Here is a 72,089-nt window from a genome sequence, read left to right on the forward strand (position 1 = left end):
AGGCCTGTTTGTAAAACTGTATGTGTGAGTGTGTAGATAAAGGTGCAGGTTAGGAGAGGATGGTTAGTCTGTAGACTCTGGGTCTGTGTGAGCAAACTAACATTAACTAAACTTTATGGCTGCACAGTAAACTACAACACATCACAATAATCAAACTCTGTGAACACTACAGCGAATCAAAACCAACACATTCACAAGGTTAAGCCACTGCTTAGCCATGTATACAGTAATGCTATGCTATATATGGCCAGTTAGAGTTTGTTCCCAGTCCTCAGAAGGGAAGAAGAAGGTCCTTCAGTGTGCTGCTTTCTCAGCCTGTTGATGAACCAGGCTGGAAGAAGGTTGTGGTTCTTTGTCCTTGCTGTCCTGGTTGCAGGTGAGATGAGGTCCAGCGCTGAACTGGTCTCCAGCAGAGCCCAAGGTAAAAGAGAGCTGGACCCTCAGAGGTCCAGAAGAGGATTGGGAGAGCTGAGCTGGACCGTCAGGGGTCCAGAGGAGAGGTGAGAGAGAGAGAGCAGTGGGGGAGCTCTGGTTTTATTGACCTGAGGCTGTTGGGACATGTGTCACACATGGACCAATGGTGGCTGGAAATCTGGTTCCAGGGATGCGTTTAGCACATATGTGTGAAAGTAAAGGACTCTGGGAAACTAAGATCAGAGAGAGAGCCCCTTGTTCAAAGGACAGAGAAACATGTAGTCCTCACCATTTTGGTGGAGCCCTTCACAGCACAGCGTCACACTCTTCTTAATAAATATCTGAACATCTCCGAGCATTCTGCAGCACCAGGAGCAGGTGCTTGCTGAGGAGGCCAAAAGTCCCCTGGTCTCCTGAAAAACTTCCAACTGTTTCATCAAGTGTCAGAGGATTCACAACATCTGTTTGATTTCATCAGCGGGGGCTTTAGCAGGCTTTGAGGTTCCCAGTGCCGCTGGAGTGCCATGCGTGTCGCTGAGGCAGCTGCACAGACAGACAGTCCTCACTGCTTCTCCACCCTTTGTCTGCTCTAATTGAGTAAATTGCATCACCCTAATAAGAATATCTGAGTGTGTTTACATGCAAGAGCAAAAGTAAACTACTGCGTGTCCAAAAAGTTTCAAATCACAGGGAATCTGACAACGACACAGCTTCCAACACCGCTTGTGGGATTTGAAGGCACTTTTGCAGCAGGAGATCAGAAGCCCTGGAGCTTCACACCACTCAGCCATTTTGACAACCAGTGAGTAGGGGAAACACGGTGAACATATGGTCCCACTTATGTATCTGCTTCCACACACTTCTGACATCATGTAGAATCATGAATTGGCACTACGTGTACTTGTAACACAGGAGTTAAAACTGGTTCGCATCAAGAAGAAATAAGATGAGCAACATCCTAAGATTTGTTGATCCAGGATGCTCATTTCGATTTAAACTCAGATTAGCAAATCTAAAGTAACTATTAAATCCCAGACAAAGGTTAGGTTTACACTACTGCATACTGACTTGTAAAACAACATGAGTCAAATCTGTGTAGAATTTAAACTGGACTCTAGTTACTGAAAATATCGTCAGCAGATGAAGATTTTGCTCATGTTGTCAACTGAAGACTGTTGCAGGTGCATATTATTTATGTTAATAATAAATCTGCAAGATCACCACTGACATTTCAACCATTCCCCTCTTATATCCTTCACACGTGGTCATACAACTTTGTCTCACTTACTTTATCTCCACTAAAGAATATTTGTCTCTACATCTCCTGTTTAACTTAGAAGAAATTATGAAGTATATGAATTGTCTATAGACAGGAGGTGTGTTTTTGATAGAATTCCATTGTAGTTACACACATTACTCATCATACACACACACACTGTTCCCCAGAGAAGCACTGGTGTCTCATGTCACGCTAACATAGAAAAACTATTAGCTCACCCTGCGTATGAAGTTCATCCATTTAACAGGGAAGCAGATAGCTGCCATAAAGCCTCAGTAGCACTACAGTCAAAGAGGCTGTGTCCTCCATATCTGTGACCTCAGCGCAGAGTTTGAATGAGAACAACAATGAACCAGCAATTCATTTCTCCTTTAACAGTCATCTGTGAAGGTCATGTTGCTTTAATCCTATTGACTCCATTCAGCGGTGCTCAGTTGGTCTCTCTCTATCTGTCCATCCCTGAGGCTGGCTTTCTGCTGTGTCCTTGGACTCTGTGCTCAGGCTTTACAGCCAGTTTGAGCCCCCCGTCCACACATATAGAGTACAAGCACATACAGCAACACACATTCATATTGCTTACACTCACACACCCACACACAGATCTATCGTGGCCCTGGGGAGAGAGAGGTGTGAGCCAGAGGCATTTCTATCTACTACAGCTACTGTGTTTATTTCGGGATCAGTTTACCACCCACCCCCTCGCCCACTGGGAGTGAAAAGGCAAGAAGGGTGGTGGTGGTGTGAAAACACTGAGCATGCTCTATGACACATATGTTTGCTTGTGTCACCCAGTGTGGATTTGAGTGTGCTGCTCCTGTGGGATCAGAGTTGGGGTTTGATTTCCTATTATTGGGTGCTATTCTTACCTCAGCAGTTGGGATAAAGAATGATTGCTTTTCTTTTGTCCGAACAAGGAGGCTCCGGATTGGGTTTCTGAAATAGTCACTAAATAAGCCACTAATAATCTATTGATTTGTGTCTGTGGACATGAATTTTTTTCATGTCCCCCAGTATGATTTTCAAATTAATGTTTTTCTATGTGATTATCTTTCTGTCTTTTCCTGTCAGTAGGACTTCTGTAGGACCTGGGAGCACAGAAGCTGTCTTCTTATTTCTCATTTTAAATTTGTTTTTAAAGTATAACCACTACATTACTCATGATGTATCATGATGTTCTCCTTGTTAACCTCTCTTTACTTCATCGGTCCACATCAGTCCACGGTGGTCCGGATGGTCGGCTGCCAGTCAAAAACGCGGCTTTTATAAGTCAACAACACGACTGATTAATGCTATCACCACCCATTTAAATGTATTTACAATCCCGACAGATCCTGTCTTGTGGCAGTTTTCTCGATCGTTTCTATGGAGGCGAAGACGCTCCGCTTTTCCTCAGTGTCGTCACTTCCTGTTAAACATCTCTCAACATAAAAACAGTGTCTTTCATAGCTCAACTAAACAGACTATCGTTAAGGCCATCAGTCTGAATTATTTCCTCCTCGATTCTAATAACAATCAGGTTTTTTTTTTACCCATGAGCCTCCACATTTTTCTACAATATTAGCTTAGATATCTGACATAAGCCAACATGTTTATTTTTTCTTAACATAGATCATCTAGATGCAGTGTTATTACTAATTTGGCTGTACTAGATATTTCATATATTCAGTAGATATATATTTTTATGACCCTATCTTACAAAATGTGATCTGTTGATTCGTGTCCACGGCTCAGCAGATTGCATTTTGTGACCATTTCACAAACTTCGAAATTGACATCTTTTCTGTGCTGCCATCACAGTACGGTGTTCAGAGGTTATGGTCATACATATTTCTGTGAGATGAGGCTGAACTTCTCCATCTCCTGAGTAATCCAAGAATGTGTGTGAACCCTGTGTTGTAAGATGACAAATAAATGATCTTGACACCCTCAAAAGAAAATATCAAGCAGAATATTTTGCGAAGTTGCAGAGAACACTGAAGAAGGCCATTGAATGCATTGCTTTGGACAACCAGTCCATTTTAATGGCTGAAAATATTGTTTTTTCCAAACCTAATGTTAGCATCTTCAAAACGTGCTTAAAATGTCTAATGTGCAATATGAGTACGAAACTGGAGAGAAAGTTGGATTTGAAACCAAAAATAGAACCCGGTAAGAGAGCAAGAGCTGCAGAATGTCTCTCCAAACGTGAACATTGCCAGACTTTCTCCAGTCTTGCTTCCTTTGATTGATGGGGAAGTGCTGGAGGCTGACCACAGGTCAAAATCATCTGGGCCATTTAATTCCCATCTCACTGGAAACAATCTGACTGAGGGCTTGTCTTCACTGAAGAATGTGAATGGTGAGGTTAATATTTTTCTGTCTCTGATCCCAGTGTCGGTGGGAGAGATAAGCACAAAAAGAAATTAAAGAACGGAACCTGAAAACAGCCCCTCAGTCAGCCGATGGTCAAGCTAACCGATAATCAAACAAATTATGAATCACTCCAAAACTCTTTATGTAGAGCATTGGAGAAATGACACAAAAACCCAAAGTAGACAACATTGTTATCTGACCTTGAACCAAGAATGTGAATTAGCTCTTTTCTGTCTGATACCAAGCAGAGATGGATCCTGACCAAATCCAGGATGGATTCACAACCATCAGAAGAGCCTGCAAATTAGGGATTTATATAGTACTGTAATTGTATTAAACCATACAAAAGGCATAGTTTATGATACCTATGTTAATAATATGTAATTAATTGATTAATATAAGTTGTCAAACCCCCTGATATTTTATGAACTCTAAACTCAAGCCATAGTGGTTCAGAGGCACACTGATATGACCTCCTGACCTGCCCTGTCCTCAATTTTGTTTTGTCTGCTGACATTCAGCCAGTTCAGCTTCCCCTGAGAGAAAATTTAATAGCTGCCACTTCACTTGGTTTGACTTTTTATAACCGGCTCCCTAAATAAAACTGGTCTCGGAGCTTTTCTCCAGACTAAAAACATGATTTAACAGAATGAAGAAGAAAGAGTCTCTTACATCCAGTTAAAACATGGATAATGGCCTCATGTAGATAACAGAAAGGACACTTGTTAGCAACAGCAGGATTAATGACAGAGATAAAATTATTTGAAGCAATAACGCTGTGTAGAATCCTCCACTGGAGGTCAGCTGTTGTTTTTTTTTTTTTTATCTCCACTGTAGCTTAAGCCCACGGTCCCCACTTAGTCTGTTCATCCATATACTGTGGTCTGTGGCTCCGCCCCATCCTGTTCATACTTTTCACACAGAGTTCTTTTGTCTGGTCTGTGCAGGCTACAAATAGTCACTTCTGAGCCACCCGGACAGACCAGACACCCAAAAGAGAGCCCATAGCCCCAGCATCAGTCAGCTCTGGCCCCACAGCATCTACCAGCTGTTTCATGCATCTTTCATCAGCCCGGGCGTGACACTGCTGCAGATGTCAAATCTCGCCTGCTCCTTTAACCAGTGCACAGAGTTCAAGCTTTCATGTCTTTTTCAGTTAAAAGTGTCCAGGATATAAAAACACAATGATAAAAAGGAGGTAACCCACTTAACTCTAAAAGTATGAAATCTATTAAAAACAGAGCAGCAACCAACCCCTGGTTATTTGCAGGAGAATGCAGAGAGGCTTTCAAGGTTAATAAGCACAAGTCCTCTACCCTTGTAAGAAATATGAAGGATCGGCCATTTCCAATTCTAATCCTCCCTCTACTTTGAGTGACATTCCCCCAGTTTTGTTTCATTTCCTAAAAAGCTACCGAGGTAGATACCTAAAAAGAATTTAGGCCATTTTTTTCCCAGGTTAGATTCAGGCTGTCACACCATTCACCAACAGCAAGGTCTTTCCCTCCAGTTCAATCTCACTGCCAATACAACAGGAGCACTGATTGCAACATGAACTAAATCTCTCTTGTTTTTAATAAAAACAATGACGCTATCCACATAAGCAGATGGAGCAATGATTCTCATTAAAACCACCGATTTTGCATAGCAGGGTTTCATGGGAGAGTGCATAGAGCATACAAGACTCTAAAAGGAGCACACAGGCTACCATTAAAATTCAGCACACTCCCAACTTCACCATTCAACTTCTTGATCTTGGCAAAGAAACCAGCATGAAACCCAAACTTCGCCATGATTTTCCAGAGGAAGCACTGCTCAGTGTGGTCAGAATCATTTTCCTGATCCAGAGAAATCAGACAGGGGTTTGTACCCAATGAGCTAAGACCTCCAAAGCATGTCACATTAGGTGGATATTATTTACCATAGACCTGCCAGGTGTACAGTACATCAGACACTGATGGATAACCGGCTCCATAGCTTCTGTCAGCCAGCTGGCTATGGCCTTGGACAGGATTTCGTGATGTTAGCAGAGGAGGGACACAGGGTGTTGATATCTGCTGCCTGGAGGTTACCCTTTGTAGGTGTTGGGCCCACCAGAAATGGTGAGGACTACATGTTTCTTTGTCTATTGAACAAAAGGCTCTCCTCTCTGACGCACCCCTGGACCCAGCTTTCCAGCCACCACAGGTCAATGTGTGACACATGACTGCTCTTCCTCTACCTCACTTCTCATCTGATCCCCTGAGGGTCCAGCTCTGTTCTTCGCCAGGCACTTTTGATTTGCTGTAATGTTCACAGAGTTTGATTACTGTGATGTGTTGTAGTTTACTGTGCAGCCATAAAGTTTAGTTGATGTTAGTTTGCTCACACAGACACAGAGTCCTGCATGAAACTAACCATCCTCTCCTAACCTGGCACCTTTATCTACACACTCACACATACAGTGTTACAATAGGTCTCGACCGAGAGACAAAGCTAAGCTAACAGCTGCAGCACTTAGCTTTCCTTTGTCTGCCTCTGACCCACACACCGGGGGGTCTGGCGGCCATTTTGGAGGGAGTCAACCTTTTTGTAGGCATCTTACCTTCTTTTGCATGTTCACATGTACACATCCCCTCACACACACACACACACACACACACACACACACACACACACACACACACTCCCTATTGTTTGTTAACTAGGCACATTTAGTTAGATTATTTGTTAGTCTGATTTTGTTATGTTTTAATACATGTTTTAATCCACATGCTGTCTTCGGTTGTAGTTATCAAGTTAATTATTAATCATAATACTAACTTGATAGTTTAGTATTTTGTGAGTAAGGTCCTTACCAGGACAGTAGCAGGACAGTGACAGTGAATCTGACACCAGGCAGGCTGGAGACTCGCTGATTCTAGTTCCACAATACCAGTGTCTTTCACAAATCTGGAGATTTCTTGTCAGAAGTATATGGGTATAATTTCATTTTTTTTTCATGGTTCCACCGCTGTCTGAGAAAGGTAAAATCACTCTTCCTCTGTCTAAAAGCAGTCCAGAAAGAACTACTTTTCAAATGTTAAAAATGAATTAAAGTGCCAGTATGCATCATATAAGGTAAAACTTTAAAAACATGACATGAAGCACAGAAGGATCAGTAAAATCAACTGGCATGATTTTGCACAAAATATCAAATGTTGTTTGAATCAATAAAAATGATCAAATGAAGCTAAAGCTGCCTTACAGTATGTTGAGAGGACGGATCCGCTCTGGTTACATCACTGTGTGCTTCTCTTGAGAAAAGTACTGTACCAAGTACTGCTGATGTACTATTGCCTTTTTCTTTCCTTCTCTGATTCCATTTGCATTCAGGCCTCCCACTCCAGTGTTCATACAGACTAAAATATTAAGAACAAAGACAAACAACAACTTAGGTAAAGCACAAATTGAAGCCTCATCACTGCCTAGTTGTTTCACATGTCTTTAGTCTGTAGACTTCCTGATCATTTAGGACTGATTTTTCCTCATGTGGAATCTGGCTGAGCTGCTGCAAAAAAAACATAATTCTCTGGAAAATATTCCTCAACCTAAACTTCTGCCATGTCTTTAGTTTGTTGGAGAAAAGATTTAAATGGTGTAAACTTTTCTTTCCTGGCTCACACATCACTACTGTCAGACACACATTCCTCTCCACGATCACTGCTGTCCGTCTGCACCTGCTCGTCGGCTGTCTGTCTGTCTGCACTCACTCTGCTTGCTTTCACCTCACTGTACACATTTCTGGTTTAACTTCTACCATAATGTGGAGTAGGCTTCAGTTTCCACCACATCATCGTCCCCAACCTGTTTGCCCATGCACTGCTTGTTTCATCTGTCCCACCCATCTGTGTTCCACAAAACTCCCCAGGTCTTCCTGGCTTACCTTTGTCTCACACACACTATTTCACCTGTTCTCTCCTCTTTCAACCTCACTTTCTCGGTACTTTCTCTGTACTACCGGTACACTGGCTGTATCCCGGACCTCATTACCATCAGCAGCATCATCAGGCCCCCCACCCCAACTGCACAGCATTGGGCCGCTCTGCAGCGGCAGTTGCTTCCCCTAAGCCAGGCGGAGCCAGCTCCTCCCAGCTCGACCAAAACATTTCATTACTGGCAAGGTAGCAAAGACATTTGACAAAATGATTGATTTGACACCTCAGGAGACCCGTCTGTTAAATTCCTGAAGTTTGCAGACGACACACCGTGGCAGTTGTGAGAACCTTCATGTTTCTGGGAGCCACAATCCTCCATCCTCAAAAAAGCCCGGCAGAGAATGTACTTCCTCCGCCAGCTTAGGAAGTTCAGCCTGCCCCAGGAGCTGCTGATCCAGTTCTACTCTGCAGTCATCCAGTCTGTTCTCTGTACTTCCAGCACTATCTGGTTTGGTTCGGCCCCCCAGCAGGACAGGAACAGACTACAATGGACTATCGGGACTGCAGAGAAAATCACCGGTGCCAACCTGCCCTCCGTCCAGGACTTATACACATCCAGAATCAGGAAACAGGCAGGAAACATCTCTTCAGACCATCACACCCTGGACACATCCTGTTCCAACTCCTCCCCTCAGATCACCTAAACAACCAGACACAAAAACAGCTTCTATCCGCAGGCCATCGCACTAATGAACACTTAAATCTACCATACTGTCTCCACCCATAACCTCCCTACCTCATGTATATAATGGAACCTGTACATACTTCCAGTATCTTTGCACTCTGCATCATTGCACTACTGTCTTTTCACACTCTTTGTCATAGTTTTTTACACCCATACTTATATATGTATATTTACATATTACATTACACACAGACCTTTTTTTTTTTTTGCTCAGGCTAAATGTGTGTTTACTTTGCTCAGCTATGTTGTTCTTGACTCCCATAACCAACCATAACGCTAAAATTCTTTTCAGGGCTGCAGGCCTGCCAGGAACCTTCAAATGACTTTTCTGCTGGTGGTGGCGACTCTACAAAGCCATGTGGGGACTTCACTCTGCAAAGTTCTAAGCTCCTGGAGAACTGTAGGAGGCTCGGGGAAGAGAAGAGAATGATTTAGAGAGGAAAAATAGGTCACAGCTGTTCTCTATCTTTCCTCACCACCACCCCACCCCCATACCAAGCACTCCAGCCAACCCTAATCCATCCCACCACCCCAACACACACACACACACACCACATTCTGCTGAGTTTGAGACCTCAAATTTCATGTGTTTATTTTCTAGGTGCAAGGGGGAAAAGAAAAAAAGAGGAACTCTACATTCCACAGGACACACGATCCAGTGTTCAGAGGAGGAGAGAGGACAACATTAGATGTTTATCAGTGAAGTGTTGTCTGCAGTGCTGGGAAGTAGTGTCACCATATGGAAATGGTTTAACTATAGTTTACACTTGTTTAGTTTAACTAAAACTGAGGCAAGCAGGTTTACTTCAGACACTGACTTTATACCCTTTACCATACAATTATTGTGGAATTTGAGTGTTTTAGATGTATTCGAAAACTATGAAAATTAAAGAGAGGGGATGTACTCAGCACATCTTTAGCACATTCTTTGCACATGTCAAGCATACAAATAGAACCACGTTGTTTAATCAGGATGGGTTTAACCTAGCTTGGCACAAAGACTAGAAGCAGTGATAGACCCCTTCAAGGGAATATTTCAAGGTTTCAGGAAAAGGGACTCAATCGTTTCTATAAAAGCAAACGGCTCCACTTTTTCTCACTGTTGTCATTTCCTGTTAAACATTTCTCAACATAAAAACACGGCAGTGTCCCTGATAGCTCAACAATACCATTAAGGCTGTCAGTCTGAATCAAGTTTTTTCTTCCGTTTTTCATGGCGGAAGTGGCGTCATTACCCATGAGCCTCTGCAAACATTATGTATCAAAACTTTTATTATTACTATGATACTATATTAAATCGTTTACATACTACATTTATTCATAGATCATCTAGAAGCAGTGTTACTAATTCAGCTGCACTACATATTTGATATATTGTATAGATACATCTTTTGACAACCCTAATTTGCAACATCTCAGAACCTCATTTTCTTGAATACTAGCTTAAATAACTGACAAATGTATTTTTTTCTGAACATATATCATCCAGATGTAGTGTTATTACTAATTAAGCTGTACTATAACTTTACTTTGCAAATTGTAAGAAGTGCAAATCTAAAACCCCATTCTCTAAAATGTTAGCTTAAATATCTGAAATAAACCAACATATTTGCTTTTTGTTGATATACAGTACTATGCAATTCAGTCAAAATCCAGTTTGATGAAATATATGAAAGTGACAAGTGCAAGTAGCAAATGAGGGATGTAACACACACACACACAGTTCTTTATTGTTTTAAGAAAGTTCATTTCATGTTAAAAATCATCAACCATATATTCTACTTGATTTGATTTTAAGTTTGTAAAAAGATCAAGTATCAAATATCCAGTACAGCCAAATTAGCAATAACACTGCATCTAAATAATCTATGAATGAATTTAGTATGTTAACGTTATAATAGTATCATATTAATAATAGTTTTGTAATAATAATGCATAATGTAATGGTTGTGGAGGCTCATGGGCCCATGACGCAATTTCCGGTGTGAAAAAACCTGCTTGTTTTGAGAATCGAGAAGGAACAATTCAGACTGATGGCCTTAATGGTAGTCTGCCGTATTGTTGGGCTGTCAAGCACACGTGCATGTTTTTATGTTGGAAAATGTGAAACAGGACATGATGTGTGAAAAAAAATGGGGGGGGGTCTTTGTCTCCATAGAAACTATCGAGCCGCTTCCGCTGTTAAAAGCCGACAAAAAACATGATTTTCCAGGATTGCAATGAATTAAAATGGAATGGTGGTGTTGTTGACCTTTATAGGACCCTCCAGACCGACACAGACTGATGTGGACTTAACAAAATAAGAGAGGAAAACAAGTAGAAAATCTGGTAGTTAAAGGTTGTGTTGTAATGTAGCAGTTATAGTTTAGAAATGAACATTAAATGAAAAATAAGAGAGCTGCTTCTGTGATTCCAGGTCCGACACAAGTCCCACTGACAGAAAAAGATGTGATGCAGACAAAAAGACACTCCCATAGAAATACATGAAAATCAGTATTAATTATCTTAGATAATTATTAATTATTTCTGAAATTGCCCCAGAAATGGTGCAAACCCCAACATTCATTGGTGCCCCAGGGTACTGAGCCCAACATTTCTTTCTTTCTTTCTTTCTTTCTTTGACAAAAAATGAATAGCATTTATCAGTTCAATGTAGAAATTAAATGCTCCATATGTTTGGTGCGCCACAAAAACATACACATGAATGCTCCCATCTATACATATGCACACCTGCATATTTCTACACCAGCTGTTACAGGCAGCGCACTCACAAATCCACACAAAGATTGCAGTTTGCATGCTGATGTTGTGCAGAGACAAGAAAACAGGAAACTGGTAGCATCGTGTTCCATTCTGCCAAGCTTCAACAGCTAATTGAGCATATGCTCCCTCCCCATAATATCTCATTCGACAAGGAGAGGGGGGGGGGGGGGGGGGGCAGGAGTTGAGCGAGTGGGAGGAAGAAGTGGTGGAAGTGAGTGAAGTATGGGGAAAGTAAGTGAAAGTATTTGACGGCAGGAGAAAGAAATGTGAGAGAGGAGATGTGAATTTGCTTTCAGACAGTAAACTCTGCGACTGTAAAGCCCTGCAGCGTTGGGGAGAATTCCCTTCCTCAAGTCAAGCTGCCATTCACATCAAAGAACCTCAGGCTATGGCGCGCACACACACACACACACACACATAACATGACTCAGCAAATGCAAGCCCTTCTTCCACCAACACATTGCACCTAAAGGCATTACTGCTTGTAGTCAGTTATCTTCCTAGTTAGGCCATGTTTCCTCTACATGGAACAGCTTGGCTGAAGAGCTGTGCTTCTCTTTAAACAGAAGATATTGAAGGGATTGTGTTCTTGAAAATGTCAGCAAACAAACCGACACCACTGTCAGTTGACAAAGGGAAGATAACTTCACTTGAGGCGTGCTGCACAAATGACTATTCTAGAGATGATTCTTGACCAGTCAGTGGTCTGCAGTGTTTTCACCTCAGCTTTTAGTACCGGCTCAGCTCACTTGGAGCCTTGAGGGTCATGGTTAGGGGGTTAAAAAACACCAGTTTTTATCCACAATGGAAAACCAAAAATGAATGGTTCCAAGTGAGTAGAGTGAACAATGCAGTGGAGACGGGGCGTTCGTCATGTGTATGTCTCTTTTACAGTATAGGTAGCAATTACACTGAATAAACACTGAGCTTCACTACTGGCTTTCAAAATAGTTTTTTAAATCAGCTGACAGCCACATCTCGGTGTCGTATGGGCATTCAGTCATGTGATAACATGTAGGTGGCACCTGTTTCCTGCATCCTTTGTTCTGAACACCTAAATAATGCTGCTAATGCCTATATTGTGCATTAATGTGCTGCTCGACTCAAATATTTTATTGCGAGGTTAGATTTAGTTCAGTAATTTTAAAATGGAACTCATATGAGTCTCTTTCTTTCTCTGCCTGTTCCAGTCCAGCCTGATGTCACTACATGGCATATGAATAACACACCAATGTCTCACGCAATTCCATGTTTTATTACAACGGTTTCTTTCTTTGTCATTCTATGTCATTTCACGCCTTTAGTCTCTACTGACTTACACTGTGCAGAGACAGTGTATCATTGTATGCACACACATAGACAGAACAATACAAATGTTGGATGTTTGGGTCAAACACAGGACTTCTACACAGGAGATTGGGATTTGAGATTACGTAACTTGCACCATGCATCTACCCATGTATGTTACTTCACCTGTGTAATGCACTTATTTTGACCAATGAATCAATCTGATGCTCGGTGTGAAATGTCACAATGACTATTGGAGAAATTTCCATAAAATGTAGTTCAGACATTCACACTCCCCTCAGGATGATTTTTAATAACTTGAATGATAATCAGATTTTTCATCTAGTTTCAACGTCTGGTTAAAATTACAATGTGTCCAATACTGTGAGTTTAGCTAATTAGCTCATGTTAACATGCTAACATGCTAATTTAAGATGGTAACCATGGTAAACATCATACCTATCAGCATGTTAGTATTGTCACTGTGATCATGTTAGCCTGCTGATGAGTTTTTACCTGAAAGCACCATTATGCTGAGGCACATCTACGGGTAGACTCATATTAACATATATGCATTACAAAGACTAAAATGCATCTGCAAAACAAATCACTATTACATGCAAAGAACTCCTAATATTTTTCACTTAAGGGCCCGACAGATTACAAATGCATCAAGTAATGGGTTGCTTACACTGATTTTTGTGATGAGCTTACACTCAATAGCTCATCCAGTCACACACTGATGGGAAGCTGTCAACCCTGCCATTAGATGGAAACTAACTCACACACATTCACACAATTTGGGGTTCAGTGTCTCGCCAAAGGACACTTCAACATGCGAACCAGAAGAGCCAGAAATCAAACCGCCAATCTTCGAAATGGTGGACGACCCACACTCTGAGTCACAGACGGCCGTTTACTTGACTCTTACTTCACAAATTAATTGATATACGACCAATGAGCTGGATTCCTCTTACATAAAGGTTTATCTCAGGACCATGCATTTGGTCAGCCTCTCTGATTGGGCATCAAATATAAACATTTACATGTTTGGTGAAACTTAAGTTGCTTTTTTCCAAAGCAAATGAGTGTAGTACAAAAGAGGAAGATGCACTGGGTTTAGTGCATGGTTCTCTACTGTTCTGTTGTGTTTGCTCATCACGTGAAGTCATAGTGACTTGTGACATTGTTTGTTAATGGTTAGCAACAGGAATTCATGATACATCCAGCATTCATTCATGCATTAAATCATAAGTATCACATATGTATATGATTTGTATCTTTATTATAAAGTGCTACCAAAGAGCCAAAATGAAATTAAGATAGATGAACATTAACAATAACAACAATACAAAAGGGACTCTCATTAGCAGTCTCTCATTGGTCTCATATAGACAAACTGAGCCCTGCAGGATTTGAAATATCTGCTCAAACAAGGAGTCATATCTTCTCTTCATACCGAATGACAATACATCCTGAATCGGCTGTCTCCATGTCCTCCACTCTGACATGTCTTTTCCCTCTGTTGTCGTGTTTTTCTTCTTCGTCACTGTCCTCCTTGTTAAGTTCTGCCTGCCTCGTGTGATTTAACCAAAACTGATGCAAAGTGGAAGTTCTCTAAGAGCCTCTCTATCTCCCTTCCGCCATCTCTCCTTAACCCTGTTTGAAAGGCGTACCAAAGTTGATCTGACGGCTCTCAAATTGATGCTTAAATCTCCCACAAATCATATAAGGCTCAAGAAAAGAAATTTTTAATCTCCACCACCCGCAGGCCAGAGCTCACCCTGCCATAACAAACATATCTCCCTATTTCTCTTGTTGCCTGTGTGTGACTCTCTATCCCCCAGCTTATCTTTTCTCTGTTGCTATGGATTTTCTTTTGTCACAATCGAACCTCCGTTGTTCTCAGCAAACATTTCGAGGATGACAGTGTGCAGGAGAGAGCCGAGATCAACAGCAGTTTACATAAACAAAAAAGTTCTCACACAGTGACGGCAAAGTCTAAATGTCATTTTCATGGTTGGCAAAAGGATGGGTATCCTTGCTGAAACTCGTTGGTCTTTAGCGCCAACAGAAAGTTTCTGGATTCACTCTGACATCCATGTCAAACTACACATGTATGGATAGTCTATTTCAGCCATATCACATGCACTGGACACTAATACAGTTGCAAACTGGGACAGAAAAGTTATTGCATTTTTGGTGTCAAAGGCTCTAAAGAATTATTCATCTTTTAACATCTATGTTAGGTGAGGAGCAGGTAAAAAGCAGGTCTGCGTAAAATCAGTAGTCCCAAGGAGCAGCTTTGTAAGGGCATATTCACGCCTGCCTTGTTTAGTTTGGTTTACTTGCACCCAGGAGCATTTACCTTCTTGGTACAGTTCATTTGGGTAGATTTGAACTCAGCAGTCACAACAAAACATCCAAACTGAGACCTTGGTGGAGAGGTCATCTCAGTCAAATTAACTCTGGTAGGTTGCTTGAGGTGAGAACATGATCTGACCTTGATCTGACCCAACCGAGGAAGCAGTGCGTCTTTTTGTTCTATTAAACCAACTCCGAAGCCAGCTGCGCTGTGCATATTCCAGTCATTCCTGAACTGTCTGGATGCACCTTCAGCAACTCCAGTGCATCAGCACTTTAATGTCAATCATTCTCCATAATTTCCCTTTGTCTCTACACAGCTGTCAGTCCATTGTGAAATTGGAAACAGGAACTGGAAAGTGAAAGTGATGTGTCAATCTTTTCTGGAACAGAACAGGAATATGTTCTTGGGTTTTCTTCAGTCGTTGCCATTGAAACAGCACTTGAGGTCCACTAACATGCTAGCTGAGGATGTACTTAGGCACAGTGTTGCTTTATAACTTCAGCATGCTAACATGGTTACAGCGAGAATGCTTATACGTTGATATCTAGCAGGTACAGCATAATGCTTACCATGTTCACCATTTCTGTGATGAGATTGCATGTTCTCCCCATGCTTGCCTGAGGACAACACACACTCAGTTCTCTCCAGGTACTCCTGCTTCCTCCCACAGTCCAAAGACATCTAGGTTAATTGGTGACTCTGAATTATCCATATCTGTGAATATATAATAGTATGGGTGACCTTTTTCACATGAATTTTTTAACAGGGAAATTTCAGGTGGAAGAGCTCAGTCACGGTTAGGTCGGGGGGGGGGCTCATTCAGGTCAACTGTGAAACCTGAAGTTGGAAAGACTTGTCTCTGTCTTTGGAACACATGTTAACTGTCTCGTTGTTTTTGGTTTGCTGGTGCCCTCCAGATAGGGAGTGGCGTCCCTTTGTCAGGGTTACCAAGGTCACAGATGATAGCTGTGCTGTGCTGCAGACATCACCAGATAGACTTTCTCCTGTTGGAGAAACATGCTGACAGTGACCTAAACCTGGTCATAGTTCCTTGTTAGAACCTGAAGAACAGACAGTGCTCATACTGTTTTGCCGCTGCCTCCATTCTCCTCGCCCAAACATCAATGAACATTACTGTGTAAGATATAAAGGTCTCCAGTGAGCTTTTCCTCAGTGTCTGTGATGTGAAACCCACATCCAAAGATTTCCTTCACATCCTGAAAAAAGGAATGAAATGGGTTAAAACTCATTTTTACTGTTCCAATTTATCCAATGAGAGAAAACTGTAAAGAAAACACAAATGGGCAGCTCATTGTGTCTCAAAATTACATAACTGAGTAGTATCTCTGCAAATAGTATTTTTACATTCCAAGTTTTGAAATAGATTTACTGGAAAAGTTTCATTAAGATGTTTAACAACTGATTTGTTGCAAATCGTTGTCCTGCTGCTTCTCCACTGTCTTTATCACTCCCTGTGTCAAATGACGTTTAGTTCCACACCATGTCTGCATGCTTGTGCTCTAATTGGTCTGTATCATCAGTCCTCAAACACTCACAAATGCGCATACACACTCTCACGCTCACACACAAGCATACACAGTGGTCAGATGATGCGTCTCTCTGATAAACATGGGGGAAGACAAAAAGCTTCCCAGCATGCCACTTTTGTGATGTAATTTGTATAGTTTTGAACTGTGTGTGTGCGTCTGTGTGTGTGTGCTAGGTATACTTCATTAAATAATGTAAAAGAAAGGCTTTTTTTACTTTAATTTTACTGGTTTGTGTTTTGCAACAAAGGTGGACATGTTGGGTTTTGTAAAGCTAGTACTAGTGGAACATCTTTAATGACAACGACCTAATACTCCAGAGTGGAATGTATGCATAGCTTAATGCCACATTTTGTTTTGCACATGGATATTAAAAGCACATGTGGTGGCGCTCGTTTTTAGACTGACTATAAAAAGACGAGTTCTCTCAACTTCCCAGGGCCGCTGGCAAGTCGACTCGCTCAGAGAGGATCAAGCACGAGAAAGGGACGAGGAGTTTGCATCATTCCTTTAATCTGAATTTGAGGAGGGGGTTGGAGAGAGGGCGAGAGCAGATGAGAGAGAGAATGAGCCAACAACAAAGAGTGGAAATGACAGAGGGAAGAAAAGACAAGGGGAGACAAAACAAAAGAACACCAAAGGGCGAAAAATATTAAACAGTACTAAGCTGAACGTGGAGAAACACTCCAGTCTTAGTGTTCCTTCTCAAACAGGACACACACAGTGCAAATACCTGGATAATGCACACCATCCCCCGACCCCCTCTCTGTCTACTCATCTGAACTAAAATCAGTATGAATTTATCACACTTAAGAGTCACTTGCAGTTAAGTAGATAAAGTAGATGACAGTACTGGTTTTTGACTGTGATAATATTGGAACAAGACCTTGCGCACTACATGTAAAATACCCAATACCAAACCAATACATCGGCTGACACCCCTCCCATCCCTTCTTCCTCTTTCCCACCCAGCTGGTTCCCCTGAATAGAAGCACATTGATTCTAGTTGTGAATTTGTGAGTTAAGAAACAGATGGGTCTCAAAGAGGACACTGAAAGGCATCAGCAGCGATTGCAATCAAAGCGGCGCAGTGACAGAGGTGAAGTCCGGCAGCATCCAGTCACAGCGCACGGTTGGAGGGCAGACGAACATGATGTCTGGATCTGGTACTCTTTACTCTGCCTGTCTGTGTTGTCTCTAACATCAACCAGTCTACATTCTCTATTTTATATGAATGTATATGGAATTTGCTTATTTTGCCTGATTTCAGATGTTCAAAATGCCTGATTGCATCTTAGTTAAGTCTTGTTCATCTATTATTTCTACCATGGTTAGTAGTGCTTTTAAGGGCACCATGTGGACCATTTTAGCACTGTAGAGCAGTGCTTTAATGACAAGGTGCTTGCTATCTTGCAGAACAGTAGACAAGGCTGTGTGTGGCACATCTGCAGTCAGATTTATCCAACATATGTGTCTTGTTGCCTTCAAATGGCTACTGGGATTTACTAAACTGAAGGAGAAGCTTTTCATACAGTGTAGAGCTCTCGACAGCAGACATTGAAAAGAAAAAAAAGAACGAGTTGCTTGGCTGACTTGGGGCTATATTTGAGATTTGCTGTGACAATAATTAAGACCTGACTTGGCCTTGGTTTGGCTAACTTGAAACTTGACATGAGAGAAGACTTGGACATGATTTCAACTGACTTGAAACCAGACTTGTGATTCAGCATGGACTTGAGTTGGACTTAATGTAATCATTTCTTTCACAGTTCATTAACAATAATGCTTTACATCAGAGCACAAATTGTGGGCGCACAGGTGGGACAGGGCTGGCCTGCAACTAAGGGGATAAGAGATCAAGAGAACAAATACATTTTAAGCTGATAGAAACTCTGCAGTCAGAGCTACAGGTCTCACACAGCAGCTGATTTAATATCTTTCATTTGTTCCATTTTCACACAGTCAATGAGGACATGGTCATGTGACTTTTCATTGATGTCATTGATGCGACTTCATATGTAGTGAAGTACAAGCCCAAGTAAAATACTGGGGATACAAGTGGAAGTTCGATTACTGATGTTTTGAAAATACTCCAAAAAGTACAAGTACATAAAAACCCTGTTATCTGACACGGTCCCTATGGAACTCAAATACCTGAGTTTCCAGGATAATGCCTTGTGAGTCATGGCAGTCACTGTATGCTATCCCTTTTCTATCGTCTTGAACACAACTGGAATGGAGTTACATGGCATCAGTAGCAGTTGTGAGAAATTCTAAATCCTGGTGCCAACACTAATGTTTTCGTAACATGTCACAAAACAGATAAGAATCATGGGAATCAACAGTCACAGTAAAAGCTCAACACACTGCAAACAGTCTTCAGCTGTGCCACTGGCGTTCCTTTACTATAAGTTTGTGATAGAAACAGTGGCATCTGGTGATTATCAAACTGGGTGGGACTGAGATCCTCCACTTTAACACACATATAAAATGTTGTCCTTCTGGCTTGATGTTCAGCAACTAGCCAAAACACCGAAAACTGTGATAAAATGAGGACTGTGACTACGATAACAAGTAACGCTGATATTTAATGCATTGTCCACTCCGTTTTAAACATGAGGGAGCCTGAGCATTAGAAACAGCTCTCAAGATAATGAGAGACACAGCATCACCGCAAACTATAGTCAGAGAGGAACACACGCCTCACATACACAGGATACATTGTTGGGCTGTATTGGATTACAGATTCTAAATCTAACTCCTAACTATTCTTCTTATAGCATCAGTTTTATTTCTTTGATTTAGTAGAAACATTGGTCCAGGTTCTGGTTAGCTGAACAAAGCATAACAATGGGGAATTTAGGGGATAAGCTATCCACCAAAGGAAGCATAAAAATACCTTCCAACAGTTTCAACATTGTGTTAGTAATAGTAATAGACTGTATCTTTTAAGCTAGCGAGCTAATCACCAGTTTATCCAAGAGTCAGTTTATTTAGTCCATCTTGTTCAGAGTAAGGAGAGTGAAAAGCTTCTTTGTGAGGACACGATGAGTGTGATGGCTCCTGTCTAACCTGTCGCTGTGGCATACTAGTTACTGTATCTTTCTATGTGCACCAGAAGAATGTATTGTAACAGCCGGCCAGATTCGGAACCCCCGCGCCCAGTGCTCCCATTGGCTAAAAGTCCAGCTATCAGCATCGCTCTGACTCTCTCTGACCTGGACTCATCTCAGCCAGGATCCATAGCTTTTGCTTTTGTTTGTTGTTTGTTTCACTTTCACTTCACACTTCATTATGTTCACACATTCACATCACTGACAATGGGCATTTCTTAGTCTGCGTTCTTGTCCGTACTTGTGTTCTTATGAAACTTCATCATTCTCAGCCCACGTACTGTTCCAGTTCAAAGTCCGCATTGAGCCAAGTACGGTCCAAATGCCAGAATGTGTTCTTGCTCCGCCCATTTTATCGAGGATGCATCAGGTGGTGACTTCTGACAGTTACGTATCCCATAATGGTTTTCGTACCAACCAGCAGTAATAGTGGAAATGGCGGTCAAAGCATATAACTGTAAGTTTTAATTTTGGAAACACAGCAATTGTTATGTTAAGGGTTGTAATTTTTAGCGAGTTTATAGTTTTTAAACTTCAAATCTGTGGTCAGTTTGTCAAGATAGACCTTTCTTGAGAATAAAAAAAAAGAAATTTAAATGTTACTGTGGTTTTTACAATGGAAACAAAAGAGTCAGAGTTGTGTTTAATATTATGGTTCGTTTTATTGTAATGACTGAGATGGTGATGTCATCAAGTTCGCTGCCGTTCCAAATGCAGTTACCGCCCTGCGTCCTCTAGAGTCTGGTCTTGCGAGTCAAACTTGCCAAGTCCGAACTACCAAGTACGCAAGTACGTCTCCATATTGAAAGCTACAACAGTGGATCCATCAAAAAGTCATAACTCAAAATGTTCTGTTTATTTTATTAACCTCATAAAAAACAATCATTTATTTATTTTTATACAGAAAGTTTAAGGGGCTACAGCCTCAGACACTGTACAGAATTAGACACACACTCTGAATGCTGTATGCCTCTTATGATTTGTCCGGCCAATCAATCAGTTGATCAGCCTGTTTGACTGTCAGCCTGTCAGAGCTCCGGTCGTCATCAGTGGCGGCTCAGTGAAGCATACCAGATAAGAGCGAGTCTCAGTGGAGGAGCAGAAAAACACCGCTGTCACTGCAATCATTCCAACAGTGTGAACTTGGCTTCACTGACTGCAGCCTGGCCACAGGGGCACCCACTAGAGAACAGGATGGGTGGGTGGGAGGGGAAAGTTCTGGGAGGAAGTGTCTTGTGCCTTGGGAGATGCCATTCTGGGAGCAGCTGGTGCCCTGGCAGGATTAGATACAGAGGAGAATCCATGCTGACAGAGAAAGATGGAGGGCATCAAACGCCCACATAGTTATCCCTCCCTCCACCTCCTCTCTCCATCGCTCTGGGTAAACAATTCAATAAAAACTGTGCCAGAGATAGCCGTGATGTCCGCTATGATGCCAAGCCCAGGCCTCCAACCATCAGATATTGACAAAACACCCGTCTCACACTGAGGAGCAGATTTCATGGAGATGGTTGGCAGTTGGCTGTGTGAAAATGCACACCAAGGGGAACATTCACAATGGTGGTGGTGTGTGTGTGTGTGTGTGTGTGTTTTTACGCCTCATTTAAGCCTCACTGACGACCCTTTTGCAATAAAATGTCTTAAAACCAAATGTGCATGTATACAGATATGTTGGCTCCTTGAGGGTGTACACTGTAGATGTATTTTGGCAACGGCACAGGATTGTCTATGTTCATTCTGATAACATGGTAGACCTTTAAACCACATGCTGATGACATCAGGGAAAACACCTTCATAGTCAAGTTTCAGATCAGTCATAACAGTGGAACCTTTATGATATTTAAAAGCAAACCCATCAGGTGTACCTTTTTATGTTCCTCTGATACAATTACAATCATCTGAAGAAAAAATAAAGCTCTGAAACACACACACATATTATAACAACATTACATAAAAAAAAAAGTCTCTCTGTCGTTGGGGGACTGTGAAATCTACTGAGGTATTACGTATTACATACCTACGCATGCACAGCACTGAAGTTCTACAGCACAAGTTTTACCCAGAAAGTTTTGTCGTAGCACTAGTTGCTGTCTCTCAGCTATAGCATGCTAGTCGGCTCAGCCTGGTTAGTCACAGCGACAATGGACAACGATTAGTGTCTGTATAGTGCTGCAGTTCAGGAATTACCAACAGGTCAGAGGATGCTTACGATGGACAATTGCTGGCAAGATCGTACCATGAGTTTCTTAGTATCTAACAAACTCTGTTTTTATTTTTGGATGTTTTTCTGATTTTGATTTTAAATAAAGTACCTTTAAGTGCCTCAAACTTTTATCTGTGTGAAGTAACATCTGGTGTCTGTCTGATGATGTGCACTGCTGCACCAGCTCCTCCTATTCACTACTCAATCTCTCATCATCTCTGGTCAGAATAGTGAGTTGATTCTCTGCACATTTTTTATTACTTTTCTTACTTTATTTATTTGCTTGGGCTGTGGGGGGATATCAAATCATGCCACGTCACAGAATTAGCCAATGTCAGATGCCATTGGGCAAGAGGCAGGGTGCACCCTGAACCACTCTTGCTCGTGCCGACAGTTTCCATAGATTGTGATCTAGTAAAAACAGGTAAACACGGTTAATGGGAATGTGATCAGTGCTGGTATCAAAGTATTGAAAGTGTTGTAAAACTAAAGATCCCTACACATGCTCATTTTTCTTCCTACAAACATGAACTGTTTGCCTTCGACCTAAAAAGAATGAGCTATGCTGCACTGGCTGAAATCCATCTAGATGCTGTCCTCTCTGTTGATTACCACAATTTCACAGTTCATGTGAAAGTCATCTAAAAACCAATTAAAACATGTTCATGCTACATTCCTTCTCATTTCCACAGATCACAGGAAACTGCCAGCAGAATTAAAAGGTAAGATCTGGTAATTACCTCCAAACCGGCCAAAAAATTTCAGATCTATTATGTGATTTCTCCACTGGGCTTATCACAGCTTTATCAGACTGCAGGCTGATTACCGAGCGTAACCCTGTGATGAAAACTGAGGAGGAAATAGCTAAATGGAGTGTAAAATAACATAAAACAGCATATACACACACACATACCAGCACCCCCAGGTACTGAGGTGATTGTGGATTCTGAATAAAAACTCCCCGTGCACCCTCCTTCTCCTGGCAGCAACAGATGGGTAGAAAGATGAAAGGACAGATGGATGTGTGGCAAAACAAAAGGGAGGAAGAAGAAAGATGAAAATGAGGAGGTCAAGTGTGAGAGACTGAGTGACAGGTTTTCATCATATCTTTTTTTGGATTAATGGCCCATCACCTCGCAGCCCTGATTAGCTTGGTTCACTCTGCTCATTGGCAGTGGGTGACGGCACTTCACGGGTGAGTAAGATCACATCTGGTGGCTAAGGGAAGATGAAGAGGCGGAAGAAAACCACAGACTAAGATCAAGGGGATGGAATCAGCGTCACACTGACAAGAATGCAGGGAACCGTTATCAACTTCAAATGATTTGCCTTGACTTTGTGTATTTTCTGGAAACCTTGATGTGTGGAGGTGAAGCTGGGAGGATAGGTTGCTGTTGAGCGATCCACTGTATTTAGCCCACACTGTCTGACAGGATCAAAATCTTTTCATCCACCTATAAAACATTGAAGAACAAATGAAGGTATAAGTGTTGTTACTAGACTCTGGTAAAAGGAAACCTGTAATTTATTATAACTTGGGTTTTGCTCAGCTCTATTAGTCATGGCAACACTGAGATCTCCGAACATGGCAGCATTGCCATAAGTTCTTATCCCGACTGTCAATTGTAAACCTCTGTCACGGTTTACAGACCATGGATGTGCATACTCATGTTTTGCAATGAGGGATTATGAGCAACATTTTCTTTCTATCTTCCAAATAAAGTGGTCAAGTCCACAGTTAGCAGTTAACTGATGTTACATTACATTTTGTCCATGAATACTTATTAAATAATTCCAAATGGCTTCCTTTCATAGCTTTTCCGATGGTTGTGCTGCTTCCAGACATGTATTTTCATATTAATGCATTTAACCAATCACATTTCAGCCATCATTTGTTGCCAGGCAGGGTCAAAGTCAAAGAAGTCTGCCCAAAGGTCGGCCGTCTAACACAAAATAAATGTCGATGAAACTGTTGCTTCAACCAATCAGATTTTGAGTTGGTGTCACCAGGGCCCTCTAGCAGGCGTACGGCAACGTCACCGTATTCAGACCCGTTGATTGGATAGAAAAGGACTTCTTGATGGAACTGAAGCGCACGGATAATCTGTACGACAGAGTAACTGAACTGTTTTTGAGGAAAGAGAGGAGGATGGATTTTGTTTACAAATAATCCGAATTGTTGGTGAGTAAAATGTTGCTATTTTCCTAAATAATATTGCAAGTTTATGAGGTTATTATTGATGTTTTTTATGTGTGTCGCGGCTGTAGCTGCAGTAGAAGGAGACTTGTTCACCCCTGGTTTGTTTATTCAATAAAGGCATTTATTGTGGCTACAGGAGTTATCTATCTGCGATGCAACAGCTCTTTACACTGTATTTCTGCATAAGAAGACTTTTTATAACCATAAAATAGTTATTGAGGGGTGGATTGATTCAGACGGAGCACTACTGAAGGCATACTCTGATGCTGACCTGCTCATCAGGGCCTGGACTGATCATTCACACACATTCTGTATCTTGACTGTGATTGTCATTATTACCAAATACTACCAGTTGTACAAGTGGTGACCTGATGGTGATGGCAGCTGGAAAGTTAAAAGATCACCAAGGTTACTTTCAATCAATCAATCAATTCTGTCTCTAATTGTAAGAATTTTATCACCAAAGAAGCTCATGAAGTTGTTGCTACTGAGCTCTAAAGGAACACAAGGATCAATGGTTTGATCTTTGTAACCATTAATATCTGTTCCAATTTTTCTGCCAATCTATCCACTAAATGTTGAACTATTTCACTGGAGGTGAAAAAGTTGAAAAAAAACCATCAAACTCATGATGATTCATCTCGTGGAGAACATGGATGTCAGTGTAAAATTTCATGGCAATCCATCTGATATTTCAATCAGGATCAGTGTGGTGGACTGACCGACTTTGCAATCCCTACAGCCTATATAACATATACTATGTTCGAAAACTTTGCTCTCTAATGTGGAACTTCACACCAATCTATACATCTTGTCGCAATCTGCTGTGCCGGTCTGCTGCTGCTGGTAGTTTTCCACTCTCTGACCTACTTACCTGGCCACGCCTTCCAATCAGTGGCAATCACCCTCACCTGGTTCCTCAGCTGCACTCACCTGCAATCACCTGCCTATTTAAGGCTCAGCAGTAGACTCCCTCATTGCCAGGTTGTCTTAGCTTCATGCCTGACCTTCCAGCACTCCTGTTTGGACCGATTTCCTGGTTCCGACTCTGTTTGCTCCCTGACTACCCCTCCTCGTCTCTGCCCTGGTAACTACCTCAGCCGTCTGTTCCTGACCACGAGCTTCGCCTGTGTCCTTCCTGGCTTGGCTGTCTGCCTGCCTGTTGCCGACACCGGTTCTGGATTTGACTACGAGCCTAGCCTGTCCCTCTCTGGTTCTGTTGCCTCCCATCTACCCAGCCAGCAGATAGTCATCTTCTCTTTCATCAGCTGTGCTGCTATTGGGTCCTGCGAACACCCCGTTACACATCTGATGAGCAATTAATGAATAAAAGAATAACTCCATGAGCCTGAGTTGTCCTTGCTTGAATAAATGAATGTAATCCATCATCTGATCAGAGCAGTCCATGTATACATGGATACCTTGTATGATTTACATGTATACATGGACACAGTTCATACTGAAGAAGAAGCTGAACAGTTTTCATAACTCAGGTCTTTATAGAGCAACCCTCATCCTCCCTAATCATGCCACCTGGGAGAGGGAAGACAAGGCTAAGACAAGTAGGCTTCTCAGGGCATCTCTGGGTCAAAGTGTTCTATCCTTTAACACATCAGAACAGTCTGCTGCTCACTCAAGGCACCGTCTTATCTTCACCTCCTGCTCCTCCTCCTCCTCCTCCACCGCCCAAAATAATAAAACAACCGACCATGGAGGACATAAGAGGTTGCACAAATTAACACATTCCTTTGCAACTATACATTTTTACTACACTCTTATTGTAATAAGAATGTCAGACTGCTGAACTGACGACACAGCTTCACCCACACAGGTTACATGTATGCATGCATTTGCTAAAAAGGAATTTTATAGAAATACAGAATCGCAGCTCCATTATGCTTTTATATTAATAATATATACATATGCTTTCTGTGCTGACATGGAAATATTTGCAGATTAATGCATTTTTTCTGCATAATTAATGATCTCATTAACATAACTGTTGTTTAATATATCATGGTTACTGTGGCAGGACATTAGGTAGTTCATATGCTTCATTTTTATATTTTACGCTTATACATATTCAACGCTGAAATCACGAATAAATTATTGGCTCTTTGCCAGTAATATACTTAGGTTACGGCTAATTCCAGGACCTCATGGCAATTAACAATAATGACCTCTAAGCAAAGAGAAAATTGTTCCAAACAAAACAAATACCAATTTGAAAACCTCTGCAAAACCTATGCTGCTGTTAGAAGGTTTTTCTTACGTTACATGTTGCAGGAACATGTACTATGTATGCTATCTTTAAGTCAGCATTCTATCTTCTTAGCTCCGCTTTGTCTGAACAACTATTCGGACAAAGGAAAGGTCACGCCCATCTTTGGGGTATTCCCTCACATACATGAAACCAGATATTACTTGCAGAACCCTATATATGTGGAAGCCTTATTCTGTGCTCTTTGGTCTCTTTGCGGTGTTAGACTCCGAGCTTTACCATCCAAGCTCGTAAATTACATAAAGTTCTTGAATGCATCTTGTTGTCATGGCTTCATTTGGAACAACCACAGAAATGCATCCCCACAGCTGCTCTTTATCAACATGTGCTGTCTGTTATTCATTCAGCCTCTCAGGTTCGTTGGTGATTCCTTGGAATGAATGCTTCGCTGTGAGACACTTTTGTTTCGTTGTGTTTGAAATGTGCCGTTTCCCCAAGTAGGAAATCTCAGCTCAGAGCGCATAATTGACCACCAGCATTTATAGATCTGATCGGAGCCCTGGATAAGGGGGTGGGTAGTCCTGTAAAGAAAATGGTGATGAAGAAATCCCCCTCACCTTGTCTCTGTGAACACAAAACAATGCTTTTTTTAAGGAGGTGTCTGAGGAGAGAAGATGTTCTGGAAGTGTTCCAGTTGTAGCTTGTACACTAACCTAAAACAAAGGATGTGTGGGACATTTTGTGTGTTTTTGTGAAGCTGAGAAGAGTTTGAAGGTTGGCTGTGTGTTCCTACTATCTATAATAAATAATAATAATATTAATGGTTAATGCACCCTTGGTGTTGGTAAGGAATTGCTCTTGAGAAATGTTCATGTTTAATTGTGAAATGAAATATCTGCCCTTGTAAGACAGCTCACACTGTCACTGTGTGTTTACTGTATGCTTTGGTGAATGCTCCATAGTAAATGGTCAGTTACAGCATTGTGTGGTCTCTTGTTTCTGTGAGGCACACTTATATAAAACAGATGTAACAGACTGTTTTTATGGACGGAGACCTGTTAGCAGAAGCTATAAAACATTTTTAAACTCATAAAATCATTTTCCGAATCAATATTGTAATCAGTAACAGTTTATAGTAGTAATATACAGCATTAGTGTTGCATTAGTGACCGACTCACAGTACACTATCCCTTACTTAATGACCAGTGTTACGTCTCATAAATGATATTATATATTAAGTTGCTCTATTTAATTTAGTCCTGTCTCACGTCTCTGTTGTCTCGTGACTTCCTGTTTTACTTTGTAGTTTATACTTCCCTGGTTAATTAGCTTTACCTCCCGTCTTTGTGTGTTTTTCCGCCTGTAGGATTTTCTGCCCTGCCCTGATTGTTTCACGCCTCCCTTTGTCCTGTGCCAGTTCGTACTAGCATGTAGTCAAGTCAAGTCCCTGTGCTTTCTGTAAGAGCCTTAAGCTGTGTTTTCATCTGTACTTCCTCGGTATCAATATCAGCTTCACATCTATTCATCCCTATTGTGTAAATCTACTGCTCCCCCCTTTATGTTACGTCACTTCCCGTTTGGCTTTTCAGATTAGATTAGATTCAACTTTAATGTCATTACACCTGTACAGTACAAGGCAATGAAATGCAGTTTGGCATCTAACCAGAAGTGCAATTAGTAGCAAGTGCAAAGATATATGGAAAGTATGTACAGAATATACAGAGTGAGGATGTTTACAGATGCTATATACAGATTAGTGCTATGAATATGTGTGCTAGTAAACATAATATATGGTTATATGGATGAATGAATGAATATAGACATGATATACAGGTTGTTTAAATATAATAGACTAGATTAAGGGTGGAATGTACATTATGATACAGGTGTGTACATGTTGAGGTGATTTAAATACTATATATATGTTCATATTTACAGATGGGACAGTATGTGGTGATGTGTAGGGGCAGGGGGGGCAGCGGGGGGCACATGCTTCACATGCTGAAGTAAGATTCTCTCACAAAAACGATTCCAGGAGTCCCTGTAGTGAATACAAGTATATTTTTTATGAAAATTTAGTTTCTAGATTTTTTCATTTTCCTACACATTGATTGGATGGGGTCTCTAACATGCAAGTTCACACATCACATCACACATCACACTAACGTTGAGTATATTTTACCCTATATAATATACCCAATAAAAAAATACTTCTCATCAAAATATATTTTAGTACAACAATAGATGGCAAATTGAAGTACTCTTCTTTTATTTTCCTCTATACAACGTCTCATAAAACGAAAAAAAGGTATCATGGGGGGACCCTATAAAAAGGCTCTAAAATTTGTGAAACAGTAGAGAATCGTTAACAAAAAAATTCATTATAAAAAAACTAAAACACAACAAACAATGAAAATCACGTGACCACAATCGCGTGGGTGAAAATCACCCGACGTTGGTGTTCTAGGGTTAAGAGTGATTTTTTGTTGTACTTTTCCATGGAGAACTTTCCATTAAATACTTTTTGAACCCCTCTGTGTTTAGTCGTGCATTTGAGTTCAGGCCTCAAAGTCCAGTCGTGACAGAAAGGTGTCAAAGTTTAGGAGGCTCTGACCAATGCTCAGCTCATCAGTTTGATGTGGTAAGGTCCACAGCGTGATACTTCTTGACAACTGATTTAGATCCAGAGGTCTGCAACCAGGCTTGAGATGTAGCACATCATTTTGAGGGTAGAGCCACTTAATATTGTTAGCCTCCAGAAGCTAATGATTCAGATTGGGTATTTTAGATGTATTTTACTGCAAACCAAGGTTTACTTTTAATTATATGTACATAATAACAAAAAGCAGTGCTGCAGCAATTTTTACAATGTGCAAGAAAGACGGTCAAATAGACTTCCAAAAACTTGTGAAAGTTAGAGCAGAGAGATTGAAAAAGATGCTTATAGGAAATAATGAGGTTCCAATTTGTTGAAGACTGGCTTGTCTGATAAGAAAAAAGAATCACAACAATGAGTGAGTCCGCGAAAGTGGAGATTAAGCAGCGAGGAAGACGGAGACGGAGTGAGAGATTTAGAGACAGAACATTCCGAGCATCTGTTTTGAAGCTGATGATAATGCCTCATTATTGTAATCATTAGGGAAGCAGAGAACAAGCTACAGAGCGAGAGAACGAGGGTGTGGGTATAAAGAGGAAAACAGAAAATATGAGACACATCCACAGAACTGACTGACGCATGGAGTGGAGAGTTCACTTGGCTTCTTATTTGGAGAATGTAGTTCACCTTTTTTAAAGATGAGATCAAACTTTGTTGATCCCTTTGAGGAAATCAACGTTCTACAGCACATTATAGGGTTAAGCAAGGAAATACAAAAGTATAATACGAGCCCTTAACAAAGTATAAAGAGGGCAATAAAAACAGAAGCAAATGAAACATTAGAGGTAATTATTTACTATAAAAGCTGCAGACATGTGCTGCCAGATATGAAGCATATGAATGAAAGTTGAGGTTCATAGTTTGTGTCTGAGTTTTAGCAGGTGAGTAAATGTAAAAATGATAGCGGATAGTGTAATGGTTGTTATAATAATATTATAATGATGCTCATGATGAGCACACTGTGTGCTCACACAGACTAGACCAGGTAGAGATAGGGTCTCTGTGTTACTGAAGCTTCCCTTTCATGTATGACACAGTGTGTGTCAGGGATTTATTCAGCCCCTCTGAGTGACCTGGCAGTGTTGGGGTCAGTGCTAGTCAATATGCAGAGGGTTTGCACTATTTCTAGGGCAACTTGGATATCAGAAATCGTTTTCAAAGGTAATTATATTGATTACTGTCCACCTCGATTGGGGCGCAACTTTGTTAAAAGAGGAAAAAGATAGCCAATTAAACTGATTCAGTGTCATAAAGTAGTTAAACTATAGTACGCTACTCGTATGCAAATGAGGGGAGTTTTTTGTCTTGTTAGATGAGCTCAAGCACCTGCTCATAGACACCACCACATGGTCCATGGATGCTATCTCACACAGCTGATCATATATAAAGGGATATTATTACATCAGTTTCTTTCTACAGTTGAACTGTCAATGCTTAGGTGGGTTTGGTCAATCATTCAACAACCACGCGGGGAAGCGTAATTGGACGATTCGACCATTTACCTCACTGGTGACTAGTTTTCATGCACCCTCCATCACAACATAGTTCAGGAGTTTGTCAGATTGCAGTGAGCTGTGGAGCGAAAAACAGCCTTCCAGTCTGAAGGATACGGTGACCTGTGGCAACCGGTCTCCACAGCCATACAAGCTGATGGGAAGAGAAAAGCAAAAAGTCCAAAATCAATATGTCAGCTCTCTAGCCCTCACCATAATGGCTCTCAGAGTAGTGATAAGGGGCATAATGTTTCACAATGAGAAAGGAGGGTGTGAAAGAAAGGATGGGGGACGGGAGACATCTCTTTGTGTGTTTGTGTGTGTGAACTAGCATTCTAGTCCAACAACCCTCAGACATCTGTCCGTCCCCTTAAAACTGGACCTAGAGCGACCATGGAAATCACTCAAGGATGACACTGATAACTTATCATAGCTTAGATAACTCATCAGCCCTGATCAGAATCACTTTACTAGCCAATAATTGTCACCCATAGAAGGGATGTGACTGTGGTTGTCAGCAGCTATCAATGGATGCCTGTTCAGTGAAAATATACAAACAGTAACAGTAACAGCAATCTCTGTTCACAGAGGGTCTTCAGTGGTAGTTACTGGTTCTCAATGTACAAGAGTGCTGTCACGCAGAGAACACTGCTATGAATTATGTATGGATATCAATAAAGGAAGGGTCTGCAACATTAGAGAAACTAACACCAGTAGCTATATTTTGAAATAATGAACCCCCACCACCCCCTCCCTCTTCAGGCCTCCCTCTTAAGGCACTTCTCCAACACATGAAGGTGCACAACCTGATTACTGTTGGAGAATAAGTCCACGATAGTGATGAGAATATCGGCTGCCGTGGGTCTTGATCGCTCTTAGCTCTCTTAGTTTTTCTGTCTGACAAACAACTCTGTTAAATCCTACAATCATCGTTAACACATCCATCCATCCATCCATCCATCCATCCATCCATTTTCTTCTGCCTTATCCGGGGTAAGGTTGCGGTGGCAAAAAGGTCAAGCAGGGTACTCCAGACATCCTTCTCCCGAGCAACATTTTTCAGCTCCTGGGGTATTCTGACGTGTTCCAGAGCCAGGTGAGGTATGTAGTCCCTCCAGCAGGTTCTGGGTCTGCCCCGGGGTCTCCTCCCAGCTGGACACGCCTGGAAAACCTGCAAGGGGAGGCGCCCTGGAAACACCCCGACCAGATGTCCAAACCACCTCAACTGGCTCTTTTCGATGTGAAGGAGCAGCCTGGATATCCAGGTGGTGGTGCCCACAGGTTATCCCTTTATGTTTGGCCCCCGGCTGGGCCCAGTGGATCCAGGCCTGGCCTCCAGATGCTGGGTAACTCACCTCAGTCTGTTGCTACACTGCGGCTCAAATTTTGGCTACACTTTCTCTGACTATTTTACTTTAGCATTGAATCTGCCTAGCCCTGTGTGTGGAAGACCCCAGTCATGTGCAGTTGTGCACAGGCAGAGTGTGCAGGCTGGTATGTAGGTAGACAGCCAGATCAGTTGTCACACCGAATGAAATGATTGGACCAACCTCTTACAGGCCTGTGACACCCAAAGATGCCAGATTGTTTTTTTTTGTTTTTTTTTTCAAACCATTTGATTTATTGTTTGCTGTTAGGCTGACATGAGAATTTCAACAAATATACTTCCTTACTTCCTTCAAAGTACATGCATTATAAATCATGTTACATTATAAAGCTTACATTGTAAGTGGTATCACATTTGTTCATTTTAAATAGATATTATGTGTTCCCCTGACTTTTTTCTTAAATTTCTGTATCAAAAAGATGTTCTGAGGTATTCTCATTGCAAGAAAACCTCTCCACTCTGTGAGTGAAAAGATAATTACACTAATCAATTGCTTTTATCAGCAGCCGGGCAATATTGAAATGGACTTTTACAAACCAGCCACGACGTCCCAATCTCTACCTTACTCAGTTCAATAGATGTAACACATGTCCCCCATTTGATCAGTTGTATGGCAGCGTGACATCACGAAAAGCATCAGCAGCCTGAGTTTCTAGGAAGCAAGTCTGTCAGTACCACTTTTACGGGAATTCTATATCTATACACACAGATGTAATTTCCACAGGGGATGTCTCCCTCTTTCAAAGTAAAGCCTCTTTGAACATTGTTCTCTTTCTCTAGCTGCCAAAATCCAAATGTGAGAAGACCTAAGCTGATCAAATGAATGATACACTCATCTGAGACTCTTTGTGCTCAGACTTTTTCTGCCCCAGGTTTCACCTCTCAGGCTACATACAGGCTCCCCTGTCTTATTGGAAGATGTTGTTGTGGCTGTAAAGACTTGGCCAGTGAAGTCAGAGACTAGCTGGTGAACATAGTGGAGCATTTAGCAGCTACAGAAATGGCGGAAACCAAAAACAGAGCCAAATGAGTGAATATTGGACTCACATTCATCAGGTGGACACAAACGTGATTCTAAATGAATAATAATGTTGCTCTATAACTGCTGGCTGTGTAAATCAATAACTGTTTGCTTGGTCATCAAAGTATATCATGATGATCATCAACTTAATGATGACGTCAGTGTTGTTTATGTCATTCAGAAACAGTTTTTGCACCACCTTAAAAATAAAATATTGCAGACTTAACACATATTTTTGCTCTGTTTCCGACATTCCTTCCCAACTTTAGCTCACCAGGCTAATGCAGCACATTGATTACACATTATCTCTTCCTATTGAGCATTGCATTTCTATGTTTCTTTGACACAGACAAGTAGTTCAGTCAAAGAAGAAAGATAGCTCTTTCTTATCCTTATCTAATATCCAGACCCGGGCCTCATCCAGTGAAAGAATTTTGATATACAGTAACATGATAAAAGAGAAATTGCTATCAGCAGTTCAAAGTGTTTAAGTGAGCATTAGTTTGGCCAGTCTGTCATCATGAGCTGTTTTTTATTTTGACATCTTAACAGTGAAAATGATCCCTTATCAGCTGGCGTACACAGTTGCAAAGCGACAGCAATGCAGAAATGCTTGGCAGTCACCGACTGTGCTTTAGGCGATAACTTCAGCTTGTTCAAAGTGAAAAGGATGCCTTCACTGTCACATTCTACATCATTCTAAGTCATGGGGCGCAGAGATTCAGCAGGCTGACGTAGTGGCTTAAGAGTGGCTGTATCAGTGTGACATGTTGCACATATCGCAGGACAGAACCTGTCAAAGTGGCCTGGAGATCAGTTTCGTGCCAACGCAACCAAGGAAGCAACATTTACATTTTACAACTGCACAGTTGCATCAAAAAGAAAGTGGTTATACTGTATACATGCTTATATGCATTCCCATGTAATTCTTTGGAAAATGAAGAGTAAATTGTACCCACGAAACACGAGTTCCTTTACCTGCCTAACCAGTCAATAAGTTCATTCTGATCTTCCAGTTTTCTATAGCCATTTTAAGGTAAATGTGACATTCATCATTATAATACTTCAATATAAATCCATCCAATCCAATCAAACACTTTAATGAGCAAATCATTTGGGGAAGCTAATCACATTTTCTTTTCAGTAAAGGATTTTACTGCCATTGCAACATTTTTTTGTCGGTGTAAGGCGTCATATTTTCCCACAGTGGATTCTGCCTCTCACTCTAAAACAACAGCCTTTAAATAAGTGCATAGTGAAAGCTGGATTACCTGTGATAATCCAATATGCAGTGCACCCGACAGCTGTGACGAAGCTCTGAGGCAGTAATGTGATCAGTGCGCTGTAATTGGTGTAATCATGACAACAAATCTCTACATATATGTAAGCTCGTAGAAGAAAACCATGTCTCATCTTTCCTTTTGAAGACAGACCCTATGCACTGTTTGCATAGGATCAGAGGAACAATTTCATCAGAGGAAGCCTGAGGGCTGACACTTTGATTTCCTAAAAGTTAAGATATGTTAAGATTTCCTGGAATTCTGCATTGTTTATTCCAATTATTGAGAGTGTAAAAGAATCCTTCAGTGTTCCAGGTCAGCAGTAACACATTCAAATGAACAAATGTGAATCAAATATGAATGCATACAGTACATATTATTTGAGCAATGATGCACAAGAATCAAAGCCTGGAATAGTTGACCTATAGCTCTTAATCTATTTTATCTAAACTCAGACAAAACTGAAGTCGTTGTGCTTGGCCCCAAACACCTCAGACACATTTTCTAATAATATAGCTACTCTGGATGGCATTACTATGGCCACCAGCACCACCGTAAGGAATCTGGGAGTTATATTTGGAGGATTTGTCCTTTAACTTCCACATAAAACCAATTTCCAGGACTGCCTTTTTCCATCTATTTTAGCAAGGTTACCCTTGCTAAAATCAGGGCCATCTTGTCTATGAATGATGCAGAAAAACAAGTCAATGCATTTGTCAGTTCCGGGCTGGACTACTGCAATTCCTTATCATAAGATTGCCCCAATAAGACTCTCCAGCTGGTCCAGAATGCTTCTGCTCGTGTACTGACAAGAACTAGGTGAAGAGATCATATTTCTCCCATATTAGCTTCTCTGCATTGCCTTCCAGGGAATTCCGGAGCTGAATTTAAAATCCTTCACCCACAAGACTCTTAATGGTCAGGCTCCATCATATCTTAAAGAGCTCATAGTACCATAGTACCCTACCAGAGCACTGTGCTCTCAGAATGCAAGCTCACTTGTGGTTCCTAAAGTCTTACAAAGTAGTGATGGAGGCAGAGCTTTCAGCTATCAGGCTCCTCTCTGTGGAATCCTCTTCCAGTCTGGTTCCAGGAGGCAGATGCCCTCATTATGTTTAAGAGTGGGCTTAAAACTTTGTTTTTGATAAAAGTTATAGTTTAGGGCTGGCTCAGGCCTGCACTGGACCAGCCCCAAGTTATGCTGCTATAGGCTCAGACTGCCGTAGGACCACCCATGATGCACTGAGCTCCTCTCTCCTCTTCTCCCTTTCCGTCTCCATCTCTATGCTTCATGTCCCTTAATGTATGCCACTAACTTGGTATCCCCCCCACAGCTTTTACGGCTTTCTTATCTCTCATGTTCCTGTGGATCCTGTGGATCTCATGGATTGGTGATGCGGAGCGTCTGTCAGCGTTACTTTTTTTAAGTCACATTAGTCATATTCTTATTATCAGTATTCCATCCACACAATGATTGAATAATTGATTGATATAGTATCAGATCAGTCCGATCACTGCAGTATATAATCACTAATGGATTTCAAATAAATGGGTGTGTTGGCCCAGTTAAATATCGAAGCTTAACCCTTTATGACCTACCATGAATCCGCCTGAGCATTTTTTTTTTACATACTGTAGTATGTACCCATTTTTTGGGTATTTTAATTTACTATACATCAATACAACCCTTACATCCTAAATTTTAATAATATGTATAGATTCATGCCTTTACTAATGAAATAAATTGCCAAAAAGTGCAGTAAACCACAAAAAAAGTGAAAATCGTTTTTACTGTCTTGAAACTTCAGAACACATGAACACAAATGAAATCACCTTTTTTGTATCAAAATACATATATAATCTGGCAGAAATATATACAGAAAGGAACAATTTGCAAAAATTACCAACGATTTCCCTGGGAAAAAAATGTGAGAGGCGCGAGTGAAATTACTGTAATGACACCATATTGGCTGTAAAGCGCAATGTCTCAGTTTTCAGAAACAGTTGGAATTTTTCCGATAGCACAAACTGTGACGGAATTATGGTAATCCAGAGCCCATAGGCCCATAGGCCTGTAGGTCTTAAAGAGTCAGCCTTGCTTGTCCTCACCAATGGGGGGGGGGATACTCCACATATAAATACAGCCATGTAAACATACTTCATAATAAGGTCCTACATGAAAAATCCTACTTAAGTTGAAATACACAAGTATTAGAAGCAAAATGTACTTTTTGGTTCTTGTTGAGAGAAAATCCCTTTTTGGTGGAGCTGTTAACAGCTCAGATATGACCCCGACTACATTTAATCTTTAACAGAGTGTTGTATTTTAAAAGCTGGTTATATTATCTATTCTGTCAAATCTTCATCTCAAAAGTAAGATTAACATTTGCCTCTGAAATGTAGTGGAAGTCGCTAATTTCCATCAAGGGGAAGGTCCTGGTGGGAAACATCTGACCTGTATGAGCTGATGCAGACTGCCTGAACACATAATGGCTTCTAGACTGAGACGCTTGGCCCGGGAAGTGCCCATCATGATCAGGTAAATCCTTTGCAGAATATCTCATTTGTGGATGAAGCCCTCAGTCGTCTGAACACTCAAGGATTGGGACACTTACTGTGTCACCCGAAATCCTCATTTAAGGTGATCCCCTGAAAATATGTAACCTCAAATACACCCTCCTCCACTCTTGCAGTTATTTCTTGACCTAGAAATGAACATGACTACATAGTAGAATATTGTAACCCTAACATCCCTCATTCCTTTTGCTGGCTTTCTGTAACTTTGTAGATGGAACAATGTTGGCTTATTTCTCTGCTGCATTCATTTCAAGTCTGTCAACAGAACGGGAGCGTCAGCTGAATGTCTTCAATGTGAAATGTAAATGTAACCTCAAATCTTTTTACTCCGTGTCACTGCGCTCCTCTTCATGTTCTTTATCATCACCCGACATGTCAGCCTCATCCTTACCCTCTACTACCTTCCATCCTCCCCCGCCCCTCCACCTCCTCCTCACCCCCTCCCTCAGTCTGGTAGAACAACAGAAACCAAGTCAATGGCAGTGATAGGTGACGCTTTGGATGAAAGTCCCTGACTGCAGTGGCTGTCACACCGCTCAGCAAAGAAGTGAAAGAACCAAAGGAAGAAAGGTTTTAGCTGGAGGGGAGGGGTAAGGAAGGAGCAGAGGTGGAGATGGGAACTGTCGTGCAGTGCCCCCCAGTGAAAACCAGTTGTTAAATGACCAGTTTTGCCCTGTCTGTTTATTTACTTGTATCACATAACTTGCACTCTGCTTACTTGACTCAATTAAAAAAGTTTGGATCTGAATTCCCAGGTAATCCTTCATGTAGGTCTGAAAAAAGTGACCCTGCCACCATAGCAGAAGTGGCAGTATATTCACATTCTGCACCACAACTGACTGAGTAACATTTCTATATTTAAGTGGATTTTTCTCTTTCTTTCTAGTGTTTAACAGAAATACATTTATGCTGATACAAAATGTAATCACAGCATGTACACGCATGCACCAACTCCTGTGATGGCTGTGTCTTGGATGTATTCCAACAAATTAGACTGTCCTCATACCTCTCTTTCCTCTTCACCACTATTCACACACACACACACACACACACACACACATACATCTACTGTAATTTAAGAAAAGTGGCGACAGATGTAACCGTGGAGGTTTTCAAAGCCTTTTATCATGCCTAAGTTCCACTGGGACTCATTCAGATGGACTTCTCTGACAAAAACATGTTGATAATGGCTGCGCCACATATAGCTGGACAGGAGACCGAGGGGGTGGGTGTGGGGGGTAAGGGGGACATTTGGATGACTAGATGGGTGAATGAATAGATGGCTTGATGGAAAAATAGCTTGGTATTTGAGTGGTCAGGGAGGACAGACGGGGCGTTGCTGAAATCCCAAGAGGTGTGGCCAAGACCAGATGGCACTTGTCTGTGGATTTGTGACCCAACTGGGACAGCAGGAGAACACACACACGCATGCGCGCACACACACACACACACACACACACAAATGCTGACTTTTGCTTGGGCAAAATAAATAAGTAATAGTTAGCTCAACTATGGTCAAGGACTATGAGGTAAGAAGGATGGTAACCTCCACTTGCTATGACAAAAATGCCTTTAACATTTCATGTAAAGCCCTTATGGCCCTTTCTTGAAAGCATTTTATGCTTTTTTATGTATCTATCAGCAGAGAGATGACAGAAAAACATGGGTATTGGGGGAGATGGGGAGTGACAAGTGGCAAAATTCCTACACTGGGGTTCATTGATGTTGGCTTTATCCAGATGCTTCCACGTTACCCCCTTATGGAAAATGTTAGTTAATTTGCTCAACTACTGAATAAGTGTTTCCCTGCTGGAAAGATGGTCTTTCATAAAGCTGGACTGATTATGTTGTATAACAGTAGAAATATTTTTGAAATTGGTGCAAAACAGAGAAAAAAGACTGTGGTATCATCTTTTGGTCAAAAGGCAGAAAACCCACAACAACCACAATGCACTGCAAGGCTATCCTCACCAGCAGCTGTGGTGGCCTCTACCTCCTCCATACACCATAATTCCTCTGTATTCTTGCTCATATAAGTAGCCCCAAATATTAGGGGTGCCAATGTAATGTGGGGGGACATGATGCGGGGAGAGATTATGATTTTCCATCCGCTCAGACAAACATACAAGAGAACAGTTTTCATGGAGTGTTGGTAGAGGAGTCAAAGAAAAAATGTTTGACCGCTTTCAGTACATGCAGGACATTTCAGTAAATGTTTAAGTAGTGCAGTTAATCATCAAAATAAAGATGGCTGCCAGAGAACCTGTACCATCATCATTTCATCTGGGTTTTAATGAACAGCATGTTATTTCATGAACAGCTCACACAGCAACAGTTATGGTATATATGGTTATAGTAACTGACTATCTGCTCCTTTATTTTAAGCAAATCCCAAAACCCCATACTGTTTGGACAGTAAAAATCAATTTTGTCATGACACCAAGATGCTTAAGAATCCTCAGTTCATGTCAATGACTGACTTATATTTATAGTAGCTGTATTGTTGGACACATGTACAAATGCTAATATATGAGTGAATGAAAGCATTTATTCAACAAATTCAAATACATAGACTCAACCAGCAGTAAACATGGAAACATTTCAAATGCAGTCAAATCGTTTTCTAGAAGAACTTTAATGCATGTCATATATGGTACACATTAGCTGGAGTTTCAGTTTCTCCTGAAATTAATTCTCAGCTCTCATGATGGCTGGCATTGTCTCCACCTTTCACCTAGCTAATAGACTCCAGACTAGCTAAGCTCAGTTTTTAACCTAGCTGACTGCCGGACATACCTTTTACTCTTTGATTTCAAAGTGAAGCAGCTGTTGAAAACTTGCAACCCCTACCAGATAGGAGGTACCATTCATGGTATAAAACAATTAAACGGGTTTTTCAAAGCTCATAAATCACCACATCCATGAGAGGTTGTTGGCTGTGGACAGACAGATGCACACACTTGTAACTTTGTTTATCTGGTTTCTTTCGAAATTGGCACTAAAATCCTCTGCTGCTCCCTTGCAGCTATGAAGGAAACATCTCTGCATGAAATCATGTTGTCTGCTATTACCTGCAGGAAAAGAACGAAGGGACGCACACTGGCAAACAGCCACTCAAATGAAATGTGATGTACATTACTACTTACTGTTGTGTTTTCTTGCTGCCCCTCTGCTGCTTGCTCTCTCACACACTTTCATTAAATATTCCTGATAAATAAATCAGTACACACACACACACACACCGACACAACCACATGATCACACACACACACACACACACACACACAGAAACATGCAAGACACATTGTCAACATCCTGATTCCATTGCCCTCTGGACTGATTTCACTCTCATGCATTATGCATTAGCTAAATGCTTAAGTTGAATTATTAGGATGTTTTATTCAGGGAGGGGCTAGGGCTGATTCTTCTCCCCCATTAAGGACAGCTGGTTGAGGGGGGGGTGAGGCACCTAAGCGCTCAGGCACTGTGGAACCTGATTTAGATTAATTTGTAATCGTGAGAGTAAGGTGCTGGAGATGTTATATTAATGCAGACAGACCGAGGGCTACGGTGGAGTTTAATCCTCAGGTCAATGGAGCAAGGTACAGCATGAACCATACACACTGGACAGTAATGTTCTTCCATCAAAATGGACATTAAACAGAGCTTTCAGAGAGGTCATGTGCTACGGTCAGTGCTATGTGAGTGGTGGTCGTGAAATCTCTCCACCATCTCCACCGGCTGTCCATTGATGAAAGCAGGGCAACGAGTGGTGGTAACGAAACATAGGCACTGGGATACAGTTAGCCCCATTCCATTTCGTCTGGAGAGGTGAATAATGACCTCTGCAAAGGAAACGCTGAAAACTGTCCTGGACAGATGTTCATGTCCTCCACCAGGGAAACTGTAATCACTTTGGTCATCCATTGACTTTTCATCTGGCTCCATCACCAGGTAGCTCACTACCCACTGAATTAATGACATGTGTATGCTACATGTAGTCCATGTCCATTCCAGCATAGCCATAGTGGCAGACTGATGTCTGGTCCTCTGGGCTTAATGCTGTTTTAGATGTTTAAAAATTATTGAGTGATTATTGATTGATTTAATGAGAGGCGAAATCCTTCATGCTTCCACATTCATTTTTGATTAGACCTGAATTAAGAAGTGGGACTGAACATTTTGGATTGTTTCGAGAAGACTTACCACAAAACAGCAAATACAATACATAGGATGCATTAACAAAATATGAAGAAAAAACAAAGAAAATGTCTTGATAAAATGATTCCAACTAAATATCTTTGAAGTCATATTGCAAACAAGGAAGAAAATGTGAAGAAGTGCAAACTGCAGAATAATAATTGACTTCAATAATAAGATACATGTTTTTCTGAGCACCAGAATTCTTTCAGTAATGAATACACTGAATTAAGCCAAGCCAAACCTGCTGGTTCCTGTAGATACTTCAAATGTATTGCCATTAGTAGATGTGTGTATACACTGGGAATGCAACCACATCTCCACGTCTCAGGGCCCCATTAGAGCTGCTCACTGCTCCACTGTGGAAGGTTGTGATTTTGTGGAACAGAGAGAATATCATGCAGCACAGTGATGAAGAACAGTATGCATGTTCAGAAACACCAAAGGAGAGCAGGTCAACAAATGTATCCGTGGCGATCAAAGGCATGTTTGACCACTAAACCACCTCAAAAGTTACTAATGAGCAAGCCTTTCTACGGTGGGACTATTATTCAGGGGAGGGTGGATCAAAAGCTGGAAAACCATGTGGCCTTTGCCAACAGCAGGCTTATTACATTATTACATTTAATTAATATTAATATTAGTAAACATTTAGTCTTCATCTATTTAAATACATACAATACATACACAACAAGGTTCAACATCTTGTTTTGTCAATTGCACGACAATTTCAGGTTTGTCAGTCACTGCTGGCAATTAAATGCTTTTGCCTTCCCCAACAGAACAAAATATTATAACTAGTAATATCTAAAGACATGATAAAATCACTTTTAAATAGCTTTAATGATATCATACGAGAACTTAACATGAGTAAAGAGTATACGTACAATTTATGTAACATTGTTACTAGCAGTGCTGTGAATGCATGTGTGACCAGTAGTGCATTGCTAAGTGATGATATAGTTGCAGTGGTAGTGCTGATTAGCAGAGTGTACAGTTTGAGGCTGCAGAGCTTGAACATTGGCTTGGCCTTCCTCCTGCACCTCTGGGCAGGGACATCAGTGCTGGTAAATCAGCACTCAAAATTGTTCATTCTCATTGCAAATCAGGTGTATTGGAAAAATGTACAAAATGTTATCTGAATGAACAACTCAATCAACACAAAATGCCGCTTTTAATTACTACTGCAGTATCAAAATTATTCAACCCCCTGAAATGAATCCTTCATAAGAGCACTCATTTACAAATCAAGTGTTGTCTCAAGCACATCTGATGCTAATGCTAAGGGCCTCATTAGCTGCATCTTGAGATAGAACACATCAAATATCCGGACTGGCTAGGGGTTTGTTCACAGTGACGTTTGGTTTCATGTTAGATAAATGGGTAAGTCAAGAGAATTGTCTAAAAAGAGAGGAAATCATTGCCTGGCACAAACAAGGAAAATGATACAAAAGCATAGCAAAGGCACTGAATGTTCCCAGAGATACTGTTGGAAGCATAGTTTTCACAGTCAAAGCTGAAGGAACAGGGCCTGGACACGGCAAAAAGAGGAAGCTATCAACGGCTGCCACCAGATTTCTGAGGAAGAATGAGCCATGTTACTTGAAAAGAACCATGGCGGTGCTCGGTGATGATATGGGGGTGCTTTGCTTCTTCTGGCACTGGAAACCTGGAAACCTTGGAGGGCAACATAGATTCAAGCATCAGGAAATCTCAGGAGAAAACGTCATGCTTCTGTGAGGAAGCTGAAGCTTGGATGTCATTAGACCTTCCAACAGGACAATGATCCCAAGCATACCTCAAGGTTCTTCAAGGCTTTGGCTTCAGAAACAGTCCTGGAAGATACTAGAGTGGCCGTCACAGTCGCTGACTTGAATCCCAGAGAAATTCTCTGGTGGGATTTGAAGAAGGCCATTGCAGCGAGCAAACCCAAGAACATTAGACAGCTGGGGGCTATTACCCCTGAGGAATGGGCTAAGATTCCTCAGGAACGCTGTCAGAACCTGGTGTCTGGCTGTGCATCACATGTGCAGCAGGTCATATCAGTAAAAGGTACTAATAATTTTGAGACTGCAGTGGTCATTAAAATTGGCAAATTGTGTTAAATTTGTAGAAAGCATGTGTAATATTAGTTGTGTTGAGCTATTTCAGTTGTTCTTGTTTGAGCTGTGACTGACTCTGGTGACCCTCATCACCTGATCAGTGAGAGGTCACGCGTGGTTAGAATCCTTTATCTTTAAACAGAGCAGCACATTAATGAGTGAATATAATTACTTCCATTGAATATTGAGTGAAGCAATACCTTTTCATCTTTAGGAATGTGATGCCATTACTTTTCCTCCTTGTTACTATACTGCACCACACTTCAGTAGTAAACTTCTTGGAGGTAGTATGCATGACTGAGAAGCACACTGCAGTATTAATATTGTAGGCAGTGCATGACAACACTGTTGAAGGAGTCTGTGATGTCACTGCCTCTGCAAATGCAACGAATGGCTCATGAGGTGGTTATATTCATATCCATAATCATTTCTTCATAGGCCCCAGTGGAGGTATTACTCAACAGATGATCATCATTATGTTATCAATCCACCAAATTAGAATCAAGGCTGTGGCTCGTCTCTAGTTTATTACGTGTGCGTGTGTGTGTGTGCGTGCATGTGTGTGTGTGTGTGTGTGTGTGTGTGTGTGCCCTGTATGTCTCTGTTACTCACTGACTGAGAGCCCTTATGGGTCAGCATGTTCGGCTGCACTCATTTCCCATTGCACAATATGGTACAATTAGCAAATAAGCACGGAATCTGACCGCACCTGAACACACGCATACAATATGTTGCACCCATGATAACCTGGGAGCACAACCTCTCCCCCTCTCACTGTGTGTGTGTTGTGGGTCTAACAGATGGTCAGATCAGTGTTGCATATGTTCTGCCCTCGCTCTTCCAGTAGGGACAATTAAAGCACATGACTCTATTTACAGCTTTACTTCATCCACAGTTGCACTGCTTACCTGGGGGCACCCCATTTCCACTTTAGCATATGCAGCAAGCACCATGTTTCAATCACACCAATGCTAATCTCTTCCACAGGGTATTTTTGCAAGACATCTGCATATTAAAGCCATAATGTGCAGAAATTGGGGGGGGTTATTGTATTTGTTAGTCTGTATGGCCGAGGCAGAGCTCCACTAGCCACAAAACAAACACCAAAAATAACCAAACCTTGAAAACAAGTCAACTCAATGCAGTAATAATTACAATGGACACAGTACGATAGCACTGTGGTGCAGTGGTCAGCAATGTTGCCTCACAGCAAAAAGGTTCCAGGTTTGAATCCACTGGCTGGCAGGTTTGTAGTCTGAACCTTGAACCTTACTGTGTGGAGCTCTCTCCAGGTGCTCCGGCTTCCTCCCACGGTCCAAACTCATGCAGTTTATTTTAATAGGTGACTCTGAAGTGCTAATGTGAGCGTGAACGGTTGTCTGTCTCTTTGTGTTGGCCCTGGGTATTCCCCGCCTCTTGCCCAAAGTCAGCTGGGATTGGCTCCAGAAACCCCATGACCCTTAAGGATGAGTGGTACAGATAATGGTTGGATACACATTTGTTGAGCACTTTTCCATATAGTTCCATACTTTTATGTACTGTATAAGGGATTGAGTTGGGTCTAGATTTTCTTTACAGATGACAGCAAATAGCAGATTGTTGTGCGGCTGCAGAGTGAGTGCAGGTTCACAAACTCCATGTTGTTCCATGTTCTGGAGATCATTTTAAAAAGATCTTGTGTGAACTTCCTTTAAAATGTTCTCACCAACATGTTTTCTTTGTTCGTGGCAAATGTATGAATGAATACGTGAATACGCATCCATGCACATAAGCTATACATACAAATATTTATGAAATATTTGTGAACTTGCCTTCTTTGCCACACCAGTCCTTTGAATGAATCTTCTTAAAGAACTGATTCTAGTGATTGTGGACAGTGAGAACAGCCTTTGTAGGTGGGGTGATTGGTGCTCTTTACTGACATAGATTAAGTGTAATTCTTGATCAAATATAGGACCAGAATACACTGAAGACCAAAAAAAAAAAAAAAACGGAATCAAAGTTTTGCCTTTTTTTGAAGCCGTTCCAGATTTTCACACTGTGATACAGATAGTTGAAAGCAGCGGGTGACAGATGAAACAGAAACATCACTGCATATTCAACATGCCTCTGATCTCTATTTGTGTGGTGTTGATTAACTTATGTATGTTCCCTCTGTGAGTGTATAAATGAGTATGTGTGTGTGTGTGTGTGTGTGTCCTTTGGATTTTCACTTGTATATGAATCATTTATCTCAATATCACATTTGTGATAAGCTCGCCTTATTTTTCTCACCATCACCAGAAGAAAACCTCTAAAGTGACTTTGGTATCCTGTTTCTCAGACCTCAGTTCTAGATTTTTTTTTTCACACAAGCTGACAAATATGAATGTGACAAATTACTATTATTGTACACAAAGTAGGCCTAACATTACCCCCAAGACGTTTGCCTCACTACTGAAGCAAACTCATCACTGCGTTTTTTTGTTTTACTCAACACCCTAGATGTTCCACTCTAATGACATCGCTGCTGCATGGAGCAAATACATCCTCTCCTACGGGTGCTCATCTGTTTTGAATTATCCTGTGGCCTTTCCTCAAGTGTGATGATCCTGATTGCCTTATTCTTTGCCATTTGCCATGCAGCAAACTTCCTCATTTTGTGCTGGTTTGTGACAAGTTCATACTCATAATCTTATAATCTATGATCTGCTCTGTGAACTGATAATAATTCATATATCCACACAGATTTTACCCGTTGTATCGGATCAACATTTCTCAATAGTACAGTGCAGAAAGCACCTCCATCCATGAAGGTTTGACCACATTCACTATACAAGATTTCTTAGAGTGGAAGATCAGTATCAGTCTCATGCGTGTGTGTTCGACCTGATCTCATGGGATGGTGTAGAAACTTTTAAGGAGAGTTTACGTGCCATGTCAACACATTTCAAGCTTTTAGTTTATTCAATGCTTTGGCTCATCTGCACATTCTCAAATGTTTCTCACTTTGGTGACACTTTCAAGGTAAAGTTTGTATATGAACAAGATCTGGTTGCTGATGAACATTTCAGGTGACTGCTGCAATAAATGTAGGCATCAAAATCCACATTATGTTTGGAAAAAGATGATGGTTTGGGTTCAGTTAAGTAGCGAAGTTACGTACGTACATCTTGTAAGTTACGTTGATTCAAATAACTTAACACTGACTTTTGGTTTCACTTGGGAAATGAACCCCAGTCTCCCGTGTGAAAATCTGGTTTTTGGCCCCTCCACCCACCATGACCTCCTCCCTTTGCTTTTTGCTTTTATGTTCACATTTTGAGGTTGAGGGGAGTTCTTCCTGCCACTGTGTCCTAATCTAATATCTGATGCTGCTCATGTGGGAGTCTTGAATCCTTAATGTTGTATTCCTGAATCGTTGGGTCTCTCTCTAATTAAAGAGTGTGGTCTAGACCTGCTCTTCATGTAAAGAGTCTTGAGATAACACTGTTGTCAGCTGGCGCTATATAAACAAAGATTGACTGATTGATTGTCATTTTCTTAATGATATCTAGGTATAAAATGAATGGCCTTCTCTGCACAATATAAGCCAGTGAAGAGGAAAAGGTGAGAACTGATAAGTGTATTTGCCAAAATGTTGAACTATTTTATAAAAGGATTTTGCAGATGAGGTTAAAATACCTAAAATTGGCACATTAACGCATCTCATCAAAAGAAAGAAATGGCGTTTTACTTGAATGAATTATGGTATATTTTCACTTGTATTAACTGTTACATTTTCATTTATAGCTTATTTTACTGTCTGTAATTCAATTAAACTGAAAAGCATTATGACTTATGTTGCTTCATGGAAACTGTATTCAATCATTCGAATCACAATAGAGTGTATTTTGGCTAAGTAAGAGTACCTATAGCAATAATAGACTATGTTTCCATACTGTGTGAGTTCATATGTTAATATAAGTTAGTTAATATGTCTGTACTGAGAGTATGTTTGGACATGAAACTTGTTTAAAAAATGTGATTTTTTCCCCCCTCCACGCTCCCTGGAGCTCTGAATCCAGTAGTAAACTTTCCCTCCCTCCATGTTAGTCGCTAAAAGGTGTGCTGTTGGTTTGTTGTGTCCCTCAGGTAATGGGTAGGCGGCAGCCTGGGTGGGTGGGATGCTATTTGGGGCACTTTGGGACGATTCCTGCTCTGTCCTAGTTTCTAAATCGCTCTGCAAAACATGTTGATTGAGAAAACTTTTAATTTTTTTTGCCATGTATTTTTTTTTCTCTCCTGCGTCCTCACCCTCCCTAAACTCCCCTCTTTTCTTCTTCATCACTCAATCCCTTGCTTTCTCCCTCCTTTACCACCATTGATAAATACTGTCACTTTCAAGTGGGGTAAAATGGCATGCCATTCCAGGATTTGACAGATTCTAGTCGTCACCGCCACTGTGATCCCAGCCTGGGCTTTTTTGAAGTCACTCAGAGATAAACACATTTTTGGCTGCAGGAGGGAGAGAAAGAGTGGGAGAGGGGGTAAAATTAGAGAGCAAGAGGAAATAAAGAGAGCATAGGAGGGAGAAAAGGACAGGAGGAAGGAATGATAGCGGGAATGTGAGTTGACTTGTAAAGTTTGTGTGGAGGTTTCCTCTGATCTGCTGATCGGAGGGACAGACGCTTCCTGTCAGCTGTCCCACACAGCTGGACTGTGAAGGGAAGCAAGTAACCCTCGTCTGTCAGGTCATTCGTCTGTGTATGTGTAAGTATTGGGGAAGGAGGCAGCTGCTGTTAACACATTGAAAGAAGAGTTTATAGTTGTTTACGTGATGCCCCTTAAACACAGTTTTCATCCAGCAGAATTTCAAATTAAAGCTGTCAGTTAGCTGACAGCTGACATCGGTCCAAAATGTAGTCACAAAACAAAGAAACACAAAAGACAAGTTTCCCTTTGAGTTGTATGTATTGTTATCTGTGAGGAAGCTAGCATCCCTAAAGCAGCCAGAACTGAGACCCAGAGGCAGATTCAGCCTGTTTGGCTTGAGGTGTTGTAAAATGTAAAATGTCCCAGCAGACACAAACATGATCCCTTAGCACAGCTATGGAATCAGCTACAAACCCTCCCTGATGGAATCAGATCAAACTTCATATTTGTTTGTGTTATTGTGTGTTACACAAATACTGTGTTGGCTTTGACTAACCCTGTAAAACACCAAAGCCACCCAATAACACAGAGAAATTGACTGATCAAGGCAGCGTTTGAACAGCAACTACTGTTCTGAGAGGTAAAATTACTGCTTTATTCAATGGAGTCTGGTGGCTTTGAAGAGAGCAGTGGCTGTTTTTTTTAGTTAAGCAAAAAGGATACTTTAGGTCTGTCTCTGTAGGGATCCTGTCTGTAATGTTGTCAGACAATCGGAGCCAGTCGGGGACAAAAACAAGCACTTTTAATGGGCATACTGGGAATGGGATGAGTGGTAGCCAGGAATAGAGGGAGAGTAGGCAGAATCCACAAGTTTAATAACAAAAAAAAAACCTGACAATCAAAATGTAGGCAGGAATGTGCAGGTAAAACAGATGTCAAAATCACAGAAGCTAACCGGTGAAGACAGTTAGGAGGGCGCGGAGACACGAAGGCACAAAGTGACAGAAATATGCAGGGAATGCTACAAAATAAAACCTAGAAACAATGAACGGACAAGACCACAAAATACTAAACACAGCAGGAGAGGTGAGAACCCAAGTAAGTACTCAAAAGTAAAGTCTTAAACTGAACACAAAGACAAAGGGTAGAACAGACGCAGATTGGGATACGCAGTTGTAGCCATAGCAGCCAACTGGACCAATTCCGACACTTTTTGTACCTGCCATTCATTTCAAACCCCAAATATGTCCAAAAAAATTGTTACCCTTGAATAAATGTGCACAGAAGGATTCAGAAAAATGAGTATTTGTGGTAAGACATCAGACTGATGTCAATCTTCTTATCTCAGTCTTGAAAAAGGGAGAGCACAGTTCCCAAACTATCGAACTGTTCTTTTAGTGGGATCCTTGTATCAGTTTGCACCCTGACCCCAAACACTTCTACATTCCAGATTTAGATTATTGAGTAGGAAAGCTCTTAAATCCTCTTCTCTGCTAAAGCGTGTTCAGGTGTCCACTTTATCCAGTAACCCAAATCAGTGCTACCACATATTTGGAATCAGCTGCATACTATCCTTTAAATGCGGACAGACTGGGTTGTAATTTTAATAAAGGATCGATGACAACGGCATCATTGCTGTTAAAGAAGAAGAAAACATCAGCGGGAACATTAAGAATGCCATCAAAGTGAAGCTATGGCAGTGTAAAGAGCGACCCTCAGCATTTGTTTGTAGTGAGATAAGAGTAATCCTCCTCTGTGTAATCAGCTCCCTCCCGTGCCTGCAGCAGCATTAGCCGCTTACTCACTGTGGCTTGTCAGAGCCATGATGTGCTTGAAGTTCAAGCCTGTGGGAGACAGAGGCGGCTGTTGTTTGGTCTTGCTGTTGTTGATGGGCGAGAGAAGGAGGGGAAAGGGCACAAAGACCCCAGGAGAGAGAGGGAATAAGAAAAGGCTGGAAGATGAAAAACATCATGTGATGGAAACAGTAGGAAGAGGGAGGTAATGGAGATCTTTGAACGGCAGCACTCTGGGCCCTTGAAAGGTTTTTGGTGTCTGAGTCCTGAGTGAGACTCGGCTCGTACGCCAGACACACACACACACACACACACACACAAACACACAGAAATTGGACACGCAGGAGGTTTGCAAGTAGCTCTATTTAGAAACAATAATACTGTAGGAAAAGTAAATGATGGAGAAAAACAGACTGTTTAAACACAGAGAATCCAGAAAACAAACATTTACATTTTAAAGTATGCTATTTAACCAATGGTAGCCCTATTGTGTGATGTATAAGAGCTAGGATAAATACCCATGCATGATGCATGTGGTAGCATAATGCATTCATCAAACGATGGCTTGTCTAGCTTGTCTGTTGGATTTAGCCTCAATGATTAGTTCCAACAAAGCTTTCATTTGCATGGCTGCTTACATGTCATTAAACTACACTGGTAGAACTATCTCTCAAATCCACACTAGATCATTTATTGTCCTTAAATTGCGAGACTTGTGCATGCACAGATTACAGGACCCTTCCCCGAGTACTGAAACAATGAGTAAGAACATTTTAAAACGCAGATTGCTATCTCGGGCAGCATGGTGGCAAATGCAGTTTTCAGCAACCTCATCTTGTCCTTAAGGACAGTCCTGATCTTGGTCTGTGATCCATGAGTTCTCGCTGCGGTCTCCTTAATCTTGATCTCTGGATGCTGCATGGTTTAAGACAAGTGCATATATGCAATACAGTCAGATATAGTATTGAATGTGCACTTGTAAAATAAAGGAAAAGGGTCTGAATCGAACCATCTTAAGTAAAAATGATGAAACACACACACATGCAGGTTGAAAGAGTTCCTCCTGCTCATACTGGCATGCAGGACTATTACTGTAAGACATAGAGGACAGACCTCATTCTAAACTTCAGGTGAAGATAATATGAAGCTGTGACAGTCTGAGTTAGATCATCATGCGGGTGTTTTAGCCCCCTCTTCTTTCACTGCGTTTCCTGGCTGAACTGTGGTGAACAGAACATCCTGGTGGTCACGTGGAGGTTTGCAGCCGGGAGGAAACACTGACAACAAACCTACATGTGACCGCCAGGATGCCTCCCATCCCATCACTGTACTCATGTTGGAGGGAGGTGTGTGGACTGGAGTGATTACAGCCCCCAAACATGCTGTAAAGCTCACTATGACATTGGAGTCTTGTACCAACTCCCATTCAAATGAAGTTTAACTTTCTATAATTCACACCAGAGTCTCGATAGAAAAGATGAATGATTTTAACAGAAGACTGCTGCCAGAAGTGACACAGTTTTTAAAAATTCTGAGATTTTTCAGAATGCGTTCTTACTTGAGCCGTTGCTGCCATAATGCTGTGTGGTGTTTCCCCTCCTTTCTCCTCAGTCCTCTCTGTGTGACTATCAGATCTTCCCTCTATCACAGAGCCTCTGGAGCACCACTCAATGTAGAGCACACATTAATCAATGGCCGTGGCTGGATAAACACCAAATATCTGTGCTATATAACAATTAAATGCTCATTTTGAGAGTTTTGCTTCACCAACTACTTGGTGAGGCTTTACAGAAAGGGGGCAGGGGATATCAGAGTGCAAATGTAAGACAGCCCAACCACCTTAAAATGCTGTTAAAAATCAGATAGCATGATTGAACATAAATAATACTCACCACCATGACAGAGCATCACTCATAGCAAAGTAGAAAAAAAAAAAATCAAAATCAAATGTTAACATTTGAAAAAGAGGTACACTTTTAACTGCTGTCACCTGAAATTAAATTCTCATTTTTCCTCACAGACTTGTGACTGACTGAGCCATTCTAACGTACTTTTCCTTCCTTGTCTCACATGAGAAACAAAACGTATCCACACCCCTCTGGAGAGAAAAGATAGTAGCACATATTTCATCACTCATTAATGTCAACATATGGCTTTATATATTATAATGCCAGCTAGCTAAAATTGACAGCAGTAACCAGCTGATGTTGCTTACTGGCAGATAAACTGGAGAACAGCTCTTCCGGATCTTTGTCTTCTCTAACTTTGCCTGATTTGATTAGTTTTCCGTAACTTCACCAAACTACTTCATGTCATCTCAACCTGATTTAGTCTAGTAGACTTTACATCCCTCAAGATTAAGAGACTTCAATAATACTGAAATATGTTTGAAACACATAAATGAATTGTGTAGTTTACACTAAATTGAACAACCCCCAAATTCCCATTTTTTCAGCGTTGAATTGTATTTTATGTGCAGTTTTAAGTTTTGGAAGTTAAATTTGGGGGCATCTGGGTTGTCAGCAGCACAAACACTAAAGTAAGTGTGGCTCCTCATTACAATGCGATTACAATCCAAACAACTGCTGCTTTTAAACAGTGCTGAAAATGAGCAGCAGAGCAGTTCAGACAGGTCTGGTCTTCTCCTTACAGAGTTATGAAGTGGGAGAGGGGTGCTGGTTACGTTCCCCACTCTGAATTAAGATACTCTCAATGTTGTCCCACAAATAAGCACAAGATCTGATTAATCTAATCTTATATGTCATGGCCACATTTTGGCAACTTGAACCTCTGCTGCCGTCGCTACGGAGAGAATGGAGAGAGAATTAATTTCAGTTCCTGTTCGCAGTGAGTGGTCGAGCAGGCCCTCACATTTCAGTTCAGCTTCATTCTTGCAGGTTTGAGGTTAGCACTGCACCACATTCCTCCACATTGTACACGGAGGGTGTGAGGATGCGTGGTGATGTTTTGCAGTGGATTCTGGCTATATTGTGTTCGTGCAGATGTGTTTTCTGCCCCCCCCCCCCTACCTCTCTCTCCCAGTCTCTCTCTGTCTCTATCTTCTTCCCACAGGGCCCTCTGGGCTCTCCTGGCATTTCTCTCTGATTTTCATCTTTGCATCATCTGACATTGCGAGCCCTTCTTAGACACTGGGATCAGCCCAGTCCTCCACTTCACAGGCACTTTACTGTCTGTGTGTGTGACTCCGTGTGTGTGTGTGTGTATGTTTGCAGGCATGAGTGTGTGAACATCCAGCACACACACACACACTTTTTTTATATATAAAAAAATAAAGACACACACATGCACACATAGTTAGCCACCCCTGGGCGTCACTGCAAACAATAGCCAAACTGCGAACTTAACAACTCCTGTGACACTACAAGCATGATTTTTGACACCTCCACCTCCCTAAAGACAAGGTGGAGAGTTGGCTGTAGTGGCCTTTGCATGTCCCACCTGTGGGTGCAGTTATGAATGTTTGTATGAGCAGCACAGACACGCTGCAGAGACATTAAGGAGCAAGATGAGGGGGTAGAAAGGAGAAACCGGAGCCTTTCAAACTCAGTACAAATGTCTCTCATACCTGTTTGTGTGAGTGTTTATACTTTCTTAGGCGACAGTCCTTGAGCAATAAAAAATGTCGTCCAAATGTCGTGTTTTATTCAGATGGTTGTTGAACAACCTGAAATGCTTGTTGTACACATATTACAGTCTACATTTTACTGCAGTGGCAATGAAAGAATGCTTTTTTATTTTCACTTCAAAATGCTGGAGCTCGCGTTGCTGGTCAAATACTCAGGTGAGGTGTACTATGAAGTAGGTTAGCTAAACATTCCTTCTTAAAATGTAAAAAAAATCCTGATGAAATTTAGGGTAAGATAAGCGCAGCAGTGGTGTAATCACACTTTCAAAGCATGCACCCTATTGTGACTAAATTAAAGTTACAACCCAGCATCACTGCTCTGCGCTGCAAGGCCTCGTGGGGTGACAAGTTTCAAGAAGAGGTTCAATATTTACTTTACCCGAAGTTCTGAAAACAGCTGAAAAGTAATGTCTGATAAACTATCCATAATTGACGCAGCACCACATCAGACAACCTGGGAGGCCTACAACAATTCCACTAACTATAAAACATGTCATGGCCCTCCAAAGTGATCCATATGTGGGTTTTCTGAGCTGGTATGTCTGTGATTAAAGTTCAACTGAAATTAAAATTCATCAGAAATCAATACATACTTCTTTTTCTTTTCTTGTCATGTCATGCACACAAAGCGCCCAACCCTCACGGCTCCAAAAGTACAGTTGCAGTGGTCAAACATTTAATGCTGTTACAAAATTACAGGTAATTTTACAGCTTGGTCTTCCACAAAATGTTTTGCTTTCTCCACCAAGATTGGCAAATTAAATCTGCTACAGAAACGTTTCCTTCCAAAACCACAACACAAGTTTTTCATAATCATCCATCACAAAGAAAACATCATAAATGGAGGACATTTTACTAAGAAGCACATCCCATGTCATTGAAGACAGGACAGCATATCTCATTTCTCATTTTCTCATGTCTGAGGTACAGAGACAGTATATACTTTTGGAATCAAAATCATTCTGCCCTGATATGTCTGTGAAGATTTAAACAAGGTTTTCTGAGGACCTATAGAATTTTCATACATCAGAGACATATTCAAATTGCTAATGACAATATTTCTAAGTAGCAGGATTTTGTTTTAATTCAGCCCTGACTTTAGTGAACCCATATTAAGTACTTTTTGTTTTTAATAACCCATGTAAGGTAAGACAAAATGAACCTTTCTGGAACTCTTTAATCACATAGAATTTGTTTCAAGTCTGACACGTATATAAATTCCACCCACCCACGCATGTATTCAAGTTGAGTAGCAAACATGAATGAAAGAGGCAAATTAAAGTAATAACTAATGGTTGAAGGCAAAGGGAAAAAACTATTTCTGTCAACATTATTAGGATGTGCTGTACATTAAAGCATTCTCCAGTCAGTGCTGTAACTGGATCTCCTAGCACAGGTCAATGTCTTGTGGAGCCCAGAAAGAATAGCTGCTGCAATGCTGTTGATCTTGATGAACTAAATCAATGGAGCATGCTGGCTCTGGACTGATGCTTGGGGAAACATCACTTCAGAGACTCAGGGCTTTGATATAGAAATATGTCATATGCAGGGGTTAAATTAGATCTTGGTTTTTCAAGGCTCAGCCCCGGCACATAGGCCTACGCTCTTTTACTGTATGTTATTAGGAGACACTTAACTTCACTCATCTTCAAAAATGCATTGGCACATTTTTCTCTGTGTTAACAATTCAAGCAACCAACTAAAACATGTTTTCTTCTGTTTAGACCTGCTATTTTATGGAAAGTGTCTTATGAATTGGCACTATATAAATAGAGATTAATTGATTAATTGATTGAGACTAATTGGTGACTGACCCTGGCAGAGGTCACACTCTCAGTTACCCATTTGAGAGCCTGCTCATGTCCCACAGTGCACCTGGCACCTACATTACACACAATGTGTGCTACGCTAGAAGCAACTGGAATGCCCTGTAGCGTCCAGATGCCATGATGATTTATTTTACATTGTGAGATTTTCTTACCTGGTTATTGCTACTTCTCATTCGCCATTTTCTGCTTCAGTGACCACATTTCCCCTCAAACACAGGATGAGACTTTTTAGCTGTCCCGCAGAGAGAGTGAGAGAGAGAGCGAGAGAGAGATGCTCCCCAATCCCTCTTTCTATTGTTCTCCAGACCACTGTTTCAATCCCTCTTTATTGCTGCCTTCCCCAAATTCAGCGAGGTAGCAGATGTCGTCCGGAAAGCAAGAGCAGGCTCATCCCCAGGCCCTAATGGGATTCCATACAAGCAGTGCAAGAACTGCCCAGGGGTCCTAAGACTCCTGTGGAACCGCTTGAGAGTGGCTTGGAAGAAGCAAACAGTCCCCTCAGAGATGCAAAAGGTTGTCACAGTCTTAAGCCCAAAGGAGCCAAATGCCAGCAGCATCGGCCAGTTCAGACGTATTGCTGTTTTGAACGTAGAGAGAGAAGAGGTCTGTATTTGTATAGACTACTCATTGCGCTTTTAATTTACATCCTCATTCATAGAGGAGGAATCTATGCTTCAGGAGCAAGTTGGGGTTGAGTGTCTTGAGTGACTTCGACATGCTGACTTAGAGGAGCCGGTTTAACCTGGTCTAACCACCGACCTTCTGATTGATGGACGACCCACTCTTCCTTTGTGTCACAGTTCGCCCATGCTGTCTGGCAACAGCTTGAGGTTGGCATTGTCATGGGATGCACAATTTCCCCAATCTTGTTTGTAGCAGTGTTTGAGATCATCCTCATACGATGAAGATGGTTGAAGGAGTAAAGTTACCATCAGGTAACAAGCTCCCACCAGTGAGAGGCTATATGGATGACATCACCACCATGCGCCAGACAGTACAGAAAGACTGCAGAAGAGGATTGCTGAGCTTGTGGGATAGGCAGGGACAATGATCCAACCCTCCAAGTCACAAGGCCTGAAGATGTAAGGAGGCAGCTTGGAGATGGCCTGGCCAGAATTGATCAGAGCCAGTTCCCAGGCAGGAACAAGGTATGGTGTTACCAGTTTATACTGTACCAAAGGGTGTTGTGGCCTCTGAAGCTAAGCAAAGCCCACTCATCAGTGGCTGGCAAGATGGGTGGGCTGACAAACATGTACATGAGGAAGTGGTTTGGGCTGCCATGGTGCCTTTCTAAGGTAGGCCTTTTTGGTTGGTACACGCTTCAACAGCTACTGAGATCCATGAGCTAGGGACACAAGCAGGAGGAAGCATGACTGATTCTGGAGCTGAGGGAATCCACCGAGCAGCTGGTGAGAGAAGCTGGCACCCAAGTTGATCTGGCAGTCAGCAGGTACCGTGAGATAGTCAGCAGAGACCAGGAGGGATGAGGAGGCCTTGGATGGGGTCAAAGGCCTAGTGGTGGCAGAATCAATCAGTCTTTATTTATTTCAATCAATCTTTATTTATGTAGCACCAATTCACCAATTATCTTAAGATGCCTTACATAAAGAGCAGGTCTAGACCAAACTCTTTAATTAAGAGAATGACCCAACGATTCAGGAATTCAACATTAAGGATTCAAGAATCCCCACATGAGCAGCATCAGATATCATATTAGGATTAGCAACAGTGGCAGGAAAAACTCCCCTTTAATGGGAAGAAACCTTGAACAGAACCAGGTTCAGAGGGGGGCGGCTTTCTGTCAGGGTTTGTCAGAACACATAGACTTTTGTAGGGCCCACCAGAAAATGGTGAGGACTACGTTTTTCTTTGTGTTTTGAACAAGGGGCTCCCTCTCTGAATGCAGTTTCCCAGAGTCCTTTACTTTCACACATATGTGCTAAACGCACCCCATGACCCAGATTTACAGCCACCACTCGTCAATGTGTGAGACATGATCCTACAACCTCAACAAAACCAGAGCTCCCCCACTGCTGGCTCTCTTTCACACCTCTCCTCTGGATCCCTGAACCACAACCTTCTTCCTGCCTGATTTATCAACAGGCTCAGAAAGCAGCACACCGAATAAAATAAATGTTTTAATACACATGCTGTCTTTAATAATTATGAATTATTTCCAATAGCCAAATTACCCCAGAAATGGTGCAAACCCCAACATTAATTGGTGCCCCAGAGTACCCAGCACAACACTTCATACACATGCTGCTACAAAAAGCAGTACTCATCAAAGAAACATTGATAAATCTGATTCAAAATCAATATAAAACTTCATATCTTGTCTTATAATAATTTGATGATTGTGATGTCCTGAGAAGTACTCCCCATGACAATTAAACCAATGTGGGTAAAACTGAGCAAGTAACCCTTTAAGTTTGTTGAAAAACAAAAACTCATGTGAGTGTGTTCATGGTGAGTTGAAAGGGAGCAAAGAAAGCGAAGCGAAGAATGCAACAGAAGGTCCGGGTTGCCTCATCTGTACTCTCGTACCATTGCTTTGTACCACTGTGGATTCATCCTGACTGATAATCCCACAGGAAGAGAATGTAACATGATTTCAATCGGTGCTTAGAGAGCAGCACAGTGAGTGGGCTGCATGTTCACAAACTCTACATGGGAATGGAAAGTGGACAGGATAAGAAGACACAAAAGACAAGCAATTCCCCGAAATAATTTCAATCTGATTCTGATGAGAGCTAAAACCTTTCTGCCCTTCTTCCCTTTGACAAAAAACTCTTAGTAGTTATGGCAACCAGCAGCCTGTTTTCAGTCTAAACAAGGATTTTTCTTTTTTTCTACTCTATTGTGCTGCTTGCCAATACATTTATGTATTGGCTGATTTGAGGTAAAATCACCTGTTGGATGTTTAGTGTATGCAATGAATTCATGACACATGCAGTGTGCTTCTCTGACTGGGCAGGCCAGTTTCAAGTACATACATGAAAAGAAGTCTCTGCTCCCTCCCTAGTTCTAATAATAATAATAATAATAATAATATGTGCATTTAATTAATGACAGGCAGGATACACAACTATGGTTTTTGTTTCAAGTCTTCTTCAATACAGTAAGATGTTCATTTAGTAAATCATCACTACTGGCTCCAAGAGTCAACAAACAAACAGACAAAATGCCAAACTAAAAGCTTCAAAATGGCTCCCACAAACCAGTGAGTGATGTCACGGTGGCTACTTCCACCTCTTATATGGCAAATAGTTATAAATGTGTTGGCATATTCCTATAGATACAGTACGCACATACAGTATAGATACAGATTTGCAGATTCATTGGGTGTTACTATGATGTATGTTTGAAGATGGCTCCTGTGTGTGTGTGTGTGTGTGTGTGTGTGATGCTCTCAGATCCTGGCAGTGTCAGCAGCAGAGGGTAGAAGTTGACAGTGTGGCAGGCTGTCAGAAACAAGTCATATTTGAACTCATAAGATCACATATCTGCTCCTCTGATGGTATGATGTACTGTATGCTTGTGTGTCAAACTACTTCAAGCCCAAAACTTTCACCTTCGTGTACCATAAGACATTAAGTATGCAGAATTGCTAGCCCCAGTGAAAAATATCTTTAATGCAAACCACAAGTATGTTGTTATTCTTACACATTCTAATCCACAAAGCAAGGCTTTAATATTTCGTTTGTGAAGTGATTTCACATTTAATACCCATGTTGTATTTCTGTCCTCCCTGAACAAATGAAACTGAAAGGTCAAACTTGAAGCAAGCAAATCAAACTTCAGTCTCTGGAGGAGAAATACTCATCATCAATCAGAGTGGAGGAAAACAATGTGAAGAGCAGAAGACAATCTAATGTGGCGAGCGGAGGGTCAGGGAAATAAAAAGATAGTCGTTCTTACTCTATTTAACAAATCAAGTTGCCAGACAACGCCACTTTGGGATCTCAGCCCAAAGAACTGAATAACGCACCTTTAAAGGCGCACAGGTCCGTTCACTCAAATAGCAAGAGACAGTGTTCCAATCTCAAAAAAAATATAAGTTTTATTAACAGAATTTGATTAAAATGATATAAAAACACACCATTCACACAGGGAATAAACTAGGGGACTAAATTAAAGCTGAGGATACCGGTGCACGAGTTGATGGAGCGGTGAATCCCAACAAAAACAAAAAAAAAAGAGAAGACACCCAGCTGTGACAGTCACACACACACACACACGTGAAGGATGCCCGAATCCCAGGGAGCACAGCACACAAAAGGGGATCCCACCACCAGACCACCGGACCTCAGCAACTAAAACAAAAGGAACACACACACACAGGTTAGTGGGTTTACAGTAATCCAACAGAACAAACAATATACAAAAACTTGGAAACAAATAAATGGCAGCAGAAATCAATTAAACTAAACAAAACTACCGGTTGCCAAATATAAGTTACTCAAAATACAAAGAGAAATAAGGTAAGAAACAAGAAAAACTCTGCCCAAATGAAATATCTAAACAAATAAATCTAAATACAAAAATAATCAATACAACAAATCAAGACAACGGAGAGGGCAATGAAAACAAAAATGCAACCCACACTCCCAACAAACAGACTTTAAAAAGGGCTCCAATCAAGCCAGTCAATGAATAACAGTCAGCACACCAGAGTACCACGCAATACTTGCGAGTGATGTAAGCCAAGGGAAAAGCAATTGTCTTAAGAAGGCAGGTCCACAGCTGGTGAAGTAGAACCTCTCCACCGGACGGATGATGGAAATCGGCGCGTTATAGCGGACACGCCGAGGAAACTCACTGACGCCGATCCACACAACGCAGCAGCGATCCACACAACGCAGCAGCGATCCACACAACGCAGCAGCGATCCACACAACGCAGGTCCCAACAAAGCAGGTCCCAACAAAGCAGGTCCCAACAAAGCAGGTCCCAGCAAAGCAGGTCCCAGCAAAGCAGTTCCCAAGAAAGCAGCAGCGATCCCCAGCTACGAGCAGCGCCAACTGTAGTCAGCTGCTGACGCCACACACCTGACCGCAAGAATCACCGTGCCGACAGTGAGCGGGGTACACGATCCATTAAAAACTCCGGGGCACTCGAACCAAGGGCCCTGCCCGATGAGAGCGTGGTCGAGCCAGCAGTGACGCAACCAACCAGGAAGCAGAGAGGGAGAGCCAGCAGGGGGAAATCCACCCCTTAAATAGCCATGGCGCCGTCAGTGGTTGGCTATGGTGCTGCCAATTGGCACCGTCAAAGTATAATAATGGCAACACAATTTCTATGCTGCTACACTAATTTCAATGATGCTGCAACGTTTTGATTCAAATCTTTTCCTCCGAAGAACAGAAATTGGGCCTTAAACACCGGTTCATTGTGTTAGTAGAGTAAATATTTTATATATAAACAGGTCAGAAATTAAGGTATTTGTTGGTGAATATAGACATTTCACAGCAGACATTTTGACTTGTCATACATGGATCCATCAATGCATCCAAGGAGCCCTTGAAAAAAATTGCAGGCTGATGTTTAAACCGTCTGCACAACCGCATGTTTAAAAGGTGTAAATGCATCCATCTCCCCAAGACGTACACATGCATCAGCTTTACTCATCCCAACTGTGAAAATATCCCCGAGTGGATTCTGTACCTCAGATTATGACAGCTACAGTTACAGTGGAATTAGCAGCTGGTTGTTTAATATGCAGCCTGTTCTCTCTGCCTCAGTAAGTGAGAGGAAAAGCAGCCCCAGCTATCTGAACACACATGATCATGCAGGGGGCGCACCAAGCTGCAGTGGTCTTTATCTGACCCCTGATCAGCAACTTTTGTCTCATAGTTCACAAATGCAATTCAACCATGTGTTTGTGTTATGGAGATAAACAGCTACAGGTCAGAGGTTATTCTGTTTTAGTGTACACTCCACCTTGTTTTCAGCCTCAATTTCCATTTAACTCCAAACCACTCACCTCCCAGTGCCCAGCAGTGAAAGGGTGATTTTACTCAGCAGGTGTAAAAATGAATGTATGTGAAGCAGGTGCTGTTATAAGTTCCAAACACTGGAACTCAGTCATGGTTTCGGGGATAAGTAAATGTTGAAAAATGAATAGATTTTAATGTATTCTCTACTCTTTACCTTCAATAAATTGAGCACAAGTGACACTGGGGAGATATCAGACTGCTCCAGTTCAAAGTGCAAAGAGTAGACTGCCTGAGGTGTTCAATCACGCTCACTCTGAAATGCTCTCTTGCAGAAAGACTTTGAATGATTTGATTTGATGTTACATTTTTATTTTTCTCTGGTGATATTATGTCAGTGCCATGGATTTATTAATTACTCTCCTGTCTGTCCATATTTTCACTACTACTGTAGTGGGGCGCCGCAAAGGAAGTGAAAAAACACTATATAATTATACAAAATATCATCAGATATTATCAATATTATTGCATCGATAAGATCACACTTAACCAACAGTAACCATTTGTGTAGGATGGATGGATGGAGTTTTCCTACACTTACTATTGAACTGTACGCTGCAGTATTATGTAGCATTATCTGTCAAGGTTTACCAGGAGGATGTTTGGTCCAAGCAATCCCTTACACTGCTGATTTCTGTTAATTAGGGGATACATCTCAAATGGCTGATATGCGTTCCCACACCCCAGAAATGTATTGTACAATGTCATTGTTGCCAATATGAATGCTGGTCAAAGCTAAGAATGATTCATGATGAGCAGAGAGGTAGAGGTCTACTCAATTCAAAAGAAGTGAGTCGTCCATCCATCCAGACACTTCTCTATCCAGCAAAGTTGTCCAGCTCCTTCTGAGGGATCCTGAGGCATTCCCAGGCCAGATGAGACATATATTCCCTCCAGCAAGCTCTGGATTCTACCTGGGCTCTCCTCCCAGTTGGATGTGTCCAACTGATAAAACCTCCAGGATGAAGCATCCTGTAGGCATCTTAATCAGATGCCTACACCACTGTAAACCGGCACCTTTCGATGTGAACGACCAGTAGTTCTACCCAGAGCTCCCTCGACTGGTAAATTGACAGCTTTGCGTCCTGGCTCAGCCCACTCGGTACCACAGCAGTCCGATACAAGATCCACATGCTTCATTTTACCCTCACTCATGAACAAGATCCTTGAAATCCTTTGCTTTGGACAGCAATTTACTCCCAACCCTGTGGGACTGTGGGAGCAATCCACCAAAAACCAGGGCCTCAGACATGCTCACTCTCATCCCAACTTCCCACTTCCCACTTGGCAGCAAAACACCCTTGTGCGTGCTTGGGTGTGGGTCGTATGAATATTATTTGTTGCATTCTATGAATTTATAAAATAATCTTGTAGCAGTTTTTTGGGGGGCAGAGGCTGTGAAGTTTGGACAAAGAAATAGTCTGTATTTAGTGATATGAAGTATTTCCCCCTGTCATCACTTCTTCTTAAACTAAAATCTCCACCAAACCAACATCTGAATTTCGTCTGTGTTTAGAATCTGTCAGAGGTTTGTAATGCGTGTCGTGAGCAGCCCTGCTGCAGGCTATCAGCCTCCTACATCACACACCATGCAAAACTGAAACGTACATCTACTGTACCATAGATGTACTTCAACCAAAGATGAAGAGAAAAAAAAACACAGAGACGGGCTAAAATGGACTGAGGCAACAACGTGTCGGAGAACACTCTGATCTTGATGCAGAGTCCAAATCAGAAAGCGCAAAAAGATTTTCCACATCATCTTTGAAATATCTTGGAGAAAAAGTGAGCTCAAACTTTATGAAGAGGTACAGCAACACCTCCCGGCAAGTATTTCACTGGTGTCAGGTGAAAAACCTCATATCTCCAGGACCTTGTTTTAGCAGGAAGCTGGAGGCCACTGCATTTATATTATCCAATGAATCTTGAGCCTCTGAGATTGGAAAACGCTCTCAATTTGGGAAGGAACATTTTATCCTTAGAGTTAGTTTGAGAGCATGAAATATACAAGGAGATACAAGGTTTTTACCTGACAGGGATGATTTGACCTCTTTAACACACTTTTTTTTAAAACCTGTCTATATATAAGAGATGTGTCAGACTTTATTCTAAATTATTATTTACACTGTGACACTGAGCAAATGTACCCAACAAATAACTTAATCTCATTCCTAATAAAAGATAAAAGATGCAGGAGAGGGAGGGTGGTTGGGGGGGGGCATAATATGTCCAAGTTGTATCTGTTTGGTGTTAGGTGTGTGTACGTATGTGTATGTGTATGTGTATGTGTGTGTGTGTGTTTCTTCTATCAGTGTTTCCTTCCCTTCTGCTGCTCCCATGATGAAACTGATAATAAAGATGGAAGTTACCAGGGATAGTGCTGTGCCCCCCTGCCGCTCCCCCGGTGATCTATTGGGCCCACCGCGCCAAATGAGATACTGTCCCCTTTCACTGTGCGTGTGTGTGTGTAAACAGGCGGAGGTTATCCCTCGCTGCACATGGTGGTGATTTGTTTGCATGTATTCCATGTCAGGTTTGATGTATGTTATTATAGCAGGGCCCCTGCAGACGGCTAGGCCATTATGAAATAGAAAGTGCACACATACACACACTCACTCACATATACAGCTGATAAGCAAGATTCAGTGATACACACACACACACACACACACACACACACACAGACACTTCATCCCTTCTGGCAATTCAAAACAGCTGATAGGTTGTGCAGTAGGAGAGCTAATATAAACTAATGTATTTGCAGTTCCTGGAGCTGCTCTGACCTGTGTCAGCTCGCTCTCTCTCATATAATCCCACTATCTCTCAGTGTCTCTCGCTCTCTCCCACTGCCCGAGTCTTTGTGTGTCTGGTGCATCTTAGGTTAGGGAGTGGCGCAGCTCTCCGTGTTTGCATCTGTCTCATACCTTTGTTTTTGAATTCATTCAGACATTCATTGATTTTCTTGGCTGCTACTACACACTGTTTTCATTTATCAGCTCCTTACAAAGTTGTGATGACTAACTTTATAGCAAACAGTTGCTTCTTAACATTCATTTGGAGTCGTGCTTCTGGCCACCTTATGAATGTAAGTCCAGCATTGTCTCTCCTTTCGCTCTGTTTTTGGTCTCCACCTCTTCAGTCTCTTTCAGCTCGACTTGAAAGTATTTTATCATATTTGTTTTATGACTGTTACCTTCATAATTGTGGTTTCTCCCAGTGTTCCACATGAATCAAACTGCTCTTTGATCTATGTTTAGCCTCATTCATTCTTCAGACTCTCTCTTTGTCACTGGGTGTTTTTACAATGCCCATGATTGTGCATACTACCCATCTCAATCTGTCTGCTGAGGCAGAGCTCTTGGTGGCTCAGAAGGGATCTTTACCTCGCCTGAGGGTGGATGATCCCCACTATCCAGCTCTTCCTCTGAGGATCAGTTCCAAAGCTGCACTCAAAGGAACAAATATCCTTTTGGCTCCCGTGTAACCCAGTCCAGCACAGCAAAATCATTCCAACTATACGGCGTCTGGCTCTCTGGCCCATTTGCTATGCTTTCTGAAGGTAAATTTAGTCCAAACAATTATTCCATTATCATTGGTCATCAAAACTTGAAAACCCACTCGGCAGATGACTGATTGACAGCATTATTTCATTAGTCTGATAACTCATTTGTTGTCAGTAGATTTATTGTAAAATGTTTGTTCTTTGGCCTTCATTAAACTCATTATATCTCATTGGTAAGTTTCAAAACATCAACAGTATAAGCTAGGAGATATTTGGGGATTTGGAGAAGCTATTTGGCATTGAAACAAAATCTTTTAATAGCAGTCCACATAAAAGGATTGTAGAAAGTTACGGTTGTGTTGTTAAGTAAAACTTTGCCATGACATGTTTAATTCATGATAATTATGATTAGCAGCAATGCAATGTCCTATTTGCCATTTCTGCTATTTCAAGATTTTTTTTCCTTTCAACCAGGGTATACAAATGTTTCCCTTCAAGCCATTTATTTCTTATATCCTATTTGTTTTATCTGTATGAATGTGTGGGATTATTTTTTGGACTATTTGTTGGTCAGGTGCAGTAAGTTCCTGGAGTTTCCTACCAGCCTCAGGGCAACAACGAGACTCAAGGCGAGTTAACTGTTTCCCGCCATATCACATCTTTGTGCTAAACTAAGCTAACCAGCTGCAAGCCTTACATTTAACAGACAGACATGATGCTATTCTCACCTTCTCAGAATGTCAAGCTATTTCTTTAATGTATAAACTATTGATCTCACTTTAAAAAAAGAAGAGTAGTTGGAATAGCGAGTGCAATGCAAATTTGTAATTTCTAATTTGTCACCTCCTTCATTGTGACAGTTTTCTTGTGCCAGCTACATTTTCTCATGGTTCATTCATATTTGTAACAGACTTGCAAACTTTTAAACCCATGTATCATCATAAAATGTGGAGTTGGTTGCCCTCAAGCTGACAGACTCTTGAGATTCTCCACTCAACATCAATCTTTTGATTGCACTTCAATGAAAAAAAAGTGGATGTCAGAATGAAAAATTTTAGAGTAAAGTAATGTGGGGTGATGATTCTGAAATGTCATCCAGAAGGCTCTCGACTTTCATGCGTTTGTTTTTTTATGTAAATTAGACCTTCTGACGATTTCCTTGTCCTCTGATGTTAGCAGGACATGTCTTTAGCCTCGGGTAAGCAAAGACACAATGATGTATGGTCCCTTCCTGGTTCAGCCTCATCAACTTTCCCCATGCCTTGTGGGAATTGATGTCCAAACAACACTTATCACTGTCATGTGTGAGTTACACTGTAGATATGACTGATGTGTTGGATACAGACTTGTTTGTGTGTGATCTCTACTGTTAGGCATGACCGCAGCATGCTGTAAGTCATTAGTTAGAATAAGGGGTGGATGTAATGTACAGTGAGAGTATTATGGAGACCGTCATTATTCACAAAAAGCAGATTAATGCCACTGTGCTTGGTGGGCCTAATGAACAGTGGGTGGAGAGGCGCTCAAATCCTAAAACAACAAGAATCGGCCTGAGGCGCTAGAATGAATTAACAAAGGGAGGAAAGAGAAAGATGCCAAAGAATCCTATCAGCCGCCCTCGCTGATTTCCCCCCAAAAACCTAATTGAAGCAATGGCAGCCTCCTCGTGTTTCTCAGCCAAAGAAGTCTGAAACAATTACAAGCCCAGGATCAGAGGCAGAGAGTTCCTCGAAGTATCTTTTTTCAACTTGTCCCTCTCTCTCTGCACCTGCTTTGATTTCTGAACCAATTAAATTGAGACAAGATCGAGCTTTGCAGAGCGCCGTTCAGGGAAGAAAAAACGACAGCAAGCAGTCATTGGGCAAATATTGAAATCGGCGAATCACATCAAAACTTGGTCAAACTTGTCTGATGCCTTTGCAGCAGTGCATTAGTCACTGGGGGAATCCAATCAGCCAAACAAAATGAGCCTGGTGTGTGAGTCACATTGCCACAGAGCAGCAGACTTGTTCTACAAGCATCAGCCCACACAGAGAAACTGATACAGACTGAGAAAATATCTGCACTTTGTTCATCGCAACACAGCAAATTCCCATTTCAATATGCTGAAAGCAAAGCAGGCTTTATTCCCTCCTGCTCGCTCAAATGATTGTCTCCCATTTCCGCTTGCAGTTGCCATGGTGACACAAATTCACTTTTACAGGGAAGAGAAATAGCAGATGATTTGATGAGTTTCTCCTCTGCAGGTTTTAGATCATAGTCCATGTGTTGTTGTTATCTTCAGCTGTGTAAAGTTTTGTTGTTTCAAATGCAAAGTTAATGCAAATGAAAGGGAGAAACAGAGCAGCTCCTTGGTTACCGTGGCTACAGTACTGAGCACAGCATAACTGTGATCACGGTCTAATTCAGGTTGATGTGTTGTGTCATCCCTAAATAGAGCCTGTTACTATGAATCATCCGGTGAGGACCTCACCTCCTCCTCTGTGATACCCATGTAGCTGTGGCTCAGGAGGTTGAGCAGGCCTTCCGCTGATTACTGAATTCTAATCCCATCTTGTCCTTGAACAAGACATTGAACCCCAAATTTCTCTCGATTGTCCAGCCAGTAGGCTACCCTGCACGGTAGAGATTATTTGGCAGAGAGAGGAGTTAAGAAAGTTATGATAAGGAAGACTCAAGAATCTAGGTTCCACTCACAGGTCTAGATGATTGTGTGAAATTCAGTGATCAGATCATGGGAAATGATCACTTATTTAACTTTAAAGGCTACAGAGCAATAGTTCTAGAATATCATGAGCCAAATGCATATAAATTAACTACAAATTATTTTTACAGAGGGGATGCGGTGTTCGATGGATTGTTATCCAATTCATTTGTATTTCTGTCACTCAATCGAAAGAAATGTGCTGTTCAAGATTAGCTTGATTACCGCTGTGGGCCCATTATTTCAGGAATGGGTCTCAGAACTGGGAAGGGTGGCGGCATTTGAGAAAATATCATACAGTCTGATGAATGAGGTAGAGAAGTATAATGATAAATGGGGAAAGTTTCTGCAATTTCACTCATTACACGGGACCTGACGGGCTCATTCTCATATTTTTTTTTGTTTATCTTTATTATTACCCCCCCACTTTCTATTGTCAACTTGTATTCTATTCATCTGTGTCAATCTTCGTCTCATTTAACCATCTGTACTTGTGATGTGTATATGTATATGCGCATGTATATACGTGCGTATGTGTATAAATGTGGTAATGACGCTTCACAAGTGAGCACATAGACATAATATGGACATGATTTCAGTGTTTAAGGATTATGGTTTCTCATGCGACAGTGGTACAGTGGACATTGGACAGACCTTTATGCTGAAGTTCCTACTTCAGCCACACCAACACTGCCTTGGGTTCCCTGTTTTGTTTTGATGTATTTGTTGTGTTCTGTTGGGTTCTTGTATTGTAAATGTAAAAACATAATAAAAACTTAAGTCATAAAAAAAGATTAGCTTGGTTATCATGTGAAGCAACCGACATGAATACAACTTATAGTTAAAACAAGAAGAGGAAAATAATTAAAGTCACAAAGGTATGTGTTTAGTATTATTTATGGCCATGGATCAACTTGTGAGAGAGAGAGTGTGTGTGTGTGTGTGTGTGTGTGTGTGTGTGTCTGCTTGTAAAACACAGAAACAAGAGACTTAGATATTCTGTTTTAATGTGATGTGTATTTCAGTCTCTCAACAGAAGCACGTCTTTGTCCAATAAATGTGAAATCCCGTGTGTTTTCTTGGTGTTCCATTTGGAATTAAGAGTTCTTGTCTTGTGTATCTCCAGCTTGTCTCACCCAAGGGTCATTAAGTGTCCCGCTGTTTTGTTGTCATGACAATCCATATATCACTTTGAGCCTGAAAGGCCCCAAACTTTAGCTGTAGATTGTCATAATTGACACTCTTACTGTTGAGATAGGTTGATCCAAGTTTTATCCAAAACCTCCGTACCACAAAGTTCTTCAACGTGATCCTTCACAGACCCAGGTGGACGGCCCTGACGAGCACTGGGAGCACACCAAGCAAATGGAGCAGTGACAGACGCTGTAGTGATCCATTAGAATTAGCAACAATAAGCACAGCAAAAGACGACCTCTTCCACTGTTTATTTGCCAAAAAGAACACTTAAATACACCAGCATGGCAGACGTCTATTACTGATTACAGTGTTTAATTCTCAGACACTTTTACTATTATCAAATGGAATTTTCCACGGCGCTTATTAGCGGTGCAGCTAGCGTTTTCACCGTTGAATTTTTTTTGAAATTAGCAGCACAGCTAGCAGACATGTTCTCTACTTAGCAGCTTTTTTTTTTTTTTTTTTTGCTTCGTCAAGCCAGTCGCCACAGGGGTTTAGACGCTTGTCTCTCTCTCTCTGCCGTGATGGTTGGTACAGTAACAACATGGACAGACACACATCAAGGTCTGGTCGGACTGACTGGATTTTCACAAGTTGCCATAGGATTGCTGCTTTGAACAACTTCACACTCGACTTTGCCCTCCCTTGGGTTCTCAGCAATACACCCGTCAATCGTGAAATCGATCAGATGAACGGTTTGAGAAAAATCGAAAAGCACACGTGCAGACAAAAAGACAGACAGACGTCCTTTATAGTTAGATGCACAGGAATATACAACGATGTAATGAACATAGTACAACACTGTCACTGTCACAATGTGTAATTTGCAGTAATTTTTAGAAATAGTGTAACATGCTCTACTTCTCTGTGTTGCAATCACTCTGACATAAACTGTTTTCATCTGTCATATGGGATTTACTTGCTTGGAAATACATTTGAAAAAATTGCAGTTGATTTGAAAGCCTTAGTAATATTTTTGTCTCCCACTGTTATTCTACCAGGTTGAAAGTCTAAATGCAAAAATAATCACAGCCACAGGAAACAGAAATGACAAACATATACGGGAAGAACAAAGTCTTGAAGAAATAGTGGAGCGAACTGACCACATCACCTTATGTGCTGGAAAAACTATTTCTGAATGAACGGAGAATATCCAAAACTGTCTTTGCGGGTTTTATTCTTTGCAAAGAGGAGCATACAGTAACAGAGCGATCATGCAGTCTGTTAGAGAAGCTCAGAGAAGCCCAACAGACGTTGTCCTTATATTGCAGGAGGACAGTGGGGGGTTGTCTGCAGAACTGGTTTAAACCGACCAGGACACATCCTGTGCAACACATGGCACTTTTACGTACCTTCAGTATTTTGGACATTACATAACAATCTTACACACTGCACATGCATGAAGCTGCAGATGATACACAAACAGTAATATTCCATTACACCTACAAATCTGGAAAGAGCAGGATTACCCAAAATCTACCTGTCAAATCAAACACAATCAACAATTGAGGAAATAGAAAGCAATACTAGCCACAATTCTGCCGTGCAAGAGGCCATCGTTTGATCCCTCCATCGTGGTGGAGTCACATTAGAAATCACATCAAGCATGGATGCCTTACCCTCTGGCAGTGGCTCATCATCCACTGAGGGCGCCCAGAGCCAGGAGACGGAGGACGGAGAGGCCACTAAGCCTGGCTCTGAAAAGTCATGTGGAGAATGTTTAGCCGTGCGTCTCCGCCAGTCTCCCTCCCCGCAGTCCTGCGTTTTTAGAGATGGAGGCAGCAAAGGAGGAGCAGCGCTTCAGCAGGCATCACCAGGCCATGCAACAAAACACAACTAAGTAGTTAAAGAACTCAAGAAGGAGAGCTACAGTGTTGTATTCTTTCTTTCTGTTTTTTTTACACACACTCTCCCTATTGTTTGTTATCTAGCCCCACTTAGATTGTCTGTATGTCTGATTTTGTCATGTTTTAATAAATGTTTTAATACACATGCTGTCCTCTTGTAATATTGTAATATTGAGTGAATACTGCCAACCTCTACTCGGTCAAGAACCCTGAAATCCTTCAGCTAGTTTTCAAAATGGTAAAGTTAATTATTGATCATAATACCAAATTGATAATTTGGGGGTTTGAGATTAAAGATATGAGATGTATTGGTGCCCTGGAATACTGAGCACAACATGGACCATTTAGATTTGATCTGTTGACCATGCGGCCTCCTGACGGTCCAGCCCGATCCTGAATCCACCTCCCAGTACGCCACGGTTGTTATCTCACGATGGCTGCACAAAGTCCTCATGTGAGGAAGTGAAGGGCCCACAGATTTACTTTATTTAGGATGATGATGAAATTGTCCTCACAGCAACTGCAAAACAGGACTGTTATGTGTATGTGAGCGTGTGTGTGTGTGTGGTGTGTGTGTATGTTTGTGTGTGTGTGTAACCTTATTCTACTTTGTACTGCTTTCTTAACGCTGGTTGTAAAGAGTACAAGCTCAAGGATGGATCGATACCATCTGTCTGACCCGACTCCGGGCTCGAAGGCTATAAGTTTTGCTGTGTTTTATGTTGTTGTTCTGTTTGAGAGGTTAGTCTGTTGAACGTGGTGTTACCTTGCTGCACAGCTATAATGTTTCCCCCCCCAGAGATGACAGAGCTGAAAAATCAGAGCTGACCGGCAGGTGAAGGCAGGCTGGGAAAGCATGGTGGAAAGGAATTAAGGCTGGAAGCGATCATGCCTGATGAGAATAGCTGGGAAGCTAAAGACCAACAGACAGGATCGCTGAATGGCAGACAGAGAGATGAAGAGGCAGGCAGGGAGGAACGGGGGGGACAAAGTTAATGACAAGCCAAAAACACATGACGTGAGCTAATCACTATGGCCGCTGGCATCAGGGTGATTACTGCAGGGATGATAAGTTGATGGACAGCAGGTGTGGTGGTGGGAGAGGAGATGCGCTGATGGCAGGCAGGTGTGCAGGTGATCAGGTAGCGTGAGGAGGGAGTTTTACCTCTTCACAACTGCAGAACTCTCTCGCACTGTTTCTCCCACACATTTGCCCGAAGTCAGCTGGGATTGGCTCCAGCTCCCCGGCGACCCTGACCGATAAGTGCTCCAGATGATGGATGGATGCACACCAGTTTTCAAAAGAGCGAATCTTTACTTTGCAACTTTTACATTTTCACTCATTTTGCAGACTGTTCTTTCAAAGTAGAGTTTACAATACCCACTTTTTGTAAAAAAATATCCCATATAGTTACGAGGTTCTGAGTCACATGATATTTTAGCAATGTCTCAGCTCTGGTTTTTGTTGAACTGAATGCAGGGAAGCTGTGCTATGCTCTATGATGCTGCTATTATACAGTTTGGAATTCATATAGCCAAAATGACTGCTTATGGCAGTTATAGTAGCTACATACTCGCTTGCAATAGACTGCCTAAAAGTAAAATAAGAAAAGAAAAAAAGCTAAAGACCAAACAGGCCAAACTATTGAAATAGGGTGCATGCAGCAACTTGTAGAAGAACACTGATGAAATGCAGCATGTTACATTAAAAATGTTGAGGTTATGATAATACAGTTAACCCCTTACTGCCTGAATTTATTTACAATTATATGAAAAAATTAATGATTTATGTATGTCTGTATCTATGTATATATAATGTATATGTAGAATATGCATCAACTGGCATTAGAGGGATAC

This window comes from Pempheris klunzingeri, chromosome 9, assembly GCF_042242105.1.
Source record: "Pempheris klunzingeri isolate RE-2024b chromosome 9, fPemKlu1.hap1, whole genome shotgun sequence".
Lineage (NCBI taxonomy): Eukaryota > Metazoa > Chordata > Actinopteri > Acropomatiformes > Pempheridae > Pempheris > Pempheris klunzingeri.